The sequence below is a fragment of the Peromyscus leucopus genome, chromosome 5 (assembly GCF_004664715.2).
Source record: "Peromyscus leucopus breed LL Stock chromosome 5, UCI_PerLeu_2.1, whole genome shotgun sequence".
Classification (NCBI taxonomy): domain Eukaryota; kingdom Metazoa; phylum Chordata; class Mammalia; order Rodentia; family Cricetidae; genus Peromyscus; species Peromyscus leucopus.
In genome coordinates, this window is record NC_051067.1 from 86848046 (window position 1) to 86919298 (window position 71253).

At 46.7% G+C, this 71253-nt stretch overlaps 2 protein-coding genes and 1 long non-coding RNA gene across 7 annotated transcripts; 2 read left to right on the top strand and 1 right to left on the bottom strand.

The window, feature by feature from the left end:
- Positions 1 to 4580: 4580 nt before the first annotated feature.
- On the top strand, positions 4581 to 33434 carry Ccdc113 (coiled-coil domain containing 113). Of its 5 annotated transcripts, none has more exons than XM_028871413.2 (9): positions 4610 to 4782; positions 6916 to 7042; positions 8642 to 8797; positions 11776 to 11931; positions 13755 to 13835; positions 16392 to 16547; positions 21568 to 21675; positions 31863 to 32018; positions 33282 to 33434. In XM_028871413.2, exons 1-9 carry the CDS (start codon positions 4682 to 4684, stop codon positions 33366 to 33368), a joined length of 1128 nt encoding a protein of 375 aa, XP_028727246.1. In that variant the 5' UTR covers positions 4610 to 4681; the 3' UTR covers positions 33369 to 33434. The 5 variants fall into 5 exon arrangements, with proteins under 5 accessions (XP_028727250.1, XP_028727249.1, XP_028727246.1 ...); XM_028871415.1 differs by having other exon boundaries at positions 4690 to 4963; positions 33282 to 33424; XM_028871417.2 differs by lacking the exon at positions 31863 to 32018 and having other exon boundaries at positions 4581 to 4782.
- A 164-nt stretch (positions 33435 to 33598) lies between these two features.
- Prss54 (serine protease 54) lies at positions 33599 to 48334 on the bottom strand. The gene is given in 6 exon segments (XM_028871419.2): positions 33599 to 34354; positions 36976 to 37107; positions 37660 to 37918; positions 44027 to 44198; positions 48246 to 48297; positions 48299 to 48334. Coding segments are annotated over 6 exon segments (1182 nt in total). The 3' UTR covers positions 33599 to 33823.
- A 455-nt stretch (positions 48335 to 48789) lies between these two features.
- Positions 48790 to 50524, top strand: LOC119088065. The gene is made up of 2 exons (XR_005091646.1): positions 48790 to 49678; positions 50219 to 50524. It is a non-coding gene; the product is annotated as an uncharacterized LOC119088065 (long non-coding RNA).
- Positions 50525 to 71253: the final 20729 nt, after the last annotated feature.

Below are 71253 nucleotides of genomic sequence, written 5' to 3' on the forward strand. Positions count from 1 at the left end.
TCCCTCCCCCCACCCCCCCACCCCCCACCCCCGCTTACAGTTTTATTGGCACATTACAAAGTGCACAGTGGGATGGTAAATGCAGTCATTTGGGTAAAAGATAATGGTGGTTTAGACTGTGGTGGCTGCAGCGAGGAGTTACATTCTGGATTTGTCTTGAAGGAAGAGTCAGCAGAACCTGGTGAGAGATCAGATGTGGAGCTGAGGCAGGGGCATTCAAGGGCTGCTCTGGGATGACTCTCAGGTTTGCTGAACTGAGAGCATGGAAGAATGAAGCCATCATCTGCTAAGATGAGGAAGAATGTGCAAAGAGTAGGTTTGGAGGGAGAGGGAAAAAAAAAGATCGTGCTTTAGTGGGAACTTGTGAAGTTCGACATACCTGCCTGTCACACAGCCAGGAGCAGATGTTAACCAGAGGTTGAGTGTGCAAGGCTGGAGCAGAGAAGAGAGCATGCTTACCTTATAGTTACCTTATTGATTTATAATTGATACACAGCAAACTTACATACTAAAAAGTATATGGCATTTGTATTAGGGTTTCTATTGCTGTGAAGAGACACCATGACCACAGCAACTTTTATAAAGGAAAACATTTAACTGGGGTGGTAGCTGACAGTTTCAAAGGTTCAGTCCATTATCATCATGGCAGGGAACATGGCAGCGTGCAGGCAGACATGGTGCTGGAGAAGTAGCTGAGAGTCCTACTCCTTGCAGGCAACAAGAAATAGCCTCAAGGGGGCTGGAGAGATGGCTCAGAGGTTAAGAGCACTGGCTGTTCTTTCAGAGGTCATGAGTTCAAGAGTTCAATTCCTAGCAACCACATGGTGGCTCACAACCATCTGTAGTGAGATCTGGTGTCCTCTTCTGACCTGCAGGTGTACATGCAGACAGAATACTGTATACATAATAAATAAATAAATCTTTTTTTTTTTTTAAAAGAAATAGCCTCAGATACTTGGTAGTATCTTGAGCATAGACAACCTCAAAGTCCACCCCCTCAGTGACACACTTCCCCCAACAAGGCCATACCTATTCCAACAAAGCCACACCTCCTAACAGTGCCACTCTCTATGAGCTTATGGGGGCCAATTACATTCAAACTACCACAATGTCCAACTTGGTGAGTTTTAGTCTATTTATATCCCAGGTGTATGTTCCTGTTCCTTGTGTGGTCCTCTCCATAGTCCTGTTTCACGGTATGCTCATGTCCCAGGCAGCCTCTGATCTGTTTCTGTCATTACAGACAGTGTGCATTTTCTAGATGGCACACACAGGCATCTGCACAGCCTGACTTTTGCTGTCTGACTTCTCTCACGCACATTCTTATTTTGAGGTTTATGCATGTCATTACCTGAATTAGCAGTGTCCTTCCCTATTTTACTGATGGGCAGTAACTCGTGCATAGCAATGTCTTTAGTCTTCCATCTGTGGGTGGACATTTGCGTTGCTTCCAATTTGAGACTATTAAAATTAGAGTTGCCTGGGGCTGGAGAGATGGTTCAGCAGTTAAGAGTGCAACCTGTTCCTTCTGAGGACCTCAGTTTGGTTCCTAACTCCCATGCCAAGTGTCTCACAACTACGTATAACTCCAGCTCCAAAGGGATCTGATGTCTCTAGCCTCTGCATAAACATGAAAACACACACAAATAAATAAATGAATTTAATAAATAATAAATTAAAATTCATTAAATTTTTTTGTTTGTTTTTTGAGACAGAGTTTTTCTGTATAGCCCTGGCTGTCCTGGAACTCACTTTGTAGACCAGGCTGGCCTCGAACTCACAGAGATCTATCTGCCTCTGCCTCCCAAGTGCTGGGATTAAAGGCACGCACCACCACTGCCTGGCTTAAAATAAAACAATTTTAGAGCTGTGTGAACATTCCTGTCTTTGGACTTGATGTCTTTAGGTGGACCTAGGTTCCCTGTCATGGGTGAGCATCTCAGGGTAGCATGTCCAAGGGGTTGTATCATTCTTCATTTGGACCAGTAGTGACAGTCTTCATCTATTGCTTGATCTGGTCAGGCTTTTGAAGTTCTGTGCACTCTAGTAGTTAATTGGTAAGTTATAGCTTCCATGATCATTTCCATAAAGAGGGAAGTGTTGAGCATCTGCTTCTTTGTGGTCCATACACAGCTATGTGCTGTGTGTGGCAGTTTGGCCAAACACAGACTAAATCTATGATGAGGTCCCACAGGTAGTCATGAGCTGACCTACATTGTTGCAGCCATCCCAACATCATAGTGCAATGCATTATTGACATGTTTGTGATGCTGTTGGTGTAGCCAACCCAGTATGCTTTCAGTGGCATAACAATTGAGGACTATACATACTTAATAATGAGAGTAACTATTATGTTGGTTAAGCAAAAAGTGGACTTTCCCCCATTGTTGTAGAGTATAGTCTTTCTGCTTACACAAAAACTTCACTGTAAAGCAGTATGCTGTGTTATGCCGGCAGCAGCTTCGTGGGCTTTGTGTGCACCACACCACTGGGCTGCATTATTCTCTCTGGTGTTTGATTTAATCTTGGGATGTTTTGTTCATCAAGGCCATGGCTGAGGTAGGCTGAACTATGAATATTTGTTTTAGTTTTAGCTCAGGAGTGCAGTAGGCTGCCTAAACGTGTGTACATACACTCTACCGTGTTTGCCCAATGATGCAATAGTCTAACGACCCATTTTCCAGTGTTTCTTTATTGTTAAAAACCAAAAGACAATGTTCATTTATCTACCTATCTATCTATCTATCTATCTATCTATCTATCTATCTATCTATCTATCATTTTTGAGACAGGTCTCAGGTAGCTTAGGCTAACCAATAACTTACTATGTGCCTGAGGATGACCTTGAACTCCTGATCCTCCTGTCTTCTTTACCAAGGCTGGGATTACATATGTGTACCACCACACTCAGCTTGATTGTGTGCATGTGTTTGCATATTCTTTAAGCAGCATTAGAAGTTGATGATGATCACAAATACAATCTAGGTGTGAATAAATAAACACAGTATCTTTCCTCTCCCCGTTCCCATGACCCCTTAAACAGAAAAAAAAATTGAAATGTCTCTTCATGGCCCTTTTGGCCACAGTTGACCCTCTTATTTTAAACAGACTGCAGCTTAGTCTTCTGAACCCTTTGAACTTTAGCGCATCCACTAAAGAATTTCAGGAAAGAAATCCTACTGGTATTTCTGGAAGTCTCCAGGTAGTGAGTAACTGTCGTGTGAATGGACTGCACCCGGCTTGAAGATGACTGGGAAGGGACTTCAGCAAACTGAAGGCCACTGGGGAACTAACTATGCATAAACAAACCCTGTCAACAAGTTCCTGGTTCCTTCATTAAAGCTTCCAGAGAAGGCCACACGTCACAGCTGATCCACTTGTGGCTACAGGTCCATTTCTTACTTCCAGGAGCAAAGTACCAGTGGCAGAGTACCAGAGACCTTCCTGCCTCTGACTTGAACCGCACTACAGTCAGTCATGGAAAAAAAGACCTCCCCAAACTTCAACGCCACCGTCCAACTGCGGAGTTCTGGTTTTGACAGCTGTCAAATTTGCTCTAGGTTTACTCCAGCTGGAGAGTTTTGAAAACTTTTGATGGTTTAAAAGAGAACCTACCTATGGAGCCCTTGGTAAAAACCCGACCACTGTCGCATCCATAATTCGCCAGGGATAAGCCTTTCTCTGGAACTTTTCCTTCTTGACTCTAGCTGCCCCATTTTCTAGTTCCTTACGGTAGAAGGTTTTTTCCTCCCCCGCCCCTTCCTTCTTCCTTTTATAGGGGCATCTTAGCGACAGCAGCCTCACTCCTAAGCCAACACAAAGAATGAATTTCAGTATTAATTGTATTGTGCCAATTAATGTAGTGACATATTAACTGTGTGAATTACGGTTTCTGTTTTCCAAACTTACCACACCTTGAAACTCACACTGCTTTACATGTACTTAAACAATTTTTTAAAAAATGGTTTTCAACGACGAATCATAAAACTTACCACCTTAACCACCTCTAAGTGTATCAGAGAATATGCTGCTGCTGTCGTCACCCCAGGCTGCAACTTGTCGGGGCTCCGTTATCTCCCTAACTACAAACCATTAAAATACCCAAAAGGTCTTCGCCACACATTATCCCAGGATACTAAAGACGCACTTGGCTTGAACTCATAATTATTTTAAAATCAGACACAGTTTCTCTTTCTCTTTCTCTTCCAGTCAACGAGAGACATTGCAAATGTTACAAAAACTGCAGCTCGCATGTGTGACGCTGCAGACAGTGAACACAGACTAGGATCCTCACCATGCCATGGGGCAGAGACTTCTAGGAGTCTTGCCAGCTTTCTGGACCTGGAGTTTCTGGCTGGAAGGATGAACAGAATTATTACAAGGTCTTTGCAAGGATTTGCATGAAATAGGCTTAACATGGCGCCAAAGACAGAGAAGGTGCTGAGCAAACCCGAGCCGTTGTTGTGACTACCAATTTAAGAACGGCTCAGCGATCAGGCATCGGGATAGTCAAGCGGCATTGCTCCACCTTCCTCGCGGGAGGCGCAAGGAAGGGGCAGGACCACCCGAAGCCCCGCCCCTATAAGCGGCGTTCAGTTGTCCGGGCAACGCGCCGCAGGGTCGCAGCTGGAGTGACGCGGGGCGTCTTACTGAAGGCTCACTGAGCACGCTAGGTTGAGAGATGGCTGAGGAGGAATCGGAGAGCACGGCCACAGACTCCCAGACGGAGGAGAGTGGCGAGCTTCCTGTCATCCAACTGTGCGGGCTGGTGGAGGAGCTCAGGTACTGGCGCCGTGGGCCTCTTCGGCCTCAGCTGCAGCCTGCAGACCACCCAGGCCTACGCCGCCGAGCCCCGCGGGGACACAGCCCACTACGGTGGAGAAGGAGCTTCTTTGCCTGGTTACACTTGCTTCTTGCCTGCTCCTGAGCTGACAAGCCACTGATGGAGCCAGGACAGGACAAGGTAGAGCGACAAGGGAGTCAGGTGGCTTGCAAAGACCGGAGAGGATTTGGGGAAGCTAGAGCTTGGTGTCTTCCCTGGTGTCGGGCAGCCACTCTCCCGAGCCACTCTCCATGGGGGCCTTCTAAGCCCCTTTCCAAAGTTAGTATGATACAATGAAGATGGCAGCTGGGTGGAAACGAAGCTGTTGAAATGATCTAGTTGAGGCTTCATGGGGCCGAGTGAGGGTTTAAGCACGGAGACGGTGAGGAAGGATTGGCCCGGTGAGGAAGGATTGGCCCAGTGCTCTGTATTTCCCACAGCCTGTTTTCTACCTACCACAGCAAGTTAACTGGATGCAAAGATTCCATGATGTGGTTGAGGTTCCGTGTACGATGTGTTGATATTAGACAGGATCCTGTTTCTGGCAGCCCGAATAGGTGTTGCTCCTATCCATCTATAAATAGTTTACACCAGAATTGAGAGATTATTACTAATAGCTGCCATTTTGAGTGTCTGTCCTATGCCACAGCCTTATATATGATACAGCCATCCTAGGAGGTACACACTTTCTGAAGTTTCCTTCCCTAAGGTCTTGAAGCAGAGATTCAGACTCAGGAACCCGTGGAAGGCTCCGCTGAGACTATGAGAGGTGCTGAAGAGGCAGGATGTCTTGATTTTCCTCTCTTTTCCGTTAGCCTTCTGTACTGATCTCAAATTCAGGAGTTAGTTTAACAGTACACCTAGGCCTCAAGGCCACGGTCTCTTCTGCATGTGTATTTGTGTGTGTACATACAGATAGAATAGGAAGGTTTTAGGACTGGGGATGTCGCTCAGTGGGGGAGCCCTGTTGGTTCAATCCCAGTATTACCCACACACACAGCTTAAAGTTGGGCATAGTGGCTCACACCTTTAGTCCCAGTACCAGTGAGGCAGGTGGATTTCTGTGAATTCAAGGTCAGGCTGGTCTACATTGCACAAGTTCCAGGCTAGCCAGGGCTACACTGTGATGCCTTGTATCTTAGCTTCTTTTCTGTTGCTGTGACCAAACACTATGACCAAGGCAACTAATATAAGAAAGCATTTAATTTAGGGACTCATGGCTCCAGGGGAGGCTAGAGTTCATGATCATCATAGTAGGGGGCGTGGAAGCAGGCGGCAGGCATGGTGCTGGAGCAGGAGCTGAGAGCTTCCGTTTGATCTACAAACTCAGGGTAGAGGGAATGCAGTCATTGGGAATGGCATGGACTTTGGAAACATCAAAGCTCACCTCAAATGACACACCTCCTCCTACAGGGCCACACTTCCCAATCCTTCCCAAACAGTTCCACCAGCTGGAGACCAGTCATTCAAATACCCAAGCCCAAGGGGGCCATTCTCATTCAAACTACTATACCCTGTCTCCAAACAAACACAAAAGGCACGATGTATATATGAGAAGTAGTTGTAAAAACCATAACCTTGGCATATACAAGATAAGCTAGATATGTTTAAAAACCACATTTCAAAGACCGCTTCCGTTTATGATAAATGTCTAATGGGGTTTCTAGTCTGTTGGGTGCTGCCAGTAAAAGAGCAGAGAAGCAGAAACCGCCATCTGAAGATGCTGGTGGATATAGATAGCTTCAAGAAAGCAGTCATCACTTTTACACCTGAGTTAGATGCTATCTGAAGATGGGACCAGCAACAACAGCCATCAATAGGACACCAGCACTCTGAATTTTGGGGCTTGTTAGGCACAATAACCAAGAGATCCAATACTCTAGTAGTACTCCACGGCCAGAAGCTGACCTCATGTCATGGCACTGCTTGACACTGCCCTTAAAGGAAGTCATTATACCCATTATAGGTGAAGAAAGGAAGGTACCAAGAAGCTGCATGTCTCACAGAAGGCCATGTGTGGCCGATAATGGCCTAATTACTGATTAGCTGGGGTGCTATTCATAGAATTCACTTAGGTACTCTGTATCTTGCAGCTATGGAAACTCCGCTCTCAGAACAGAAACAGAGATGTTTGAGAAATATTACTTTAGACTGGAACCTAGGGATTACCGAACGCCACGGTTATCAGAATTGAAAATATCATCAGCAGAATTCTCACAGGTACATAATGAGAGGTGGAAATTATTTCATCCTGTTCGCCTCCATAAATGCAGATCGTCTTGATGTGTCGGCCTTCGGTGTGCCTTCTCGGGCCGAGTGCCCACAGGGCTTTCTCCCTGTTCTGCTTTCTCATTGTTCCTTCCCTTCTAGTTCCTTTCAAGTGAGGGAGTCTCATTCACCTTGTAGTTGATTCTTCCAGAATACCTTAGTTTATGCGCAAGAATTCCTTGAAGGCTGGTATGGAAGCGCAAACCTCTAATCCCAGCGCTTGAGAGGCCGAGGAAGGAAAGCCACAGAGTTTTAGGTCAGCCTAGGCTACACAGTAAGACCACGTCTCAAAACAAACAAGACCCAAGGCTGGGAACCTAGCTCAGGGGTAGGGTGCTTGCCTAATAGACACAGGGCCCTGAGTTCAAACCCTTTCACTGAAACAAGAAGTTTCCTTGAATGGGTTACTCAGTTTACAAAGTCTATCCAAACCAGGCATGGTTGCACATGCCTTTAATCCTGGAACCCAGGAAATAGACACAAGCAAAGCTCCGTGAGTTTTATGTAGCCAGCCTGGTCTACATAGTGAGTTCCAGATGAGCCAGGGATACACAGAGAGACTCTGTCTCAGAATAGTCACAAACAAGGTCTGTCCAGCCACATCAATGAGTGAAGTGCCCGCCTGCTGGATTTATCTCGAAGGGTCAGTCGATGTACGTTTATTCTTTGAGGATGAAACAAACTTTCTTTGAAATTCACACCTTACCTAATCCACCTTCTATGATCGTTGCCTTTGAGGGCCCAGAAAATGCATGATTTTTGTCTGTTTTGCTAAACCCAGTGCTCCAGATACATTGCTCCTCTGTGTTGGTGTAGAAGCACTGAGCTCTAGGTCTTCCCTGGCCGATAGCTGGAGTGTTTCTAAAATGCCCTCCCTGGGGAGATGTGAGTGATAACCATCCCTTCCTCCTAAGGTCCCAACACAAACCAAAGAACAAATCCACCACAGTTCATCCTGGGGACCCCAAAGCAGCCGCACTGCCAAGTCTTCACCCAGTATGCGTGATGGCTCCCTGTAGCTTCACAGGGAAGCTCCTCCTGTGTCCTTCTCCCCCAGTCCTCCACAGTCTGCACACTCTTGCCCCTTCTAGAGACCTCATGTAATCAAGGCAGAGTTGCCTGGGGGGAGTGGCCAGAAACTCGGATGAGGGTCCAGTGACCCTCCCTGTTCCTTCTATGAGGGAATGTCAACAGTCCGCAGGCATGATTGTGATGGACTCTCCAAAATACATGCAGCTGTTCTTTTGGAGACAGCAGCAGTGTGGCTCAGAGGATAGTGAGTTGCAATACTGGCCCACACATTTCTACCCTCGGGATACTCTGATATATTTCAACTCATTGTCAAACATAAGCCTTGCGATATTTAGTACAAGGCCTTAGGATGCCTTGGGAAATGTCATTTTAGCCCTAATGTCCAACATCCTTTTACCATGTCTCTGGCTCTATCCAGGGCACCTTCTTGTAGGTCCCAGAGCTCATTTTGGTAACTACCTAGGGCTGCTTTATCGTCAGTTTCTCTCTGACCCTGACTTGGTTTTGCTTGGGTTACAGTTTCGAAGTAGGCGTAAATCCAAGGCTCGCTTAGGTGACCGTGCAGGCCTCACTGTAGACCAGAAGCTTGAGCTTGTACAAAAGGAGCTGGAAGACACGAGAGAGGAAATTCGGCACATGCGGGCTAATGCAGAACGGGACCTGCAGTACCATGAGGTACCCCTTCTCCCTGGGCCGCACCTCTCCACCTGTGGGGTGTCCACATCTTGCTGATCCTTGAGAAGAAACCCAAGGAGAATGAGACAAATGAAGGACTTACCTCTCCAGAACTTACCAGTAGCTCTCTCTCTGTCTCTCTCTGTCTCTCTGTCTCTCTGTCTCTGTCTCTCTCTGTCTCTGTGTGTGTGTGTGTGTGTGTGTGTGTGTAACAATTTTTAAACTTGTTTCAATGTAAAGTATCAAAAGTACTCCAGCATAGAGAACTATCATCACCAACAACACCAAGCTATGACACCCATTGGCATAAAACCACTCTCGTTCCCCGTTCCTCACTGGGATGCCAGGAAGTGAACTCTAGGCATATTGTCTACTGCAAATATTTTGTCATCTGTCTCTAAAATGTGGTTTTGTTTTTTTTTTAAAGCATAACCATGGGCTAGAGAGATGGCTCAGCGGTTAAGAACACTTGTTTCTTTTGCAGAGGACCAGGATTCAATTCCCAGCACCACATGGTAGCTCCTAACTGTCTATAACTCCAGCCCCTAGAGATCTGATGCCCTCTTCTGACCTTTGAAGGTACCAGGTACATGTGTGGTCTACATACATACATTCAGGCAAAGCACTCATATACATGAAAGCAATAAAATAAATAAATCTTCAAAAAAATCCATAACCACAGTGACTAGGCAGGCCCTCAAATTTTTGCAATAAATCTTTAATAACACAAGGAGTTTAAGGTTTAAGTGAGTGAATTAGGTGCAAATGCCCACATCAGCCTTCATATACCACATACATAGTCATGGACATGATTTCTGAACTCCAACACAGCCTCTCCCATTGAGTCCGATAAAATCAGCTCCCCCCCCCTGTGAAGAAATAATCCTATTAATTTGGTTTCCCATGGGATAAAATTATTAGATTGCCTCTGACAGCCAAGCAGATCAAAATAAATACTCCTTAGCACAGGACATGGTATGTCCTTGAAGAAGGATGTCCTTTGTCTCAGGAAATGGCCAAGGAGGAGCCCCACAGGTGAGGTGAAAGTCACAAGGAGGTGATGTAGGTACGAGCTTGGCGAACTCATATTAAGGAGTCCGGTTTGGGAATCAGGTCGAGTAGGGTAATGAGGCCTGAGCACTAGGCAGAGGGTTTATCCAACCTTCCATGTCTTAGAAAGCTGGATCCCACTGAAGAAAGTGAGCAGGAAAAGAACGTGGTAAAAGTAGCGTGTACTTTTACCTGGTACTCCCACATGGGAAGACTAGGATCTGGGGAGACCCACTGAAGATGCTAGTTCCTGTTAGCAAACCAGGAAAGGCTCGACTAGAATGACTTACTGTGTAGCCAGATGTCTTCTCATGCTGTCCTCTAAAGGTAGGTGTGTGTGTGTGTGTGTGTGTGTGTGTGTGTGTGTGTGTGTGCGCGTTTCAATGTTCAATGCAGCCCATATTTGTTAGGGAATATTTTATTTATTTTTTAAGTATTTATTTATTCTTATTTTGTAGGTGTGAATGTTTGCCTGTGTGTATGTCTGTGCCTTCCATGCATGTCTGGTGCCCACAGAGGCCGGAAGAGGGTGTCAGGACTCCCGGAGCTGGGGTTACAGCGAGTTGTAAGCCGACCTGTGGGTGCTGGGGACATGACAAGGGTTCCCTGCAGGAGCAGCCAGCTCCTGACTACTCTACCATCTCTCCAGCCCTTTATAGAACATTTTAAAGATACAGGGAAGCTAAAGGAACATTTGAAAACATGGTGCTGCCATCTCAGCAGAAGTAATTACTACTCACACTTGGATTAGCCTCCTAGAGTTCAGATAAATTTCTCTATACATATGAATTTCCTTTTAAGAGGTATCAAATTCTCTCATGAAGTATACCTTTTGCTTAACACTGTCTTTCTATGTCGTTATACAGCTCTTCCTTATCTGTAGAGGACATGCTCAAGTTGTCCTGGGGATTTCCAAAACCTTGGATAATGACAAACCCTATACTCTATTTTCCTCTACATACATGTAAAAAAGTTTAACTTATACATTGGACATAGCACAAGATTAACAATAACTAATATAGAATAGAACAATTTTAACAATAAACCTTAATAAATTGCCAGCATCATTTATTTTGCATTTTGGGGCCTTTATTAGGTAAAACAAGGGTTACTTGAACCCAAACACTGCAATCTGCCAGCTGCCTACAGTCAATGGATAAACCAAGTGACTACTAATTGACTAACGGGAGGGTAGCATATATAACAGGATACACTGGATAAAAGATGACTTTGTGTCCCAGGTGAGACAGAATGGAAATTTTATCATGCTATTTAGGATGATGCATAAATTAGAATCTGAATTGGTTATTTCTTGCATTTTCTGTTTAATACTTCAAATAGCTATTCTGCAGACACTGAAAATGCAGATAAAGAAGGACTTCTGTGCATATATATTCAATTGTAGTATCTTTTCTTCAAGTTACACACACATATAAGAATACTTTATTACCTCACTGACTAATTTATCATCTCTCTAGATTTAACTGTGACTCATGCTTTGTGTTGGATTAGCTGGAGTCTTGGTGGTACTGTGTTATTTTGAGACAGGGACTCACTTTGTAGCTCAGGCTAGCCTCAAACTCTTGACAGCCCTCTTGCTTCTTCCCTTCAAGTGCTTGGATCACAGATCTTCCATATCTTTTGTGTGGCTTGACCTTTAATGGATAACTAATACTGCCAATATGGGAATAGCGACAGAGACCATTGGTCTTGTTTTTTGTTGGCTTGCCAGATTCTGTGGATGCTTTAACTCCCAAGGCATGTTATAAAATAGTAGTTGCCATATAATGGGCTTTGTACTTCAAGATATCTTTCTAAGCCCCAGAAGAAGCACCTGCACTGAGACAGAGGCAGTGGAGACTTAGGTATCCTTGGGGTGTGCTCTTGGGATTTTTTGGAAACCCTTCTCTCTTGGCCGACCCTCCCAGGCTATCATTGAGGAAGTTGATATTCGATGGGCTGAAGTTCAGAGAGCAGTGCACGACTTTGAAAAAGATATTATGAAAACCATATCCAAGAAGAAAGGGAGCATTCTGGCCACTCAGAAAGTGATGAAGTACATCGAGGATATGAACCGCCGGAGGGTGAGTTGGAATTACAGAATCGATTCTTTGTTTGTTTGGTTTGGTTTTTCGAGAGAAGGTTTCTCTGTGTACCAGTCCTGGCTGTCTTGGAACTCACTTGGTAGACCAGGCTGGACCTTGAACTCATTCACAGAGATCTGCCTGCCTCTGCCTCCCAAGTGCTAGGATTAAAGATTGTGCATGCTTTTAATCCCAGTACTCAGGATCTACATAGCGAGTTCCAAGACAACCAGGGCTGTGTGGAGAGACCCTACCTAAATAAATAAATAAATAAATAAATAAATAAATAAATAAATAAATAAATAAATAAATAAAGAAATAAAAGATTCAGTTCTTAGGGCAATGACACAGAAATGACCCACGTGCTGCAGCCTCTGCTATGGTGACCACTGCTGTTGTTACCGGGCTTCCCTGACAAGACAGCAATGTCCTGGGATGAATACACCACTCTAGAGATGGTTTCAGGGAACAGCATCTGCTTAATCCCACGTGGGCAGCCACATATAGTGGAAGCCTATTGACTGTGGTTGGTTAGCACATCACCTCGGCTTGGACAGCGAGCGCTCTAACCACCCGGGTTTCTATGCCAACTAAGACTCATCTACAGGCCAGCTACTGGCTACTTCAGAATTCAGTGTTCTGACTTCAGGAGCATAGCGTGCCATGCTTCTTGTTTAGAAGAGCAGTGTGCCAGGTAGGCTGGCCGGCAGTTCTGCCTGCATTTTCTCCTGCGCTCCACCATAATACTTCCCACACATACATAAAACATGTTTTCAATCTCCAAGTGTGTGTGTATATCTACATTTTAAAAAATCATATGTATGGGTTTTCTTTTTTGCTTGTTGTTTGTTTTGCCTAGGTATATTTATGTGTACCATGTGCATGGCCTGGTGCTTGTATAAGCAAAAAGAGGGCATCAGAGCTCCTGAAACTAGAATTATGAATGGTTGTGAGTCTCCATATGGGTGCTGGGACTCAAACCAGGCCCTCTAGAGGAGCTGCCGGTACTCTTAATGCGGAGCCATCACTCCAGCTCCTAACCCCAAAGCATGCATTTTCCATATATCCCTCCCCCCCCCCGGAGCTGAGGACCAAACTCAGGGCCTTGTGCTTGCTAGGCAAGCACTCCACCACTGGGCTAAATCCCCAACCCCTACATATGTGTTTATTAAAGCAAAAGAAAAAAGGAAACACCAGCCAAGCAGGCAGGATGAGGGTCTGTAGTCTGTCATAGTGTTTCCTCTGGTTGGTCATGTTTCCAGATGTGTGTGTTTCCTTGAGAAAGGTGTGAACTAGCCGGTTACTGCATAGGCTGAGACAGGTTGCTCATAGGTGCTTTTCATCTCCTTCCTATAAGGAGATGGACTCAGACTGACAGGAGAAAGGAAGGGGAATTGGGTGGGGAGAGTATGCTTTCAATTGCAGAGATTTTGTAGCACGTTCAACTTTGGACCCTGGGGTCAGTTGAGCAGGGTCCTTATCCTAACACGCTATGAATGGTAAACATTTGCAGCCTACCGTATGAACAAAAGACCAAAGAGTCCCAAGAGTGTATTATCAGTAAAGTCCGCTGCAGTAGCACCACACCCAAATAATACCAAAAATGCAGAAGCACCGGAACCCTGGCACGGAGCCAATCCAGTTTCCTCTGCCTCTTGGCTTCTGGTCAAAGGGCCTCTCAACACCTGTTTGGGCAGAGTTAAGAGGGCTGAAAAGAAGTGACTGAATGCTAGAGCTCAAGGTCTGGTTTGTAGGCCCAGATTAATTATTCAGAGCAACAGGGGTAAAGATAAGTAATTGATTAAAATATGCTTTTTTTTAAGGATAATATGAAGGATAAATTATGTTTGAAAAATGTTTCTCTCAAAGTTCAGAAGAAAAAGATGCTTTTACAATTGAGACAGGTAGGTGAGTTTTTTTTTCTTTCTTTTTTAAAAGGTAGCCCGAGTGCTATCCCCACACATCAGCCCACCCACCCCTGAGAAATACTCCTGTCCTAGTCACTGGGGTCTTTGAACAAGTTGTCTTACACAGTAGAAGAACTTTGTAGTTGTTAGTGATGTAGAGGTCTTAAGAAGGGGAGATGTTCTAGCTTCATTTCTGCTGCTATGATAAAATATTCTGAGAAAAAGAAACTTAGGGTAGAAAGGGTATTTTTCAGCTTGTAGTTCCAGGTTATGGTCCATCACTGTGGAGAAGTGGCAGGGACATCCAGCAGCTCGTCACATCACATCCACAGCCAAGAGCAGAGAACGATGAATACACACATGCTTGTTTGCTTGTTTCTTTATGCTCAGCTAGATTGCTGCACTCTAAATACAGTTCAGGACCCCCTGCCTAGGGGATGATACTACCCACAGTGGGCTGAACCTTCCCACATCAATTAATCTAGTTAAGACTTCTCCACAGGCCAGCCCAAGGTAGACACACCCTGTTGAGACAGTCTTCCCAAAGTGATTCTAGGGTGTGTCAATTGGACAATTAAAGCTAACCCACACAGTAGATGATCTTGGGTTACCTGGCTGTACCCAACACCACTTTCCTCCTTATGAGAGAAAGGAAAGAGGGTGAGAGAAAAAATATAAAAAGCAGGGGTCATGAGCCAAGGGATATAGGCAACTTCCCGAAGCTGGAAAGAACAAGGAAGTGTTCTTACCAAGAGCCTCCAGAAGGAATGCAGCACTAATAACATTGTGATTTTAGCCCCCAACCTACTCAGCCCCAGAATGGGAGGTAATACATCTACCTGCATGGGTTAAGACACTAGGTTTGTAGCGCTTGGCAGCAACCAAAAGAAACCAGCGTAGCTACTGGGCAGGCAAATTTGAGGCTTTCGGTAGACAGAATTGGCCTAAATTTGAGTCTTAGGACACACATGTGGCTTTTTGAGGGATGTGGCTGAGTGGTATCATTTCACTGTGCAGTGGTAAGTGTTTCAATAGATGACTTCAAGGGCTCCCAGTTAAAGGCAGGAGGGCTGCTGGGGCCCAAGGAATCTAGAACACGGCCTGTGGCTTCATCATTTCCCTTCCCAGTGTTTTCATCGTTATACCAAAAATAATGATATTTGCTGAAGACATGTGCATCAGAGGTAGCCGTGGACAGTGATGTGGGACTGGACGGGGCAACTATTGCTGGGTTGACTTAGGATCCAGAAAGACCTTGGCAGGCTGGAGCAGCCCTTATGTGACTGAGGAGAACCGCGAGACTCCCAGAATATCTGCACAGGCACAGGCTGAGATGCAGAGTCTGTGGCCATTAGCAGGGGCCCCGGGCTGTCCTAGAAACATGAACCAGACCAGGGGGGACTCTCTGCTCTGCGCCTCCCGGTGCAGCCCTACCAGTGGGAACTCCACACTGGAAAGAAGCACAGTGTGGCGGTGGTGTGGCGATGGCAAGATGGAGGGTGGCTATCTGTGCTTAGGGCTGCCGTGGGAAGGCGGAGCCAGTGAGGCCTAGAAGAAGGAACACTGCCCAGGGAGGGGCTGCCTGCAGATGGTGAGCTCCCTGGTCTCCAGGGCTTCCTTGCAGGTTCAGGCACCATGACAAGGGACTTGAAGTATGTGGGTGACCTTTAACCTATATGCCATTGCTGCACAGAGATGACAGCGTGTGAGCCCTATCCCTAAGCACACAGGCTAACGGAGCGTAGTGTCCTGAGAGGAGGGTAAACACAGCTCTGTTTAAAGGGTTGTCCTGGGTGCAGAAAACAGGCTATGCGGCGTTGCTGGGTGAGTGGTATCTGGATTTAAGGAAATTGTGGCACTTGGGAGGGAGCAGCAACCCGGCTTAGTACAGCTCAGGGGACAGTAGAGGTGGGAACTATAACAACCCCCACACAAGAGGGCACGGGCCTGGACAGGAAGTGGGGGCACAGTGTGGAGAGGGACCCCATATACACGCCTACAAAAATGTTGACTCAAACAAGGGGAAGTTATGGGCAGCCTTTTGTGGGTTTCCAGGTTTAAAAGTTGAATTTATTTATTTGCTTTTGAGACAAAGCCTTGCCACATAGCCTACTATGATTGCTTCCGTCTTCAAGTCCTCCCGCCTCAGCCTCCCAAATGCTGGGGTTACAGGGCTATGCTTCCAAGGCCAGATTAAAAATGACTTTGAAATGGCCTGCTTTTCAGGCTGCCTTCATAGCTGTGTTCAAGGACCATTTCCCTGAGTGCAGTCTCCCCAGCCCGGCCCTAGAGCTTTGGTCTGCTGCGGCGTCCTGCCCTCTCACACTGCACTGCTGGGTCGCCATCTTTGGCTTCTCTGTGATGTGTAGGTTCCTTGAGTCTGGAGGCATTGTGTTAACTTCCATAGCCAGCCCCAGTGCCGACCGCCCTGCTAATGCCAGGAGGTTTTTAGTGAACGGTGGCAGACCTCCGAAATCTCGCCAGATTGTGGGACGGGAGCTTAAGCTAACGGTCACACCTGACCTTTCGTCTCTTCTTCTTTGTGAATCACAGAAGGAGGAGGTGGGCGAGGCCCTGCACGATGTGGACTTTCAGCAGTTGAAAATCGAGAACGCTCAGTTTTTAGAGACGATTGAAGCAAGGAATCAAGAACTGATCCAGCTGAAGCTGGCCTCTGGGGACACCCTGCAGGTCCTCAACACCTACAAAGTAAGGCCCACCCCAGGGCCAGGCGCCCTGCCCGCCTTCCTACATCCACCTGCCCCACCTCAGGGAGGGCCCCGTGTGCGTAAGCGGGTCACCCAGGTTGTAGGTGTGTCCTGTTGTCCCGGACTTCTCTCGGCTTGGCGAAGCCTGGTCTCCTAAAATCCCCAGAGTGCTCTCACAGTCCTGGCTGTCCACGAGGCCCACCTGGGGGCCTTTTCCTTTGGGAAACATGACTGTGCTCCAGTCCCACCATGCCTGGTTGAATTAGGAGGTGGGGGCCATGGGTCTGGCTTTGTTTTGAATTCCCTGGGCGATTTTTATGTACAGTGTTTGAAAGTGAACCACATTAGGGCCCCGTTTAATTGAGGGATGCATTCAGCGCTCCACTTAAAACAGTCTCAGCCATAAATCAGAAAACTACTAAATGATTTATCATCTGAATGCAACACTTTGGGGAGAGAGAAGAGGCACTATTAATAATTAAGCAGGGACTATGGGTATGAATAGGGCCTATCCCCAGCAGACCAAGCCATCTGGTCACCCTGTGAGTGATAAAGTATCATAGTGGCCAGCGATATGAGTGAGTATATCTCATCCCCCATCCTGCGAGCTAAGAATGGCTTTCACATGTAATTGAATGATGGAGAACATTGTCAAACCATCTCAGAAAAACTGAATTGTGTTCTATAAAGTATATATATATATATATATATACATATATATATACATATATATACATATACATATACACACACATATATATTTATATATATAAAATGATGTGATAGATACCATATATTTATATAAATAATACACACACACACACACACACACACACACACATATCATCCTATTATTTTCTGTGTGCATGTGTGTGCTTGTGGGCAAGTATGCCATGGCATACATGTGGAGATCAGAGGACAGCTTATAGGAGCCAGCTCTCGCCCACCGTGTGGGTTACAGGGATCAAACCCAGGTTGTCAGGCATGGTGGCCAACAGGTCTGCCTGCAGCCCCACCTCCCCAGGCCTCTCCTAAGGTGTCACATCAGTTACTATGCTTTTACTTTCACTTGTAGGACTCTGGAACCTTTCTCTTGTTAGCAGAAGTAACTTGATAGTGTGTAAAATTTTGCCTCTGGTCCTTTAAAGATGAAAATATTTACTATTTGGTCCTTCACAGAATGAGTTTGCTGGCTTTTGGCCTTGTTCCTAGGACAATGGTGGCTGTAGTGTAGGTGGCTTACACGTGAGCTTCATTTGGCCCACTAAAATGTGATTAACAATGTGAATTTATAGCCAGGCGTGGCACCATGTGTCCATAATTCCTCCACTTGGGAATGGGGTGGAAAGGGCAGTTTGGGCAACATTGAGAGACCTTGCCTGCAAACAAACAAAACCTCCCAAAAATCCTCCACAAAAAAGCAAAGCAAAGTGAATTTGAATGTGTTAGATCAGACTTATGTTTGCTCAACATTTTTATTTTATCTTATTTTATTATTTTTTTTTTTTGGTTTTCTGAGACAGGGTTTCTCTGTGTAGTTTTGGTTCCCGTCCTGGATCTTGCTCTGTAGCCCAGGCTGGCCTCGAACTCAGAGAGATCCGCCTGCCTCTGCCTCCCAAGTGCTGGGATTAAAGGCGTGCGCCACCACCGCCCAGCTTCAACATTTTTCTTTACAAAGCAAAAAACAAGCAAAGAACAAACAAAACCCAAACAAACAAACAAACAAAACTAAAGCAAAGATGCTGAGGTTTTGTTAAGAGTCAAGTCATATAACTAAGAGCCAGCGGGAGCTGCTAGCCCAGTGTGCGTCCCTCTCAACCTCCTTCACCGCGCACAGAGTGTGACGAGCTGCGGAGCCAGCATTCTGAAGCTCATGTGTGACTGTCCACATTTGGCTTATGCCATCTGAACAGTTACTTCAAGATGAGACCAGTCAGGTGACTTCCGGTCCTCGATGCCTGGCTAGCTGCTCCCACTGGGCCTTGACCTTATCGTATGGAGGCAGCTCGGTGGCCCGGGGCCTGCCTCGACTTGCGGGATTTGGGCAATGGAGCTGTGGTTTCAACTGGTGAAGCTGCTGAGTTGCAGAACCTGGGCTCCATGGGCTGGGTCTGAAGTCACAGTATAGACCACTGGCAAATGGGAGCCGCGGCTCGGTGGGCCAGTCGGAATACTGCCTGTTAACCTGTTGCATGAGAAGGTGAGCAAAGGTGGAGCTGAAAAGATGCTCCATGGGAGCCTGAGGGTGGGCCCAAGTCAGGAACTGAGGGGGAAGCTATCTTGCTGCCTTCTCCCAGGTCCCAGTTTCTCAGCTCTTGTAGGGGACATGGAGGCAGAACAGTAGTGGCTCAGGGAGTCTGACGCCACTGGGATTGGATGGGGACTCTGCTAGGGGAGTGGCGATGTTTCCTCTGGTATAGGTGCTTCAGCTGCCAGAGGCAAGGTCCACGTCTCTGGATGGAGTTTTGCATGAGACCGTGCAGTGAGCCTGGCAGCAGAAAACAAGGCTTGCCCAGAGCGGGTGCTCAGCAAATCGCAGCTAACTGGCGCAGTTTGGCTGTGCTTTTGGTGGTCATGGGCAGGTGAAAGGAGGAGCCGTTTGGCACACATACCAAACAACCAAGTATGAGACCTTGTTGAAAACATTCAGATTAACTCCCCTCTGTTGGCAAAAGTAACAATGCCCGTGCATGCCAGGTACAGGGCCAAATGCTCAGGGCACAGCTCTGAGGCCATACAGGCAGACACACTGTCCTCTCTCCTGTGACTTTCCGAAGAGAGCCTGAGTGTGAATGGTGCTGGTGTTTTCTCTGACTCCACGCCCTCAGGCCTGCCTGGTGGGTCCAGCAGGGAGGGCATAAGCTCATGACGACAGCTGCCATGAACCACCCTTGACCGACTTAAGTGACTTGGTGCCCTGAGGAGGATAGAATTCTAACAAGTCCCCAGCCCCACTCACAGGAGCACACCCCATGTAATAATGCAAATCCAGACTGGGAATGCGATGGCTCGGGGCATGGAGTCATTTCTGTGATGCAACTATGTGGCCAGCAGGGAGGAGGTGTCCAAGAGGCCCGATTCATCTCATGAGCCCATCGAAAGCAGATTTTCTTTGCAAAAAGAAGTCATAGATAGGAAGCATAAGTGAAATTTTGGGGCCAAAAGTCCATTACTGCTTTGAAGATAGAGGAGGCTTCATGGAAGGAATCCTAGGTGGGCCTCTAGGAATTGAATGAACTGCTGACAGCCAGGAAGAAAACCCTTCAGTGCTATGCCTTCAAGGAAATAACCAGCAACCACTGGGCTTAAGAGAGGTCCTTGAGGGCTGGAGAGATGGCTCAGTGGTTAAGAGCACCGACTGTTCTCCCAGAGGTCCTGAGTTCAATTCCCAGCACCCACATGGTGGCTCACAGCCATCTATAATGAGATCTGGCACCCTCTTCTGTGTACATAATAAATGAATGAATGAATGAATGAAAAAAAGAGATGTCCTTGAGACCCAGACAAGCCATGGGCCTGGCCAGCTCCTCGATTTCAGCCTGGTGGGCCCATGGGCAGAGAAGGCGGCTGCATTGTGCCCAGACCACTGTGGGTAAGCAGACGAGGAGTGTCTGTCGCTTTAAGCACAGAGTCTGAAGTGCTTTGCTAACCTGGAAAGCTGGGTCTGTCTTTTCTGAAGTGACCTCAAGTGGCTGACATTGCCCCTGGGTGTCACTCGTGTGGTTTGCATCCCTTTACCCAGCAGAGCACAGTCCATCTGTCCCCCGCGGCCTCTCAAAGTTGAGGAAATGTCTGCCCTGCTCTTCTTCACCCCCACCTGAATGGCTGGCTTGTGGTAAAGCCCTGGCCAAACGCTGACCCCCATCTCTGCACCTCATAGCTGACCCTCTTTGTCTGGTTTCTCACCCTCACACAGGGCAGGGAATAGGAAGTGAGCAAGGCCTGGAAGAGCCAGGAGTGAATGGTTCCTGGGTGCCTAAGGTCCGCCAGGCAGGTGGCTCCAGGCTGCTCTGCTTTATCTAAGTTTTGATATTCTGGGGCAATGTCCCTGCATCCTCCCCCTTCTGCTCCGTGATCTCCTCTTCCGGCACCTTTGGGACAGCCTTCCCCTGACACTTTCCTTGGCCTCCCTTCCTTCTTCACAGAGCCAAGTGTGATTTCATCTTTCTCTGTCCTCAGTCCTGTTGCAGGACACCCCACCCCGGCACACCTACTGGGTGCCCATTGGTACAGGTGCAGTCTCGGAATTCTTTCTGCCATGGTTTTCCGGCTCCTGACCTCCCTTGTCATTGGTTGTGAGGGAGCTTCCGGGAGGCCAGGCCGAGAATGTTTCACTAACCAGTGCCTGGGGTGGGGTGGGTCAGCTCTCCGGGTGTGCATACTCCTCAGCCAGGCAGAGAACATCCCAGCATTTTTGGAGACTTCCTGGCAGAATAGGGTTCAGGGAGAAGGTTCCAGAGATGAATCTCAGCATCAGGGGCCTGACACCAGCAGGCCCAGCTCCTTTAGACAGGGGTGCATAGCGGAGCTCAGAAGCTGAGGAATCACGCTGCCTCCGTTCAAATCCTGGCTCCTTTACTTTTAAGTGGGGAGAGGGTTCGGACCTGCCTCCTGTGGGGGTTCCTCTCTCCGCACCCTCATGAGGTAGTCATGGCAGCTGTTAAGTGACTTGTACCTGTCAGACATGATGCTCTGCTGTCTACCAGGATATCCCCTCACAACCTAGCACGGTGACCATATCAGTGTAAGAGAAGTTTGGCTGCATAAAGTTTCTCCTAGGAACAAGTGGGGCAAGAGTTGAGTCCTCTTGTCGGACTTTCTGCATCTCCAGCAGACGCCAAGATCCCAAGGCCGCTCCTTTCTCCCCAGGCAGTTCTGAGACACCAGATCTGGACCCTTTGGGAAGGGCAGTCCCCAGTTGATAGGAATCTGTGTAGATGGAATGGATGGCCTCACCTTGGTCTCCCCTCCTCACAGTTCTGAGAGCTCCTCTTAGCATGTACCATTCTGATGTGTTTCAGAACAAGCTTCATCGGGCAATGGATATATACAACAATCTGGACAAGGAGATCTTGCAGAGAAATGAGCTACTTGGGAAAATTGAAAAAGAAACCATACAAGCAGAGGAGGTAGGGGGCACAGTGTGCCATTTCTGAAGTTTGCCTCCTTTTGTCCGCTAGGGTTACTGTCCCCCAAGACCTGTCCCCATCCTTGGTTGTTAATCTAGAGAAGAAGCCCAGACCACAAAAATCCAAACAGCTCTGAGTCATGAAAGCAGACACTGGATTTAGAGCTCAGTAATGTTACATTTACCTCTGGGTGAGGTTCTAGGATCTGCGCACAAAGAAAACAGTCCACAGCACATGCCGGAATACAACCTCCAGAGTTCTAAAGGTCTGTGTCTATGACCTTTTCAAAATACATAAGGTGTGCTGGTGTAACTGAGACAAAACGCACAGTGTTTTATATAAAGGATAAAGATGAAGCATAGCAGTCCTGGGATGCTCAGCATGAGCAGACTGTAGCAGAGATTGAAGGACTGTGACTTCTGGCCAGTCAGAGCTCACTCCAAGGCCAACAGTCAGTGTGTGGAAGGGTGGGTGGAGTCAGGAGAGCTGCCTGCACATCACCTTTGCATGCTCTGAGAACATGTAGCTGAATGTCTGTAACTGTATACACTAGGGTGTGTAGCTAGAGTTTTCCTGCCTGGCCCACAGTCAGGACAAATCTCTCTCGCCCGCCAGTCCCACAGCTGCTCAGACCCAACCAAGTAAACACAGAGACTTATATTGCTTACAAACTGTATGGCCGTGGCAGGCTTCTTGCTAACTGTTCTTATAGCTTAAATTAATCCATTTCCATATATCTATACCTTGCCACGTGGCTTGTGGCTTACTGGTGTCTTCACATGCGGCTTGTCATGGTGGCGGCTGGCAGTTTCTCTGACTCAGCCTTCCACTTCCCAGAATTCTTCTCCTCCTTGTCCCGCCTATACTTCCTCCTGCCTGGCCACTAGCCAATCAGTGTTTTATTTATTGACCAATCAGAACAACAGATTTGACATACAGACCATCCCACAGCAAGGGTGTTATCTAAAGAAGAGCCTTCAAGCAGGGTAGAGGAGTTCCTCCAATGGCCTCCTGGGCAGAAGGACTGGCCTCAGCTCATGTCTGCTGGCTTCTAGTCTCAATGCAGTTTAGTGAGACAGGACTGTTTCCACACATGTCAAATAAGGCCAGGCCCTTATGATGGTGACTAGATAGGCCTACCTATAACAATGCTTTGTCAGCTTCTAAGCCATGAGTGTTATTAGCGTTGTGGTTTTGAGTGGATCTGAAGTGTCTCCGGGAGTATATGTGATCCAAAGCTGATCACAGTAGCCAGAACACCACAGGGTCACCACGTCAGACTATGCTGTCATCCACTTCGTGTGCTTGGAGGAGAATGTCCTCCTGCAGAAAGCCCGGCCTCAGGACAGAGTGACAGGGGGCAAAGCTGAAGTTCCCAGCGAGGCATTGTGTTTTCTCTTGGATTAGATCACCATGAAAACTTGAAGTCCTGGCAGTCTTGCTTAGTACATTTTAGTTTTCCCATTAACTTCTGTTTTTCAGTGCTGGGGATTGAACCCAGGGCTTTACATGTGTTATACAACGGTTACCCTCCTAGCCTGTCTGAGCTTTTCTGTTGCTGTGATAAAACACCATGACCAAGGCAACTTATAAAAGAAAACATTGAATTTCGGACTTATGATTTAGAGGATGAGAGTCCATGATGGTGGAGCAAAGGCCCAGTGGCAGGGAGTTTACATCTTGATCTGAAAATTGGAGAGAGAGAGAGAGAGAGAGAGAGAGAGAGAGAGAGACACAGACAGACAGACAGACAGACAGACAGACAGACAGACAGACCCTGGGAATGGTGTGAGTCTTTTGAAACCTCAAAGCCTGCCCCCGTGACACACCTCCTCCAATAAGACCATACCTCCTAGTCCTTCCCAAACAGTTTCACCAACTGGAGGTCAGGTAGTCTAATACATGCGCCTGCAGGGCCATTCTCATTCAAACTATCACATGGCCCTTTGTTAACTTTTTTTTCTTTTGTTTTGAAACAGGGTCTCACTGTGTAGCCCTGGTTGGCCTGGAATTCCTTGTGTAGACCAGCTGGCCTCAAACTCACAGAGATGTGCCTGCCTCTGTGTCCTGAGCTCTAGGATTAAAGGTGTGTTACTATCATGCCTGGCCCCCTTGTTAATTGTTTTTGTTTTTATTTTTTGAGATAAGGTTTTTACATGTGGTCCTGTCTGTCCTGGAATTCACTCTGTAGATCAGGCTAGACTCAAAGGTGTAGCTAGAGTTTTCCTGCCTTGCCCACAGTCAGGACAAATCTTTGTCACCTGCCAGTCCCACTGCTGCTCAGACCCAACCAAGTAAACACAGAGACTTACATTGCTTACAAACTGTATGGCCATGGCAGGCTTCTTGCTAACTGTTCTTATATCTTAAATTAATCCATTTCTATAAATCTATACCTTGCCACGTGGCTGGTGGCTTACCAGCATCTTCACATGCTGCTTGTCCTCGCGGTGGCTGCAGTGTCTCTCCTCCTTCTTCCTGTTTCCCCAATTCTCCTCTCTCCTTATCCCACCTATACTTCCTGCCTGGTCACTGGCCATCAGTGTTTTATTTATGTAGAGTGATATCCACAGCACAAAGGCATGTGCCATCACCTCCCAGCCTCTCCCTTTGTTTTTAATACCACAATGAGTCCATTGACCAATACCCTCCCAGGTGTGGGGTCGTCCACTGGAGTGTGGTGAACCTACCAGGAGCTTCACTAGTTCTCACGACCTAGACGCCATCAGCTCTTACAGCTCCTCAGTTAGAGCTGAAGGCTCGTGAGCCCCTGCCTCCAGGCTAGAACAATGACTGGCTTGATGTCCTGCAGGTCTTGTGCAGGCAACCACAGGTCCTGTGAGTTGATGGATGCAGTACCCCGATCATGTCCAGCAGTCATTGTTTGGCCCCGGCCTTCCTGACGTCCGGCTCTTACAGTCTTTCTGTCCCTCTTCCATCATGGTCCCTGAGCCTTGGGTATGGAGGGGATGTAGACATTCCCTCTGTGGTCCAGCACGCCACCAACACCTATTTTCTGTACTTTACATTCTGTGCTTTCCTAAGTGGTTCCGAGGACTGAACTCAAGTCGTCGTATTTGCCTGGAAAACACTTTTGCCCACTGGGCCACCATACTGGCCCCTTCTGTATGTTCTCATCAACACATCACTATCTTTTTAATGGCCATCCAAGTTGGTGTGAAGTCGTGTGTCTTATTACGGTTTTTATTTGAAATTCCCTGGTGACTAATGACACAGAGCCCCTTTTCCTGCTTGTGGCCACTTGCCTGTTATTTTGGAGAAATGTCCTGTCATGTCCTTTGCTTCATTTTTAATTGAGTTTTCTTTAATAATTGAGTTGTAAGAGTTGCATATCCTAGACAGTCTCTTATCACGTGTTGTTCTGTGGTATTTCTTTCATTTTCATTGTTTTTATTTTATGTACATGAGTGTTTTGTCTGCATGTATGTCTGTGTGCTATGTACCTGCCTGGTGCCCAGAGAAGCTAGAAGAGGGAGTGGATCCTGGAAGTAGAGTTACAGATGGTTGTGAGCCGCCATGTTGGTGCTGGGAGCCTAGGACCTCGGAAGAGCAGCCAGTGCTCTTGACCACTGAGCTCTCTCTCCAGCCTGCTTTCAACTCCTCTCTCTCTCTCTCTCTCTCTCTCTCTCTCTCTCTCTCTCTCTCTCTCTCTCTCTCTTTCTAACTTTTATGGATTCTTTGTGGATTTCACATCATGCATCAGATCCCACTTATCTTTCATTCCCTCATATCTGCCCTCTGCCCTTGCAACCTCCCTTCAAACAAAACCAAAAAATTTTTTTAAAAGAAAAAGCAAAAACCAAGCAAAACAAAGAACCAAAACCAAAATAAAAATAACAAAAGCAAAAAGACGAATCTCGTCATGGAAGCTGTAATGTTGCTCTGTGAGTCACAGTTTCCCCTTTTGTCCATTCATCTTTATTTGTAAGTGTTCATTGCTATGAGTCATTGGTCTCATCCGAGGCCTCTGATTTCTGCTACACTATCAATGCTGGGTTCTCTCTGTTCTTTCAACTTCTTAATGGTATTGTTTACAGCACAGGACTTCAAATTTTAGGTGAAGTTCAATTCGTGTTTCTTTCATACTGTGTTGTGGGGCTGAAGGTGCTAAGAAGCCCTGCCTAGCCAGGCACGGTGAAGATCTGCCCTGCTCTTCTCAGGTTTTAGAGCCTGATTTTTTTATTTTTATTTTTTATTTTTGATGTTTTCGAGACATGGTTTCTCTGTCCTGGATCTTGCTCTGTAGACCAGGCTGGCCTCGAACTCACAGAGATCCACCTGCCTCTGCCTCCTGAGTACTGGGATTAAAGGCGTGCGCTGCCACCACCGCCGCTGCTGCCGCCGCCGCTGCTGCCGCCACCACCACCACCAGGCTAGAGCCTGATTCTTGCGTCTGAGTTTTGAGATAATTTTTTAAATGGTATGAGGAGAAGAGTCAAGAGCTGATGGAAAAGAGATAAGGTTTGATTGTAAAACTTATGCTATTAATGTGCTCGATCTTTTGTGATATCCTTGTTACTTTCCATGGATTTGAGTTGCCATCTGAAATTACTTCTCTCTCAAGTTGGCTCTCTTTCCACCTTTGTGCTTTGTACTGTCACTGTTCAAATACATTACATTTTCCTTTTATGGGGCAAACACTATTTTATGTGTGTTTCCTATGTGCTGCGTTAGTCAGTTAGGAGATCTGTGACTAGGATTGATAATGACCCACATATTATCTGTTTTAATGAGGACTTCTGGTCCCTCTGCTGTCATTGTTTTGCCTGAGCAATTTCCTTTAGTATTTATTGTAAGGCAGGCATGCTAGATCTCTCTGGGTTTTCCTTAATGTGGGAATCTTTTTATTACACCTTCATTTAAAAAATAGCCCCAGCCGGGCGGTGGTGGCGCACGCCTTTAATCCCAGAATTTGGGAGGCAGAGACAGGAGGATCTCTGTGAGTTTGAGGCCAGCCTGGTCTACAAAGCAAGATCCAGGACAGGCACCAAAACTACACAAAGAAACCCTGTCTCGGGGAAAAAAAAATATCCCCAATGCTAGGCGTAGTAGCGCACTCAGGAGGCAGAGACAGGCAGATCTTATGAGTCAGAGGCCAGCCTGGTCTACATAGACAGTTCCAGAACAGCTAGGGCTACATACAGAGACCCTGTCTCAAAACAAAAAAAACAACAAAAAAGAAATAGTCCTTTATTTTATAAATTTTATATTTATGGGAAAATCAAGATATTATCCTTTATATTCCATATTTGCTTTCTCCTATTTTAACATTAGTATCCATGTTTGTTACACTTACCGAACAATATTGGTTCATTATTGTTGACTAAAGCCCGTGTTTTTATATATACTTCCTTTGTTTTTGCCTGATGCTCCCTGACTAGGATCCCATCTAGGACATCCTTATACTCAACATCATATCACTCCAGACTTCTCTTGGCCGTTCCTAGTACTAGAAGATGCTGTGTACTCATCTGGATAAGGATCAGACATTTTTTCAAGGAGTCCTGATCTCTTTAATTGACAATGGCTTAGAAACCAAGCTCCCGGGGCTGGGATGAAGGTTCAGGCTGTAAAGCACCTACTGAGCAAACCCGAGGACTTGCGTTTGGATCCCTAGCACCCTCACGTGCACAGTGGTGCACATCTGTAACCTCAGTGCTGGTGGATGACGGGTGGAGACAAGAAGAGTCCTGGACACCCTGAGCTGGCCCACTCACCCCAAAGAGTGAAGCTCCAGGTTCAGTGAGAGAACCTGTTTCGGAAAATGATGGGATGTAATCAAGAAAGACACCCAGTATTGATCTCTGCCTCCATATGCACCTGCCTGAAAATGTGGACACACACACACACACACACACACACACACACACACACACACACACACGCCTCAGTGTCTTGGTGACAGTTTTTTGTCCCCACACTTAGCATATGTTGTATCCCATTGTCTTGTGGCCTCTGTTGTTTCTGATGGGCAATCAGCTGCTGATCTCACCAAGCTTGTGTACAGGATCGACTGGGTTTTTTTTCTTCTTGTCATCGCAAGCTCTTCCCTTTGCCTATCGTTCAGTGTTATGAGAGTGCTGTATTTGGGTTGGGTTTCTCTGCGTTTATCCTCATTGGAGCTTGTTAAATTATCTGGATGTTCAGTGTTTTTAAAACAAAACATTGGGAGATTCTTATCCATGGAAGCTTTGAGTAGCTTTTCTGTTCCTCTCTCCTTTTTCCCTTCTGTATTATCACTACATAGAACACGCTCAGTGCTGTCCACATCCCTCTGAAACTGTTGGTTTTTCTGTGTTCACTTCCTTCCTTCATACTGCACGATCTTTACCAATCCATCTTCAAGTTCGGTGCTTGGTTCTTCTAATAGCTTGTCTGCTATTGCTTCCCCCAAATAATGATTCCATTGTTGTATTGCAAAGGACTCCAGGTGCCCCACTTCCTGAGGATTTAGTTTTTTATTATGCGTATGTGTGCATGTCTGCCTGTGCCCACGTGCAGTGAGTGCACGCGCCCACGGAGGCTGGAGTCGGCAGACCGCCTTGGAGCTGGAGCTGCAGGTGGTTGTGAGCTGCCTGACGGAGATGCTGGGAGCCGTTAGGTCCTCAATGTGGCAGGTATAGTGCTCCTAACCACCAAGCCGTCGTCTAGCTCCAGACTCCCCGTTCAAAAACTAATGATGTGCCAGGCATGGTGACTCATGCCTTCAATCCCAGCACTCCGGGGACAGAGGTCAGTGGATCTCAACTCAGGTTGAGGCCAGCCTGATCAACATAGTGAGTTCCAGGACAGTGAGAGCTACACAGTGAGACCCTACCTCAAAAAAAAAAACAAAAAAAAAAAAAACAAAAAAAACAAAAAAAACAAAAAAAAAAAAAAAACAATGATGATAATGATGTCATCTTTTTATTAATATTCTCTATTTAATGAAATACTCTCATCTATTACTGATTTAAATCTTTTTTTAAGGACTGGTGAGATGGCTTCATGGTTTAGGTCAGTGGCTGCTCTTCCAGAGGTCCTGAGTTCAATTCCCAGCACCCACAAGGGGCTCACAACTGTCTATGCTGGGATCAGATGTCCTCTTCTGGTGTACATGCAGACAAAGCACCCATATACGTAAAATACATAAATCAATCGTTTTTTTTAAAAAAGACTTTTTTAAGACAGACTCTTGCTATGTAGCCCAGGGTGGTTTCATACTCCATCCGCCAGCGTTAGCATTTGAGGGCTGGGACTAGAAGGGCTGCATCACCACACGCAGCTCTCCATGAAGCCTTTCAATGATTTACTCTGGATCATAGCTGCTTTGCCACTGTGCACTTACCCCACCATCTGGACCCCTCCAGAGACCGTTCATGTTGCCTGGTTCTCTTTTTTTCCTTCTGTGTGGGTCCAAGTTTCCTGTTCCTTTGCCCCTCTCACACTTCTCGGAAAGCTGTGTATTCCAGGTAACATAGCAACTCCTGCCATGGTGCTGGCATTGTTTCGTGATTTGGCTGGACCAGGTCGGTAGACCTGCTTCCCCTGTTGCTGTGGTGTTAGTGGGCACAGCCTTGTCGAGGCCAGTCTGACAAGCAGGCCTGGCTCTGTTTTAGCTCGGTCCTCCACTTTTCCTCGTTCTGCTAGACTTCCTTTGCAGGTCTCCCACTCAGCTATCAGCCCATGTTAGTTACTCCCCGCCTTCTCTGTTCCTTTCAGGAGTACTGTGAGGTACTGCCTTACATTCTGATTCAATTCCATGCCAGGCCTCTTTCCAGCAAGGTATTGTCAATCTCTGAGGCTTGCTCTAGACACAAAGAGGCTCTTCTTGGTCTGTTGGTCCAGTTTTGTTAGACACCTGGCTGGTCAGCTGTCTTGTTGCCACTTGTATTATTGAGCCTGGCTAGTTTTATATCAACTTGATACAAAGCTGGAGTCATTTTGGAAGAGGAGACCTCATTTGAGAAAATGTCCCCACCATATTGACCTGTGGGTGCCAATAGGCAGTGGTGCATTTTCTTTATGTATTATTGATGCCGAAGGGCCCAACTCACTGTGGGCAGTGCCACCCCTGGGCTGGTGGTCCTGGGTACTATAAGAAAGCAGGCCGGGGAGCTGGAAAGATGGCTCAGTGGTTAAGAGAAAGCACTGCTCTTCTAGGAGACCCAAGTTTGGTTCCCAGTATCCACATCTAGCTGCTCACAACTGTCTGTAACTTCAGCTGCAAGAGAGGCAATGCCTCTGAGGGTACTGTACTCATATGCACAAACCCACACCCATGTACATATAAAAATAAGATCGAAAACAAAGACAAAGGAAGAAAGAAAGAAAGCAAGGAAGAAGCAGGGAAGGAAGGAGGGAGGGAGGGAGGGAGGAAGGAGGGAGGGAGGAAGGAAGGAAAAAGGAAGAAAACAAGCAAGCCATTAGAAACAACCCAGTAAGCTGTTTCCGCTTAAGTTCCTGTCTTGAGCTCCTGCCCTGGCTTTCCCGGATGACAGATTGAAAGCTGTAAGATGAAATAAGCCCTTTCTCCTCCTCGTTGATTTTGGTCATGGTGTTTATCACAGCAGTAGAGACTGAACAGTTCCTCTAAGTGGCTACCTAGAGATCTCCATTGTTTCCTACAAAGTCCTTTGGCATGGGCTTTTCATACTCCCTCCCAAATAAAGCCAGTCCCTTAGGCAGATGACCAGAGCTCTCAGCAGCTCTATCTGTAGGCAGAACTCCTGCCGTGGACATAGAGATGAGAGCAGCGGACCGCCTTTCGTGTGGTGACGTCCCTGATGTACAGGTGGAATGTTCTGTTGTTACTGGAGTCCTTGATCTTCAAAGCATGACCCTTACAGCTGTAATACATTTTCTTGCTTTATAATCCTCCTCTTCCTCCTCCTCCTCTTCCTCCTCCTCCTCCTCTTTCTACTCAGGGTCTCACTATGTAGCCTAAGCTATTCTTAAATGCTCAATCCTTCTGCCTCAGTCTACTGAGTTTTGGGGCTACAGGTGTAATGTCAGATGCCATGAAAAAATACCCAGTATTCTCTTATCATTATCCTGATGAGAACGGAAGCTCACCTGGTTCTGAGCACATCCTTAGGCCTAACCACAGCTGCCTGTCTGTGATAATCAGGGTGAATTACCAACTTCTTTTTTGTTTTTCTTTGTTGTTGTTTTTGATTTTTTGTTTTGTTTTGTTTTGTTTTTCAAGACAGGGTTTATCTGTGTTAATGGCCCTGGCTGCCCTGGAACTCACTTTGTAGACCAGGCTGGCTTCAAAGTCACTGAGTCCACCTGCCTCTGCCTCCCAAATGCTGGAATTAAAGGATTGTGCCACCACTGACTGGCTTGGATCACCACCTTCTTAAAACATGTGAATAGTAATTTTTTTTTATTAGTTTGTATCACAGTGAATCAAAACAGTGCTTCTCAGATTGGATACTGGAAACCAATCACTTGGAGAGCTTGTTAGGGTTCAGACTGACAAGAGGGGTCTGAGGTTGCCCAGGTCTGCATTTCTAACCAGCTCCCAGTGCCAGACACACGAGGAGTCCAGAGGTGATCCTCAGCGAGGAGGTTATCTATGGCACGATAGCTTTTCAGTTGGAAGTACCCAGGGGTAGCTTGCCTCCCCCATTGTGAGGGGTATTTTGTACTTCATACAGGCCTCAAACATGTACGTACCCATGGATGAATTCAAATTCCAAATCCTCCTGTGTTCTCCTCCCAAGTGCTAGGGTTATATATGTACTTAATGCCACTGAACTATGTTCTTGACATGTTTAAAATGAAAACTTTTGTTATGTGTATTTTACGATACAGGAAGACAGGAAAGTGAATTGAGACTGATAAAATTGAAATACACACACACACACACACACACACACACACACACACACACACACACATCTCCTCACACACAAAAACACCTTAAGAAATCTGAACAAGAGAAAGCATAGTCCTTAGTAAAGGGGAGAAAGAGGACAGAGAGGAAAAGAAGGAGAGGGAAAGTTGAGTCTCTCCAGTGTTTCTGAACTAGATGAAAACATCACGATCTGCTAGAAAAACCCAGAATCTTGGGAGGGCCCCACCCTTTGAGACTGTCACTCTCGATTTTGGAACTGTATTGAAATGTGGGGATGGAGCAGGAGCTCCCAGAATTTCATGGGCTAATGGGTCCTTCCCAACAGGACAGGGCCAAAGCCCATGCCTTGAACAATAAGTTACGGAAGCAGCTGGCCGAATTCCGGGCTCCCCAGGTGATGATGTACGTCAAGGAGAAAATCTTGAATGGGGAGCTGGAGAAGACCATCAAGATGTGGGAGAGGAAGGTGGAGATCGCAGAGGTGAGCCTGTTGCCCCCAGCAGGACTGAGCCTCTGACTTAGCCTGGACAACATGGGATCGCCAAGTATCTCAAGCCATCAACAGTTTTCTTCAGGATTTCGTTTATCAGGATGAGACTATAGGGATGTTGGACATGTTGTGTCTGTGAGAAATCTCTGCAGTTGTTTCAACTGTTCAGCCAAAATGAGCGGTGGATTTTTTCCTCCCTAAGCTCCCATTTTTAAGGTTAAGGACATGTTTGGGAGAGAGCCTTGTTACACAAGTGTGTTCAGTTGCTTGTTTGCATGGTGAATTCTAGAATCTTGTGAATCCCTCCATACCGTGGGTATTTAGCAACTGCTGCTTCTTACATGGAGAAAACAGTTTTCAAGGAAATTAGAAGCCACACATATGGTGACATACACCTTTAGTACCAGCACTTGGAGGCAGAGGCAGGCAGATCTGTGTTTGAGGCCAGGTCTCTATAGTGAGTTCCAGGCTACTCAAAACCACATAGTGAGGCCCTGTGGGGGCGGGGGGATGGTTTAAAGGCTCTCAGAACCCACGTCCATGCGTTTACGCAGTCTGCGGGCCTCTGTGTTTGTCTCTAAGCCCGTAGCCTTGAAACGGTGGTGTGCACCTAGCCCGTGGAGATGGCCTGCACACTTCGGGTGTCATTTCTGTAATTTAAAACCACACGAGCTGCTAGGGAACCTGGGGTCTTTCTACATCTAGACCCTGGTTCCATTCCCTCCTGTGGTCACTTGGTGACAAGCAGGCCATGGGGCCCTAACTTGGCATTCATCATCCCTGGAACTGAGCAGACTCCACTAAGGGCACGCACAGTCTCACTTTTTTGGACAAAAGCACACTCTTTAAAACGATCTTTTGGGATTTTGTTGTTGCTGCTGTGGCCTTTTTCCCCTTTCTTTTTTTTTTTTTAATTTTTTTTTTTTTTGAGACAGTGTCCCACGGATCCCAGTCTATTCTTCAACTTATTGTGTGGCTGAGGATAACCTTGAACTTCTGACCCCTCCCCCACCCCCTAACTTGACCACTGCTCCAGTGTGTACAGGGTGCTGTGGCTCAGACGCAGGGTTTCCAGCATGCTAGGCATGCACTCTAACAGCTGAGCTACATTCCCAGCCCTAGAAAAGTCTTCTGGGTGCACCACAGGACCCTGGCCCCTCACAGGGTCATCTGCATAGATGGCAGTGGCCTTCAGCACAGGCACACACTGATTTTCCCAAGTAACCCTCTCCCTTCCCCCCTTTTGTTTTGTAGATGTCTTTAAAGGGATACCGAAAAGCCTGGAATAAAATGAAAACGTCAGATGAGCAGCTACAGACGGTCGGGTCCCTGGGGAAATAGCCAGGAGCAGCCCATATCTTGCAGACCAAGAAGTGACCCATTAAAGTACTCTAGTGTTTTCCAGCAGTGGGGTTCTTTCACTGTTTGCTGTGCCCAGCTAGTATAACGCCTCGCCCCCACCCCCAGGCCACATCTACCAGGTCACCAGCAGGGCCACATCTGCCCCTGGGGGTACCGCCCCAGCCTGGCCCCTGGGACCATCGCCCGGAAAGAACCACAGGGCACTCCAATGGCTTGACACTTGTTAGCCCACATTTATCACAAGCATAAATGAAGTGACCTGCCCACACATGGGAGTGGGACAGAGGAGGGAGAGCCAGCCCAGCGCTGCTGTGGGCCTGCCCGCGGCCGCCCAGGTGGCACCTCTCAAAACAGAACAGACACCGGAACAGTACGGCAGATGCCTAGCACCTTGCGCTCTGAGCTTCTTGTCTGTGGGGTAGGTTAGCTGCCAGCTAGACACCGCTGCCCAAGAACACAAGCACGAGGGACATCAAGATCCTTCCCTGGGGCCAGCGCAGCCTGTTCTGGCCGGCCATGGCCCCGCCTTCCCCCACCTCCCCACCATAGTAGTCGTAGTACATGGGTTGAACAGCCACCTTCGAAGGCCAGCTTGATTCCTGAAGACCGTTTACCCTGAAGTTCTGCCTGCCGTCTGTGGGCTGGTCGAACAGCGTGGACATTCTTTGTCCCTGGGAGTAGGATCGGGGCCGCTCAGCATGGCCTTGCACAGAACTCGAATTCTTTGTCAGGGCAGTATTTGATTCTTGAAAGGGGGCCTCGGGGATCAGCTTCTCCCAGGGGTTCAGCACAGACAGGGAAGGGCCAGCCTTATTCGCCTTGGCTATGATCCAGTCACTGTAGTCTCCCACACTGGCATACAGAAACAGGCCAGGGCACAAGTCGCCTCCACGGGTCACGATTCCTCTGAGGACCCAGAGATCCGACTTCTTCACTTGGCACATCATCGGACTTCCTGGTTCCCCCTGCAGTAAAGGACAGAGGGTCTTAGGTTTGAGAAAACCTTTTTCAGTAGATCCTTGTGCCTGTGTCTGTTTTAGAAGGGTTAGCTTTGATTCTCTCTGGAAATGAGCAAATCATAGGCTACCATTTCAAATCTAGACAGCCACCATCAACTACAGTATGACGACATCACTCTCTCCTCTCTCTCTCCCTTGTTCTTGCTTGTTTGAGACTGGATCTCACGTAACCTCCTCACTACGTAGCTACAGATGACCTTGAACTCTGATCCCCATGACTCCATCTCCTCACTCTGGCATACAGGGCATGCTACCACAACTGGTTTTTAATGCAGGGCTGGCGATCAAATCCCTGAAGCCAAGGTTTTATTCAAGGCAAGCACCCACCAGCTCAGCTACTTCCCCAGCCCAATTTTTCTTCATATTATGCAAATGATTTGTGGCCTTGGCACCCAGATTGCCTGTAGCTTCTTGGCTCATTTTTCACTGTCTTGGCTTTTGCTAATACGCCACATCTTTCCCTCAGTATTTTGGGCTCAGAATGATCACACCTCTGAAATCTTTTCTTTTCCTTCCCAAGGAAGAGCTGAGTGGAGGGGAAGGAAGGCCAGAGTTCCCCCAGGAACTGGGGCTGTCCTGGGTCTACAGCTTCCTAACCCACCCCCCAGCTGCTAGTTACTCCTTCTTGCTCAGCAGCCCTGCCACACTGTAGCTTTTCCCCTTTCCTGAAAGGGTAGTCCTCTGCGGCTCAGGTGGTCTGCCGCACTCACCTTCTCATTCGAGGCAAGAAGGCAGAGGCTTGGCACACTGAGCTGGATTTGTGACCAAGGCAGGTGGCCTGGTTCTAATCCAGTGTGGAGATTCACTAGTGCCTCTGACACACGTAGCACTGAAGCTGGGCATGCGCCATGCACTCAGTCAAGTGTTTGCTATGACTGTCGTGGGGGCTTATAAAGGCTGTAATTTTTCTGTAGGAAGTCGTGGGAATGGGCAAAGTCCCAAGAAAACTACTAGGTTTCATTTATCCCACCCCAGGCTCCCTCCTCGGCAAGTGCCAAACCTCTACTCGCCCTTCGTGGTCCATCTGAGTCTGAGCTAGGGGAAGAACTATTATTCACCCTCCTTGCTTGTAGGCCCCCTCGGCTGGAAGAGCCGGGCAAGCTGGCCAATGATATGTTGCCCTTGCTGTTTGGACGGAGTGAGCAGTGAGCAGGGTGGCAACTGATAACAGCCAACAGTTTGAACAAACTCAAGGATGAGAAGCAGAGAGGCAAAGGTAGACCTTATCAGCTCCTGCTCATCTGCAGCCTGGGTAATGGCCTGCCCGGGGTGTCCCCCCCCCCCATACTTCCCCTTGCTTAGGAAGTGTGGGCGGAGCAGAGGGGAGGGTGGCCGGTAGAAGAAGGGATGATTGAAAGCAGGGCAGAGCTGAGGCGCATATGTTCTGCAGACACTGCCACGCCTGGGCAGCCTTGGGGAAGGCCAACGCCGGTTCAAGGGCACCACATTCTGCACATTGCTCTGTGTTGCTCACTCCAGGGAAGGGCAGCATAGCATCCTTGTATTTCCTCTTTCTCCTACTCTGCTCTGTCACCTCACTCTGCCCGTCGGCAGAGGCTTGAAATGGTATTTCAGAGTTGTGGCTAGTCACTTGGGATTGCTGAATGACCATTGTCCATAATACACTCAGGCTGCGTGGGCATGGAGCTCCCTGCTGAAGAACGGGGTGGTCTCCCCGCTTTCACTGGTCCCACCCCCGAGTTAATCGTAATTGCGCACGAGGGAGAAAATGGATGAGATGTAGGACACACAGTTTGATGACTCGGACACAGCAGTGGGTGCGGATGACCCTGGCTATCGCATGCTTTTGCTGCTAACCCCAGGCACAAAATGAGCTCAGTTTTTTTATTTTGTCCCCCCCCCCCCCACCTAGTGGAGCCATGGTTTCTGGTCTCTGATGTTAAGCAGCAGAGGCCACCGGCCCAGGGCCCTTGAGGCACCTCTGTCTTACCTCCTGGGCTCAGGGGCAGCTACCACACAGAGGGCCCCCTTTCACTGAGCGGTCCTCTCCTGACACTCCACAAAAGCTCTAAGGGTTGTACAAACTAACGTAAAGGGGAAAGGGGAAGATCAGCTCTGCAGCCTCCGTGGGGACCCATCAGTCAAACTCTGAAGCTGGAAGTTTCTCCTACACCTGAGAAGTGTGGTGTTCAGGATCCAGACGCCAGAACCCACTTCCAAGAGAGGAAAGCATTCCAAACACCGAAGTCACCAAGAGATGTTTCATGAGCAGAATTCAGTTCGAAAGTGAAGGGCTAGTGGATCGGGGTGGCTCAGTGGATAAAGTACACACTGAATGAGAGTGAGGAAGAGAGGTTGGGTGCTGAGATTCCCTGTGGGCTCAGGAGGCTGGGGGGGCACATGGGGGGGGCTAGCCAGACTAGCTGTATCTAATGATCACACTGTAGGTTTTTTGAGAACTTTCTGCCAAGTGTTATTCCTACCAGAGATGGGAATCCCAAGGCACTGGCCCCCTTCTTTCCCCGTTCAGAAAGAAGGAACCCCCAGGACTCCTCGGTGCAGCCAATGACTACTTTGATTTGGCTTCTACTGTATCAAGTTCTTACCAGGCAAACATTGGTGGATTCCTTATTTGTGTGACTGGCACATTCTGTTTTCCGGTCTCTAGGTAAAGGACACAGGTCAATGTCTTTCACGTAGATTCTCCTCAGGATACTCATTGTCATGTGATTTCCTGTCTGGACCATGCAACAGAGAGCCCAAGAATTACTAGCAAGAAGGCACACCTGAGTCAGCCCAACAGCAACTCACCTATCCCAACAGGAATAAACAGAAAATGTTCCTCTACATCCCCTTTACCCATAGAAATCAGAACTTGCGTCTGAGTTTTTACTGAAAACTACCTTTGCTTTGAATTTAAATCTGTAAACAGGCAGAGAGAACAAGCCACCCTCTCTTCACACTTGAAGAATGTGTATTCTCTTGTTCCATTCTTACCCAAGAATGACGGAAAATGGGTGGCTTGGGTAAGCGTACACAGCCCTGGTCCCCCTACTCCTCCCAGAACCTGGCGAGACAGGATGCTGCCTGTATACTCCTTGGGTATAGAGCTAAGAAAAAAAGGACCCGTGGAATATAGTACAAGAAAAGCCCCCAGAAAGGCAAACACTAGGAATCAGCTCTAAACCTCAGGCATCCTGAATGAATAAAACAGGCCCTAGAGAAGTTCATCTGAGTCACCCCCATTGCCAGCACACACACAGCCTCCTCTAGGGGAGGAGTGTATTAACTGCAGCCGTGGGATTCCATCCTGCCACCCAGCAGTTCTTCAAGGTTGGTGCTTTATCTTGCTTTTTGTCCAGGAAGCAGATGGCCTGGACCATGTCGTCGAAATGTATGGCAGATTCTGTCCTCAGGAGGGCTATGTTATTGCTCATGGATCTGTTATTAAAGTTCTCATGGAGGATGATCATATTGACTGGGTACTCTGTGTGATCCACCTTTCTGGGGTCCATGTTAGCTATACCGACAACAGCAATGATCTTCTTCCTAGAGGAGACAACAGAGGACTTTTGAGAAGGCAAGGCGGCTAGGAAGCTTCACGCTTCCCTCATTTCTCATTTTTCATGTTTTCTTATTTTCAACCTGGCATGCCCATCCAACTCAGTCCCTAGGTATTTTGTCTTAGTTTTTAATGTGTGTGTGTGTGTGTGTGTGTGTGTGTGTGTGTGTGTGTGTGTGTGTGTGTGTACCAGAACATACTGGAGTCCTTGGGGTTGGAGTTACTAATGGTTGTGAGCTACTTGATGTGGGTTCTGGGAACTAAACTTGGGCTCTCTAGAAGAGCAAGAAGAGCTCTAACTGCTGAGCCATCTCTCTGCCCCCTGGGTTAGTTTTTACTTTGAACTCAGTCTCCAGGGAATCTCTCCTGAATTTCTAGGTTTGTGTTCTCCCTTGTGAGCTCAAGGCCTCTTGGGGATTCTTCTGTGCTGATACCATTTATCTTACCATGCAAAGAAAATCTGTTCACATGTTATTGGGTAATTTTTCCATAGGAATAGTTTTTTTTTTTAAAAAAAATATAGTAGTAATACAAGATATGTAATCATGACACTCACTGTCTCAGCACTTAACATCTTTTTGTTTTGTTTTGTTTTTGTTTTTTGAGACAGGGTTTCTCTGTGTAACAGGCCTGGCTGTCCTGGAACTCGCTTTGTAGACTCCGCTGGTGTCGAATTCACCTCACATTCACAAAGACCTGCCTGCCTCTGCCTCCGGAGTGCTGAGATTAAAGGTGGGCGCCACCACCTCCCAGTCACTTAATGCAGATCTCGCCTCACATACTCCGTGACTGCATTTAGGGAGGGTGTGGCTTACCAGTGGTGGGGTTAAGCTGGGTATTCTCTACTTCTCCCCTGGGACTCACCAAGAAACTGTAAGAATGTAAAGCAGCCGGGCAGTGATGACTCATGCCTTTAATCCCAGCCCTAAGGAGGCAGAGCAGGCAGATCTCTGTGAGTTCGAGGCCAGCCTGGTCTACAGAGTGAGATCCAGGACAGGCACCAAAACTACACAGAGAAACCCTGTCTCGGAAAACAAACAAACAAACTAACAAACCACAAAGAGGACTCAGCTTCTGAGCAAGGGCTGGCAAAACTAGCAAAAGCCAGCTGGGAGTGGCAGGTGACACCGGCTGCCACTGAGCTCAGCAGCAGCTGGGTGAGAAGGTTCTCAGCAAAAAGGTAGAAGAGAAAGAAAGCCATCCTGCAGCACTGAGGTGAAGGTCAAGTTAGAAAAGGCATGAGGAGAATGGAAGACAACAAAGGACTTAGAGAGTCACTGAGAACAGTGAGCAACGAGACGGAAGTCGGCCACTTTGTCCTGGGCGTCGTCTGTTCTCATTTTCTTTTGTGTGTGTGTGTGGGGGTATGCGTGAGGTTGATGTGTGTAGGGGTGTGCATGTGTGTAGGGGTGTGCATGAGGTTGATGCATGTGTGTAGGGGTGTGCATGTGTGTAGGGGTGTGCATGTGTGTGCATGAGGTTGATGCATGTGTGTAGGGGTGTGCATGTGTGTGCATGAGGTTGATGCATGTGTGTAGGGGTGTGCATGTGTGTGCATGAGGTTGATGCATGTGTGTAGGGGTGTGCATGTGTGTGCATGAGGTTGATGCTGGGACTCATCCTCAACTGCTCCTTCACTTTATTCATCAAGGCGTGGTGCCTCTCTCTCTCTCTCTCTCTCTCTCTCTCTCTCTCTCTCTCTCTCTCTCTCTCACTCTCTCTCTCTTTTCTTTTGGTTTTTTGAGACAGGGTTTCTCTGTGTAGCTTTGGAGCCTGTCCTGGATCTCGCTCTGTAGACCAGGCTGGCTTTGAACTCACAGAGATCTGCCTGGCTGTGCCTCCTGAGTGCTGGGATTAAAGGTGTGTGCCACTGCCATCCAGGTCATTTTCTTCTTTTCATGTGTATATGTGGTGTGTGTGTGTATGTAGTGTGTGTGTGTGTGTGTGTGTGGTGTGTGTGTGTGTGTGTATGTTTGGTGTATGTGTGTATGTGGTGTGTGTGGTATGTGTGTGTATGTGGTATGTGTGGTGTGTGTGTGTATGTAGTGTGTGTGTGTGTGTGTGTGTGGTGTATGTGTGTATGTGGTGTGTATGGTGTGTGTGTGTATGTGGTATGTGTTTATATGGTGTGTGTGTGTATATGGTATGTGTGGTGTGTGTGTGTGGTGTGTATGTGGTGTATTTGTGTGTGTGGTGTATATATGTGTGTGATATGTGTGTAGTGTATGTGTATGTGTGTGTGTAGTGTGTGTGTATGTGTGTGGTGTGTGTATGTGATCTGTGTGTGTATGTATGTATGTGGGGGGGGGTCTGTGTGTGTGTGCCTGGGGTTGTTGATGTCAGGAAACTCCCACAGTCTGTCTTCTGTCTTACTCTGACACAGAGGAAAATAACCATGTGAAGACACACCTAGAAGGCCTGTAAGTCCAGAAGGAAGCAAGCCTCTGACACTCTAGCCTGGACTTTCTGGGCTAAACCACCCAGTTTATGATATTTTGTTATGGAAACCAAAGCTGTCTGGGGGCGGGGAGAACTCTGTGTTAATAGACAGAAGAATCGATATAGGAAGATCTATAGATATCCATGAACACATTAGATATTTAAGAAAAACATCCAAGAAAGTGATGACAGAAGATGGTACCAGGGAGAGAAACTAGTGGCTGAGGAATGATCCCACTGCAAATCTCCGCTTCTTTGTGGATATTCACTGTCTGCATGGATTTCCACCTACAGACATAAACTCTGGCTCCTCTGGAGACACACTCAGAATGGTCCGTGTCTGACACACCACTGTAGGTTTTCCTGCAGTACAGTCTCTCACAAGGCTGTCTGGAACCCTTGGCCATAGGACTGTTTACTTTTAGACCAAGAAGGTTGGGAAAGCACCAGAATCTCAGTCAGACTTTGGGGTGGAGGGTTGTGCTGTAAGACCTGAAGTCCCTGTGAGGTGGTCTGAAGCAAATACGCACGTCAGCAGGGCCGATGGTGGCTCCGTGTATGCTGAGTATGTCCATGGAAGGTCGGGCATGCTCCCTTGTTGAGGAGCAGAAAGTTGTGAAAGTGTTGAAGGGACAGGCAGAGTCAGAAAGTGAAATAAGTATGGGCCTTTTTAAATAATAAAAGCCAAGAACACACACACACACACACACACACACACACACACACACACACCACATTCTGACCAGTGTGAGGGTCAAGGGTGAACCATGAACAACAGAAGGTAATGACAGCGGACCGAGCACAATACAATGATACACATGCTTGAAAACACCATCATGAAGTAGACATCTATGGTACCAAGTAAACCTCCAGTATCAGGAATGGGTCACATCTTATTGAGTCACTGGCCAAAGCGGTCCCATGGAATCCCCCAGACATCACAGACTAGTTGCCAAGGCCGTTGGTTACTCTCCACAACTTGATGGTAAGGCCCTGTTGCTGAAGACATCACTTATGACATTGAACACAGGGAAGTCGAGCTGGTGTCTAACTGGAAGCTTCACTCCTTCTGACTAGTGTTCATGGTCCTGGAAGGTACTCTGCACACTACCGGAGGAGAAAGGTGCTCATCAATATCCTCCAGCTATAAACCCTGACCTACAACAGTGACCTGCCTGCAAAATACACTGGTGTAATAATGGCACAAACATTATGCGAGTAACCAACCACATGGTGGGGGGGGGCTGGATTTAAGGCCCACTCCATGAGCTAGAACCCATACCTGATACAGAGTGGCCAAGAACCGGAGACTAGACAGGTCATGGGCCAGGGGGAAACCTAAAGGAACACAGCAGTAAAATGGCTCCTGATGACGTACTCATAGATCAGTGCCTTGGTCAACACACATCAGAGAAGCTTGTTCTTGAGGTAAGTAGGAATTAAGACAGACCTACAACTGGACAATGTGCAGAGTGAGAGACTTAGGAACACTCAGTCCTAAATGGGATGTGTTCATTAAACTCCTCTCAAGGCTCAGGGATCTACGAGGAAGAGGCGGCAGAAAGATTATAAGAGCCAGAGGTAATGGATGGCTCCAAGGAACCAATGTCTTCCAGATATGAAGTCACAGAGATGTGTCAGCACACACACAACTTCCACAGGTTCCAGCCAGATGGGATCCCAGCACTGACAGGGGAGTGGACACAGAAAACCCAAGGTTAGAGTATCAGCAGGCTTCTTCCTTCTGGACTTAGAGGCAGCAGCCCTAACCCAGAGGCTGTTTACAATTGATACCTGCTGCCAAAGGAAAACCAGGACTTCAGCCACACTCCAGGGAAGGCCCCATGCCCAGGAGTAGTTGGCCAACACAAAACCAACTCAGTGACATTTTTGTGAACTTTTAGTTTTATTTTGTTTTGTTTGGCATCTTTTTATCTTATGGCTCTTTTGCTTGTTTTGATTTCTGCTTTCGAAAGAAAGAACAAAGTTGAAAAGGTAGAGAGGAGTTGAGGAAGGGGAAAACATGATTAAAATATATTTTATGAAAAATATTTAATTTAAAAAATAAACAAAAATGAAAATGCCATATGAAGCCTATTATTTTATATGCACACTAAAAGAATAATAAATTTAAAAATACCTCAAGTATTGTGTGGTGGTGATGCACACCTTTAATCCCAGCACTCAGGAGGCAGAGGCAGGCAGATCTCTGTGAGTTCGAGGCCAGCCTGGTCTACAGAGTAAGTTCCAGGACAGGCTCAAAAGCTACAGAGAAACCCTGTCTCAGGGAAAAACAAAAACAGCAAGAAGAAACCATAAAGTATTAAAACTTCAGCAGCTACAGAACATTCTATCGTGTGTTTACAATTTCTTTACTTAATTAAACTGATTGTTCTCTCAGGCTGGGGAGATGGCTCTCTGCAAGCATGAGGACCAGAGAGTTTGGATTCCTAGCATCCACATAAAGGTAAGTGGCCTGCCTGCAATTCTAGCACTCAGGAGGTGGAGATAAGGAACTCTGGGCAAAACCAGCCACATTAGTGAGCTTCAGGTTCTGTGAGAGACCCTGCTTCAGTAAAATGGAGAGCAGTGGAGGAAGATACCCCCCCCCCCACACACACACACACGCGTGCGCAAACACATCACACACAATGCACATTACACATGCACACGCAAAACCATCACAGGCTTAATCTTTCACATCTCCCATAGTAAAACTAGAAAAGGTTAAAGCACAACATACAAATTCGTGCGTAGGTTGGCCGCCAGAGTGATGACGTCACCAAGCTAGACTTTCTCCCTCCGTCTATGTAATGCACACTATACTCTCACACACAGCGTGTGCAAGAAATTATATTAATCTGCTTATCTGCGATAAATGGATGTTCGCTTTCATTTGGTTGTTTTTTGTTTTGTGTGTGTTCGTTTTTGAGGCGGAGTCTCAGGTAGCCCAGGCTGGCTTCATACTCAACATTACAGCTAAGGATGAAGAACTTGAACTCTTGGTGCTCCAGCCTCCACCCTCCAAGTGCGGGGATCACAGGCCTGTGCCACAGTCCCCTTGGATGTTGACATTCTTTCTGGCATTTTCTGTGTAATTAGCCACCCAGTGAACAACTTTCTGCAGGACATATTTCTTTCCCAGAGGTTAAAATGATCTCTTTACTGCCAATTCTGAAAAGTTACGGTCATTGGACTAAAAGTGAAGTATTCTACAATTTGCCAAATATTTCCTTTAATCATATTTATGATTTTTTATCTGTAAGAATTTGAGCTTATGGCATATAATTTGGGGAACACAAACAAGCGCAATGAGAAAAGCATTTTGAGAGCAGCTCCGATTTCCTCCGGCTTTTCTCTGTGCCCTTCTGGCTGTGGCAGACATTTGTGAGGCCCAAGGTGTCCTGCTGATTTCCTTAACTTATGCCGGAAGGACACCTGGTGGATAGAATTAAAGAACCCACATCTCTGTGGTTGCGGCAAAAACACAAGTGGCCTTCCTAGACACAACCAATGGCATCTCGCTTCACTGCGGCCACCCCCGAGGCACTGGTGACCCCAGGACTTTGGTTCAGGCGACTACACCCGAGTCTACCCTGCAGGCCCCGCCAGTCCCCAGGGCACCCCGCCCAGCCCTCCCCCTAGGGAGCACTAGCCTGTGTTGGAGAGCCGAGGCGGTGCTGAGGATCCAGAACTTGCTGAGAATGCAGCCGAATGCCAGGTGGGTGTACTGTGGGTCCTGTAAGGACACCACCCAGGGGAACTCGTTGCTGCCCACGAGGTTCTCCTTGGGCTCGTCCACGATGTTGGCTTTCTGGGTGCCGCAAACTGCAGAGGGAGCGTAGGCCTCACTATATGGCCAGGAGCTGGCCCCAGGTGGGCACCGCCTTTGCCCAGCCCTCGGGACTCCTGGTCTGCGGACTCTGTTTTGCTCGGGGCTGACTCTACCACCCTGGTGCTCTGTTCATCCCAGGAGAACGTCTTCCAGGTAAAAGACGTTTGCCAGCATCTCTGAACCCTTTAAAAGTCTCCTAGACCTGCTACTGGTACTCTATCTGCCGAGTGCCGCACCACTTGCTAGGCAGGCCTTGTCTGGCATTTTTGCCGGACAGAAGCGGGTGGAGCGGGTGGAAACGGACCTGTAGGCATCCTTGTCTAGGCTCTTTCTTCAGGGAAAAACTGTTGCTTGCTTTCCCAACTCTCCCCTCACAAGTGTGTGGTGCAGTTTTCCAGCCAAATGTATGCATGAAATTGTGTATTCTTGTGCTTTAACCTTTTCTAGTTTAATTTCTACCATGGTAGATCTGAAAGATAAAGCCTGTGATGGCTGGCTTTAGTTATCAACTTGATGCAACCTAAAAATCACTTGGGAAGAGTGGTTGTTTGTTTTTTAATGATTTATTTGTTTTTACTTTATGTGCAGTGGGTTTTGCTCGCATGCATGTCTGTGTGAGGGTGTCAGATCCCCTGGAACTGAAGATACAGACAATTGTGAGCTGCCATGTGGGTGCTGGGAATTGAACCCAGGTTCTTTGGAAGAACAGCCAGTATTCTTAACCACTGAGCCATCTCTCCAGTCCAGGGGAAGAGAGAGTCTTAATGAAGACTTACCTAGATAAGGTTGGATTGAGAGCATGTCTGTTGAGGACTGTCTTAATTGCTAATTGATGTGAGAAGAACCAGCCTGCTTTGGATAGCACCTACAGGGATCCTTAACTGTGTAAGAGTGAAGGAGCCCAGGGGTGGTGGCATATGACTTTAATTCTAGCACTCAGGAGGCAGAGGTAGGGAGATCTCTGTGAGTTCGAGGCCAGCCTGGTCTACATAGAGTTCTGGCCAGTCAGTGCCACATAATGAGACCCTGTCCAAAACAACAACAACAACAACCAGAAGCCAAGAAAGCTAGCTGAGCGGACAAGCAGGCCTCGTGTGTGCGTTCATTTCTCCCCGCTCTTGACTGTGGGTGTGACGTGACTAGCTGCTTGATCTCCTCAGGTGGGGGTGCTTTGTTTAGCCACAGCAGCAGAATTTAAACTAGAACAATGCCCCCCGAAGCAAAAATGGTTTAGGGGGTCTCAAGAACTCAAGAATGTGAAAGGGTCTTGAGCATGGCCAGCATTCACTGCTTGAGACAAGTCTTCCTTAACCCTGGAGCTGGACCGGCTCAAGTGGATAGGAACTCCAGCTGTAGGGAGCACCCGTCTCCATCCACAGGTGGAAGCATATGGAGCCAATGCTGAGGAGTCTAAACTCCGTCACCCAGCTTGTCATCCATCATCTGTGTTCCAGACACATCCTGAGCCTCGGATTCATGGTTGCCTTTCCCTGCATCCCCTGCAAGCTGCTGGCAGGCATGGCTCCTCCCACTGGGTCTGTGCTGCTTGTCAGTGTATTCCTAGGAGCTAGCATGATGCCTGCTATCTAGTTGGTGCTTAATAAGTTGTCTGGTATGAGTAAAAGGACTCTGTCTGTGATCTAGTCCCTGACCTCCTGTCACGAAGGAGATAAAAGTCCTGGCATGTGGAGGTTGTCTCAGTTCCCCTTCCCAGTCCTGCTCATCCTCTGCCTTCCAGACTGGGAAAGCTGGATTTTGTTTCCAGGGAGAGTACAATGTTGTTTAAATGATGTGCCTCTTCTGCCAACCTGAGATGGGATGGACCTGTATTGTTCTTAAAGTTCTATGTTCATTCAAGCATAGAGAATACTAGAACAGGAAAGATCATGGAAGTTGGAGAAGGGAGGACAAGGCAGGGCCAGGAACTGACTTCCTTACAGTGCTGGGACCGGTGAGCTGAGCCCCAACTTTCCTGGCATCATTCATAAGAAGTTGGCAACTCTATGAAGGATGTTGCTCTTCCAAACTGCTGACTCCCTCCATTGCCCTGGGTCCTTCCTCAGGGGTTGATATACCTGGTTCTGTTGAACTCAAGTACCCACAGGACTCCTTCTCAGCTCCTGGTGGAGCCAGGGTAGAGAGATTCTCCACCTGGCATCTACCAGACTCTCTGGACACTACATTTGCTAAAAAGTTCCCCAGGATAGACCTCGATATGTATTTGGGAAGAGCCTGGAAGCAGACTTCCAAGTCAAGTTAGTGTCAGTATGCTGTGAGATCTCGGGCAAGCCGCTGCTCTGTCTGGTGCTGTTTCCTCTTCTGAAGGGTGCTGTCATGGGCCTGGACACCACTCGGGTTTGTTGCAAGACCACAACGGGAGATTATGGGAAAATGCAAACGCTATTTCTGTAAATGATAGTGCTGAGCCTTGGAGCAAAACCGGCAATACTCTTTCCAAAAATTCAAACAATCTACCTGCTTGCTCTCAAATCCCAAACTGCAAATGCTCAACTCTTACTTCCGTGTTGGTGGCCTTGGGCTCTGTGCCATGTAACAGGCACTTGTAGCAGATCCTGTGCTTTGGACTCCCAGCGAATGCCTTTTCAGCCATTCAGCCACCTGCAGAGAACCCTGCCAGGCACTGGGTTGGGAACTAAGCTTTCAGGGAAGGACTTTGGGAGTCTGTGACAGTGACACTCGACGGACTGATAGCTATACGGGGAGATGTGACCCTAAGGCTGTGCCGAATATTCGGAAAACAGAGTGGAAGGGCTTCTTCTGGTAGTGACCTAGGATGTTGGCAGCAAAGACATTTCCGAAACATTGTCATCCACAGTACTGTCAAGAACTCAGAGAGGGCTGGGTATGGAAGCATATGACTTTAATCCCAGCACCCAGGAGGCAGAGACAGGTGGATCAAAGCCAGCCTGGTCTACCTACTGAGCACCAGGCTGGCCAATGCTACAAAGTAAGACTCTGTCTCAGCAACAAAACAAATAACAAAAAAGAATTCAGAGGACCTCTTCATTATGGGGTATCCTGGGATCAATTTCCATCCATTGACCCTTAAACAGACTCTGCTGGGACCACACTAGGGCTGCTTCAGAAATTCCAACAATGACATCCCTTGTCTATGCTCTGATTTTTCTCTGGAGACACAGACGATCTGTAATTCAGGGATTAGCCAATCCTTCCCCAGCCAAGAACCTCCATGTATGTGGCGACATTCCTTTTTCCAAATGCTATTTGAGTGCTGGGGAGAAGCTCAGTAGTAGAGTACTTGTGCAGAGTCCCTGCCTTGTGCCTGATTCCATCTCTAGTGCCATGATGAGAAAAGTTGGTCCAGACCAAATGTCTGTTCTGGGTCTCAGCTATGACTTAGTGGGGGAAATGCCATGTCTCTGTTTCTGACCGTCTCTTGGTCTCCTTGGCAGGGAAAAGGAGGAGGCTGAGGAAGGCGTGGGGCCTATGCATAGTGTGTGTGTGTGTGTGTGTGTGTGTGTGTGTGTGTGTGTGCTCACCTAACTAGCCAATGGCAGCAAAGGTGGACAGAGCCTGTCTGAGTCATCTGTCCCCTCTTCACCTGCCTTTTCCTAAGCTGGACTTGGTAGTCCTGAGCAGCCTCAGGTCAGGGAGGAGGGGACCATAGTGGCCAGTTCTGCTACCCGAGAGACCCTCGCTGTGGTGGGCCCAGCTAGTCCTGATCAGGATCACAGTTTGCAAAGCTCAACGTACTCCAGGTGGGCAGGGTTGAGCTGAGTGTGAGAGGAAGTTCTCATACTGACCCCTCTGCCCCATGTGCCATTCTGTGCCCTACAGCTGACTTTCCTAACTGTCCCCCACCCTTAGAATTCGCCCCACACCCATGCCCTGGCACTCTGTGTTACCTGGTCCTTGCCACTCACACATGCCACCCAGGACAGAGTTCTGGGGATCGGCTTCCTTGCCGAGTGAGTCCCTCCCTGGGCATTAAGGGCCACTGCGTTTTCCTGGATGGCCCGCCACCCCATCCCACCCCAGGCTCCGGCTGTCACACTCACTGGCAGATGACGAGTGGGCCATGTACAGCAGGACCAGCAGCACCTCTCTCAACTCTGCCATCCCCAGAGAGAAACGCAGCGAGCACCATGGGCAGCTGGGAAGACAGAAGACCGTACGTAACTCCATCACCTTCCCACGCCCAAACGGGGTGACGCCCACTGTGGAAGCCCTGTTCCTTTTTACCACCCAAGGCCCCCGGGTGGGGTCAACTGACCTGTCACATCCCCAGCTCTGGGTTCTGTGCAGACATAGGCGGGAAGCGGCTGCCTGGCTCCAATGCTTGGCTAGCAGTTTGTGAGCTGGCCCAAGGAGAGAGGGTCGTCTGCTTTCTCCAGTTTTCTTCTCGGAGCAGCCTGGGGCTCTGGGTGTGCTAGAGAGTTGGTTCTCTAAAAAGGGTTGGTTTTTGATTTGTGGTATTCAACCCTTGCTTTAACTGTATAGCCATAAAACACTGCTGGGGGAAAAAGAAAGACAGGGTGTCGGTGGGAGCTTCCCCGGGGATCAGTGTCTTACTGTGATGTCACCCTCCTATTAAAACTCACATCAAGTCTTGCTGGGATGTCTTCACTAGCCAACAGTCTCAGCATTTAGCTCGGTCCATTCATATAGCCACCCTAGACACAGGAGCTCTCGTAATCCCCATGTTACAGACTCAGAAAACGGACACTCAGAGACACCGAGACACAGGCTCAAGGTCACACAACTAAGCGGTGAACCTGGAAGGTGAGCTCAAGACTATCTGAACCCCTAAGCCCGTGGGGGCTTCGCCTCACATCCTGGCCTCAGACTGTGTTCCGTGACCCAGGGAAACTGCGCCCCGTTCTAAGTCACCATGTTCCCCTCATGACATGGGATGTTTCTTTTGTCCTCAGGATGGTGCTGCGAGTTCTTCCGTGAACTGTGCCCACTAAAGGAGAAATGAACTCACTGTGGCCTTATGCAGCAGAGCTCTACGGCGGAGTTTCTTCTACGCCTTGGGAAGAATGTTCCATTATGGCGTCACGGTTACCACGGCATCTCTCAGCAAACATTTAGACTTAAGAGAAACAGCATGAAATGTGTGTTCTTCCCCGGCCTTGACGAGGTTACTCTGGGAGATGCCTTCTGGGTATCGCTAAGAAGACTCTCCCTTTGCCAGATGACAAGGTCCTTGGTTGTAGCCACAGGCTACCTCCTGCTCAGCTCCTGCCTCCACTGATACAAGCTGCCTGACAGAGTGAGGTGTCTCCAGTCCCTCATACTGCCAGGATGGTTTCCTGGAGACTGAGCCCAGTTTTCTTCACCCATGCTCTCAGTCAGCTTGTGGGTCCAAGCTAAACTACCGAACAGGTTCTAGGAAACCATGTGGCCAGGCGGGATCTCCTCTCCATTTGCTGAGAGCAGCCTTGGTTTCATAAAACTTCTAGACTTGATGAGCGTTGGCAACGTCATGGTAAGATATAACTCCATAGAAATCCAGAGGGCTCGTGGGCTGCTGGCATGGGCTCTCAGAAGAGATTCACTTGGTAGATGATGGTGACCAAAGAGAGGAGGTTTGGGGAAACGGAATGTGGATCCTAAGAAAGTGGTGGCCCCTGATGTCCCCTAAGGGAGTAGGTTTGGGCAGTGAGAACCAATCTGTCCATTGTTTGATGTGGAAAGTCCCTACGATCTTTCCTGCACATTTGCTTATTCTCAACCTATAGCCTCCCTGGAAGAACAAAGGAAATGTTTCCCAGATAAGGACACAATGGCCCAGATTGGTCACTTCCCTAGAGTCACCCACCTAGGGATTGGCAGGGGAAGGGAGAACCCAGATGCTTCCAGCCCGGAGGTGGTGAGCCATCTCCATGAGTTTCCCTGCCAGGCCATGACTGGTTTTTATCAGGGGCAGGAGCAGAGCTAGGAATTGGGACAAAGCTATGGCTGCTCTCGACGGGGAGGGGACTGTTAAGTGACCTTTTCTTGAGGAGTCTGTTTCTATTCACCCCAGATAGAGAACACAGCAGCAGACAGAAGGAATGATTTCATCCAAGTCTAGCCTGGTGAACCAGTGATTTATTGGAGGTCACTTACAGGAGTATAATTGAGGGGCTACTTGTAAAACCATGAACTTTTAACAAAAATGGTAGTTTTCTTTTTGAAAAGTCCAATACTTTTGAAGGAAATCTCATTGATTCCTCTTTGATTATGTTTATGAAGCCAAGAGACTGCTTACCACCCCCAAAGATGAAGTGTTTGGGAAATCTGTTATTTCCTTCACTCTCCAGGATATCCAATAAAAGAAAATGTTAATTGACTGACCTTGCAAATAATCAGCTCTTCAGTGCCATGCTCAAAGCAGACATCACTAATCTAACCCTGCACCCTTCCCCTGAGCCTGAACTCCCTCCTTAGAATACTTCTCAGAATAGGCAGTCGTTACCAACCAATCAGTCATTTCACAAGAAAAATCCCATTTGTCATCTTAGGTCACAGAATAAAATCAAAGACTCACTTTCTCCTTCAAAGAAAAGACAGATTTATTCAGCAGCTTCCAGCACTTAAAGTGAGAATATACAGCATACTAGTTCAACTAACTCAAACTATCAATTTCCAAACTAAACATTGTAAATTATTTGCAAAGAAAAAAAAAGAAAAAATTATGGTTATGATTTATGGCTTAGTTAAAGTAGATATCATACTGATACTTGAACAAATATCAAGTTTGTTGGTTTGACTTTGGAATTAGACAGCTTGGAATTTTTTGCTGAAATATTTCAAGATTTGTCAGGCTGTTTACAATCCCATTGCCCTTGTTTCTCTGGCCTGGCAACCTCCGGTCTGCCTTGCATCCCCATGCATTTCCTTACGTTGAACGTTCATCTTCGCTAGATCATGTGCTTCTGTGTCTGATCTCTTTTATGTGGCATGATGATTTCAAGGCTATCTGTATTCCTGTGTGTGTCAGTGCTTCGTTCCTTTATAAGGCTGGCTAATATTATATGTATGGACATGCATGTATAAACAGAGATATATGGACACACATGTACTATTACCCACATTCATTCTCCTCTTATGAGAGGGCAGTTTCTACCTTGGGGCTATTGTGAATAATGAGACTATTCATGTTTATCTGACTTGTTTGTTGGGCCTCTTGTCTCTATGGAGTCACGTTTTCATCATATATGAGCTTTTCTGGCCGTTGTTACCATGGCTATCTCTACACCTTTATCTCTCTCTTTGCAGTACACATATGCTGATGTGCTTTGGTATCCCAGTTCATGTATCTTTGTTTCTCAGCCCTGACGATCGTGATTGATGTAAGTTAGCCAGTCTTTTCGATATTCTGATCTGCTACCGAAATGCTCTATGGAATTTCTTGGGTGGTGATTATGATTTTCTGCTCCAAATTCTTATGTGGGCCTTTTTTATGTTCTGGCTATTTATTAATAACATCTATCTGTTCATTCACTGTTCCCATAATCTCCTTTTCTATATTTAGTTCTTTGACTATTCTGAAAACAGCTAGTTGGTCTGGGGACTGTGGCTCAGTGGTTGGGGCTGGGTTCGTCCCTAGCACCGTGTGCAGCACCCACCCCCCACCCCCCACCCCTGCAGACCGTCCTTTCTTGGCTCTTTGTATGCCCCATAATTCTTTGAAGCAGGGGCGGACTCAAATCAACTAAGACACCACAAAGCTGACCTTCCTGTGGGCTGGCTGGTTTTCTTTCTAGGCATTCTTCTGGTTCCTTTAAGACCCTGGTTTCCAGAGTTCTGAAAAACTTGATCCTAATGATTTTTACTATATTTTTCCACTGGTTTTTATCTAAGGACAGACTTTAAAATTTTTTTTAAAAAAAAATTTATTCTATGTGATCTTTAAAAATTTTTTTTCTAATTTATTCTATGTGTGGATAGACTTTTAAAGTTCCTTTTACTGCATTTTTACTAGTTTGCCTTATTCACTGACTTATTTATATTGTGATAAATATACACAGAACTCCCTAAACCTTTTAAGTGGCGGCAATTCAGCAGTGTTAACGTATTAGTGTTGGGCAACCACTGTTTTAAAGATTTATTTGCGTTGATGTTTTGCCTGCATGTATGTCTGTGTGAGGATGTCAATTACCCTAGAACTGGAGTTACAGACAGTTGTGAGCTGCCATGTAGGTGCTGGGAATTGAACCTGGGTCCTCTAGCAGAGAAGCCAGTGCTCTTTACTGCTGAGCCATCTGTCCAGCCCCAGAATTTCATTCTTTATGTGTGTGGGGCGGGGGATGGTTGAGGCTGACATCTGGGGTCTTCCTCAATCATTCTCCACAGTGTTCATGAGGCAGAGTCTCTCACTCAAACCCAGAGACTACCCATGAAGCTAGTGCCCACAGTCGGCTTGCTCCAGTGATTGCCTTTCTCTGCCTTCTGAGCCTTGGAATCAAATGTGGATCGCCACAGCCACCAGGCATTATGTGGGGTTTGGACCTCAAGTTTGCACTTTATCCCCTGAGGCATTAACCTAGGTGCCTCGTTCCTTTCTAAACACCACATTTTATCCATTCATCACTGGGTGCATTATGGGATGTTTCCAGCCTTTGCCTATTGTGAATAATGCCGCTAAAACTTTGGTGTATTGCTTTCTCTCCAAATTCTGGATTCTAATTTTGCTAGACATGTACCCAGTTACAGTTTATTTGCCAACTTGCTTTGGAGGGAGAGTCTCATAATTCCAGGATGACCTTAAGCTTGCTATGTAGCAGCAGATGGCCTTGAACTCCTGATTCTATTGCTTCCTGACCCTTGCCACATTTATGCAGTGCTGGGGATTGAACCCAGGACTTTGTGTTCACTAGGCAGGAACCCTACCAACAGGGTTATATCCCCAGCCCTCTGGCACATTCACAGACATGTACACTGATATACACAGACATATATACATAAAGAAATAATAAAATAAATATTTTTAAAAAACTATTCAAAAGCTGATAAGCCAATTCAGTAAAGTTGCAAGACCATAAATCCAACATAAAGATGTATGGCTGCAGATATGGCTCAGTAGCTAAAGTGTTTCCTATGCGAGTGTGGGTGCCTGAGTGTGGATCCCTGATGCCCTCATAGGACGTGGGCATGCTGGTGCAGGCCTGCCGTTCCAGCACTGGGGAGACAGAGACAAGAAGATCCCAGGGCTTGCTCGGCCACTCTAGCCAAATCAGTAAGCTCTAGGTTCAATGGGGGACCCTGTCCCCAAAATTAATGTGGGGATCATTTGAGGAATGCACCTGACACCAACCTCTGGCATCCACGTGCACTCATAGACATGTGTGCATGTGTCTATACACATATTTTGACACACATGAATACACACACAAAGAGAAAACCAGCAGCATTTCTGTACAGTAACAGCAAATAACTGAACAAGGGAATCAAGGACGCAATCCCCTCACGGTAGCACAGAGATACTCAGGGATACGCTTAATCAAGAAGGTAAACATCTGTCAACTAAAAGCCATTAAACACTGATGAAAGAAGACACAAATAACTGAAGAAATAGTCTCTGTTTGGGGGTTAAAAGAAGTAATGTCACTAAAATGTCTGTGAGTCTCAATCTATAGATTGCAACTCTTATAAAAAAAATTTAATGGCAGCAGGTACGGCAACACACACCTTTAATCCCAACACTTGTGAGGCAGAGGCAGGTGGACCTCTGTGTTTGAGACTGGCCTTGTCTTTAGAGTGAGACCCTATCTCAGAAAAAAAAATCAGTGCCATTTCTCACAGAAATAGAAAAAATCCTAATATTCAAATAGAACCACAGAAAATCCTACATAAAGCATTTTTTTTTTGCCCCAAAATAACAAAGCTAGAGGCCTTTCACTATTTGATTTCAAAGTATGCCACAAAGCTATAGTAATCAAAACAGGGTGGTGCTGGTGTAAGAGCAAGTATTTAGGCCAGTAGAATTGAATAGAATCCACATGCATTTGTGGACAGTTGATCTCCAACAAAGCTGCCGAGGGAACACAGTGAGGAAACGATCCCCTCAATACACAGTGTGGGGGAAAACTGGATATCCACATGCAGAAGAATCAAATCAGATCTTTTTCTCCCACTGTATTAAAAGGAAACTCAAAATAGATTAAAGCTTCAACATAAGACCTGAAACCATAGACCATAGTTTATAGAGAAAAACATAAGGGACAGCTCTCATTTTAGGACTTTTATGACACAGCTCCAAAGCATAACAACAAAAGCAAACCTAGATCGATGGGCTGTGAGTTTTGTACAGTGCCAGCCTATGGAGAAAGCAAGCGAGCTAAAGAACATGTGTAAGGAAAAAAATGAATGCCCCCCCCAGCCCCTGGGCGTGGGAGCGTGTGTTTGCAGGTGTGCATCTGGCAAGGAGCTAACATCCAGGACACCTAAGGAAGTCAACTCAATAGCCAGAAAAAAATCATATTTTTCAAAACAAAACAAATGGACTAAGAGCTGGGGTCATGGTGCATACCCGTAATCCCACCAAGCACGCAGGAGGCTGACTGCAAGCTTGACCTCAGCCTGGACTACATTGAAAGACCCTGTCTTTTTTTTTTTTTTTTTTTTTTGGTTTTTTGAGACAAGGTTTCCCGTGCAGTTTTGGTGCCTGTCCTGGATCTTGCTCTGTAGACCAGGCTGGCCTCGAACCCCCAGAGATCTGGCTGACTCTGCCTCCCGAGTGCTGTGATTAAAGGCGTGTACCACCACCGCCCAGCAAAAGACCCTGTCTTAAAAAGGGATAATGCAATCTTAACATTTTTGAAATGGTCAAAGGAACTGGGTAGATATTTCTCAAAAGAAGGCACCCAAGTGGCTGGCAAGTATACAGAAACCACACCCAGCATCGACCATCTGTTAGGACAGCTGATTAAAAAAAAAAAAAAAAACAGAAGACTAGCATTGGTGAGATGAAGAGACAGACACCCATGGCAGAGATGGAAGGGTTTAAAATGATGTTGCTATTTTGGAGAACAGTATGTAGGTCCCTCAAGAAAGACTTAAAAATAGAACTGTGCCAAAAAGGATGAAATCTGAATATCAAAGAGGTAAGTGCATTCCCCTCTTCTTGCAGTGTTGTCCTGAATAGTTGCATTACGGAATCAGCCTGTACCCATTTACAGATAAGTGGGCAATGGAAACATGGTATTAACCCGTCCTGGAATATTACTCAGCCTTAAAGAAGGAAATCCTGCCATTTGTGACTGTGGGTGAATCTGTAGGCCATTCTCTCAGAGAAATAAACCAGGCACAGTCCTAACATTTATGTATGGGATTGGAAAAACCCACAGAAGCAAGGAACCAAATGGTGGATGCCAGGGGCTGGGGAGAAAGAATAGGGAAATGTGGCACATGGGGATCAAAGCTTCAGCTGGGCAGGATGAGTGAATTCTGAGATCCAGAACGTGATGGCTGTCATGAGCAGCAGTGAGTCCTGCACTTGAAAGTTGCTACGAGAACAGATTGTCAGCGCTTTAGCAAGTGAAATAAAGGATAACGATGCAGAATTAGGGACATGGTAACTAGCTTGTGACAATCCTTTTATAGCAGATATGTATAATAAAATATCATGGTGAGCTGGCTCAGTGGGGAAGTGCTTGCCAGGCAAGCATGAGGCCCTAAGTCAGATTGCAGTACCCATGTAACAGGTGGGCACAGCAGTGTGTGTCTGTAAACCCAATACCGAAGGAGAGAAATGGGGAACCCAGGGGCTCACTGGCCGGCCAGCCTAGGCTAAGCAGTGATCTTCAAGTTCCATGACAGATGCTGTCTCAAAAAATAAGTTTGAGAGCAATAGCAGAAGACACCCAGTGTGGAGCTCTGGCCTCCACAGATGCACGCGCAGGTGAGCACACCTGCACACATGCATACACAATACACACACACCACACACACTGCGGTGGTTTGAATGAGAACGGCCCCCATAAGCTCATCTGTTTCAATGCTTGGCCCCCAGTTAGTGGAACTGTTTGGGAAGGATTAGGAGGTGTGGCCTTGTTGGAGGAAGGTGTGTCACTGCAGGTGAGCTTTGAGGTTTCAAAAGTCCCCACACCCCCTCACTCTCTCCCTGCAACTTGTGGATCAGGTACCAGGTGTGAGCTCTCAGCTACTGCTCCAGCACAGTGCCTGCCTGCCTATGGCCACACTTCCTGCCATAACAATAATGGACTAACCCTCTGAAGCTGTAAGCAAGCCCCCAATTAAATGCTGTATTTTATAAGTTTCATTGGTCATAGTGACTCTTCACAGAAATAGAAGAGTAACTAAGACACAGACTAAAAAAGAAACAACTTGTGTACCATATATACACCCAGTGTGTGTGTGTGTGTGTGTGTGTGTAGATACATACATCTCCAATTTTGTCACCTTCAAGCTGAGTGAAAAACAAAAGAGGAAAAAGGGATGGCTCTAAGTTAAAGAAAGGAAGTAAAGAAGAAAGAAAAAAGAAAGTTCACATGAAGGTGACGTTCCCAATATGGCCCCATGAGGAAGTCCTTCCTCTTCTTATTGCTCTGAAGTCATCAGTAATAGAATTCTGGCGATTTTGCTACCAGTTCTGTGGATCTAACACTTTGTAGGTCCTTACGTGGTCTCACACCACACATATCAATCTGTTCTGTCAATCGTGGTTTAAGATCCACCTGCTCCTTTCCAGTGCTACCATGTGGCCCACCCTGTAAGAGAGCCTCTGTTCATCCTCTTGCCATGTTGGTTACTTCTCGTCGCTGTGATAAAGGACCTGAAAAAACGCTTCTTTGAGGGAGGAAGGATTCTGGCTTGTGGGTCAAGAGGGTAGAGTACATCACGCTGTGAGGTAGGAATGGCTCACGGATGGGCAGCGGGAGCGCGTGACACTGGTCCTGTCACACGGGCAGTGAGGAAGCAGGGCTTCGGATGGAAGCAGGCCCAGGTTATACCCCATAACCTCCTTCCCCATCCATCCACTTCCTCCAGAGAGGCTCAGCCTGCTAAAGGGGCCACAACCTTCCCTAACAGCACCAACAACAGAGATCTAAGGGTTCAAACGCATGAGCTTCTGCAGAGCATTTCACACTCAAGCAAAAACACTTGTCCATGGACATCTGAATGGTTGCCAATCCAAAAAAAAAAAAAAATACTAACAAATAATCCTGCAGCACATATGATCCCACAGGTCTTGGTGGGACCTCCAGTGTTCCATGTGATGGCATTGTCTCACTGGAGAGACACGATCACTGGTCCGTACTGGAAGTCTGTCTTCCTAGGTGGAGCTCTTCTCAGATACACACCAGCTTGTGTTCTGTTTCTCAGTGTTAACAACCCAAGGCCTGAAGGACATGGGGAGCATGCCTCACATGCTCTGCTGGGGCTGTGGGCTGCCCTACAGCAAGACTCCGACCTAGCCGCACCTCTGCTGCTCCGGGTCTCTGGGACTGACCATCGTCCAGTTCCACGTAGGACCTCATTGTTCCCAGAGGAGGTTTAGAGTTCCCTTAGGGGAGAGGCACATGGCACCTGGCCACCAGCCGGTGCTTTACAAAGGACACAAACTGCTACCCGCCCTCCCCCCCTCCCCCCCCCCCCCCCCCCCGCCCCGCGAGGATCCCTTTGCAAATTAAGTTGATGGCTTTGTGGCTAAGTTTTTCATGTTAAGGGCCAAAGACCATCGTCCCTGGAGAAGATTTACACAGTGCTGCATGGGGAGGGAAGCTGCAGCCATAGAACAGGGTGAGGTTCAACACCTGGGCCTCCAAAAGGCCATCCGCTGTGGAGACAAGCTAAGGACAGGAAGTAGAGCTGACTTTTTTTTTTTTCTAAACACATTATGAAAAGATCACTTTAGAAAATGTCTGACAGGCTATACATAGCCGTACCTCACATGGCAGCGAGTTAAGGATGTGGGGGTGGTGGGAAGGAGAAAGGGCTCTTTTATTTTGGGCTTTATTCAATTTTGTACTTTTCCTTTAATAAGCTTGTGTTGCTTTTTTTATAGCAAGGGACATTTACAGGACACAAGCTGTCATCCTGCCAGCCTCTCTGTAGTGTCCAAAGCAGCCTAGATAATTTTAAAAACATTCTAGTATAATTAATTAGTAACAAAGATTAGTTCATGATTCAGAAAATCCATGCTGTCTTTAGCGTTGATCAGTCAATAAACATTTCTGAATAAAGGAGTCGGGGCCGGAGAGATGGCTCAGCAGTTAAGAGTGCATACTGATCTTGCAGAGGACCTGGGTTCGGTTCCCAGCACCCCCACATCAGGCAGCTCCCAACCCTGAGAACTCCAGCTCCAGGGGGAATCTGACCCTTCAGGCTTCCACGGGCACCTGTGGACGTGCACACGCCCACACACAGACACACACCTACATACAATCGAAAATAAAAATAGTCCAAGAAAAGAGAGAGAAGATACTTTAGGGAAGGCAAGAGTGATGTCAGGATGCCACAGGTCCCTCCATGGGTCGCTTGTAGAATAAAGCCATGCAGGAAACATGCGGAGCTGCTGTGGGTCTAGCTTTTGAGACGCTGTGCCTTGCTCAAGGCAGCCATCTTGGACCGCCTACCTCACCCTACTGAGCCCACCAGAGAAGACAGAAAATCAGGGAAGCCTATACCTCACCCAACAGTCGCAAGAAATGAGGAAGGGCGAGTGGAGCGTTAGAATTCAGCTGCTCTCAGGCACCGAAGGCCCCTTCCTCCGCCTCCTTGCCTGCCACCCCCGCCTCTGCCCCCAGGACACCCCAAGACTTTCTGCAGGTCCTACCTGCTCACTGTGCTCTGCCTCTGCAGTGTTCTGTCTCCAGCCACCTTCCTCCCTGCTGCCAGGCACCTGCCATGGGCATCATGGTCTAGGACTTCCCTCCCCACCCACAGGCAAGAAGCAACTCAGAAGAGTCACCAAGTCCCTGCCGTCAGCAACTGCTAGCCTGCCCAGTATCACCCTGATCGCTCCCCTCCTCAGCCACCCATCTTGCCACACATCACACATCACCGAGTCAGAAGTGCCCGACGTGGCCTCACATTCCTTCCCTTCTGGATGGTTCCCTACCTCTGTCCCCAACTCTCCAGTAATTCTGTATATTAAAGTCAAGTCTTGAAGAATCAAATTCCATCACCACCATCTAAAAATAGCTGCCCCTGTTAATCAATATGCAAAAATGTCTTTTTCATTCAATTTTCACAGCAAACCCGAGAGCCATAGATACTATTATTACTGCCATTTTATTAATGAGGAAACTGAGGCACAGGAAGGTTGAGATAGCGGGATTGGGATCCAGGTCTCCTCACTTGAGTCTGGGTGCAGACAGTGAAGAGCGTCCGAACTGTGCACGTGTCTCTCGTGTTGAAATAGGACAGTCCTGAAGAAAGGGCTGTGCATGTAGCCAAGAGCACAGGAAAGGACAGAAAAGGAGCTGGAGAGGGACAGCAATGGGAAGTCTCCTGGGGATCATTTCAGGGGGTGGGTTGGGCACTGACCCCCAAGCACCCACATTTTCTTTCCTCCAACACACGTTAATTGAGGGCTGCTACATGTTGACCTAGCTCCAGATGAAGGAATCAACTAGTTTCCACCTGGGAACTTCTAATAGTCAAGACAAATTTAAAATGTGCATGCTGTGCCTGGGGACATGCTGTAATTCCAGCCACTCTGGAAGCTGGGGCTGGACCCCTGGCTCAGTGGTTAAGAGCATCTGTTGCTTTTGCAGAGGACTGGGGTTTGGTTCCCACCACCTACATGGTGGCTCACAGCTGCCTGTAGGTCCAACCCCAGGGGATTGGAGAGCCTCTTCTGAGGGCTCTGGACACATATGGTGCATGCAAACCCAAGCAGACACATGAACACACATAAAAAACATTTGAGGTTTGGAGAGAAGGCTCAGTGATTAAGAACACTTGTTGCTCTTGCAGAGGACCTGGGTTTGGTTTCCAGTATTCATATCAGGCAACTAACAACGGTCTGCAATTCCAACTCCAGAGGATCCAATACTCTCTCCTGGCATCTGTGGGAACTGCATGTACGTGGTACATAGACATGTAGCCCAAACACCCATATACATAACAAACCCTTGAAAAAATAATGAAAACTGTTTTTAAAAATTAAAAGAGGGGTACTGGAGAGAAGGCACCATGGTTAAGAGTGCTTGCTGCTTTTCTAGAGAACCCGTTTGGTTCCATACATTTGTATAAATAAAAAGCAAATAGGAGGTTGCTGACACAGCTCAGTGACAGAGCACCTACCTGGTAAGTACAGGCCCTAGGTTCAATCCTCAGTGCGGCAAAAACAAGACCCCACACGCATACAGGTCCACTCCGATGTCCATGATAAGTGCTAGGAAGAAAAACAAAGCCCAACCAAGGATGGGCTACCTACAAGTTATTGTAGATTGCGGTGGGCAGGGGGGAGAGGCTGTGTGAACAGTCCCAAATGGATGACTTAACCTCTGGAGTAATCTAGGTGATGGCAGTGGCTCCGACTTCAGAGGTCAGAGTGGGGTTTATTGAGATGTGAAATATATTGAAAAGAAAAGCAGAAGAGAAGGGACCCAAGGGTTCCAAAGACAGAGCTGTCCTGATTCTGTTTTCTTTTGTCTCGCCTTGTGACACCAAACCTGGCCTCCCGGTGAGTACACGAGGCTGACCTTGGACTATGTCCTGCCTCTGCTTCCCAAGTGCTGAGATTACAGGTGTGTGCCACCATGCCTGGGTCGTGAAGTGCTGGGGACAAACCCAGGGCTTCGGACACTGGGTAATGAACGGCTCTAACTACATCCTAGGTAGTAACTGGTTGATGACTCTAGCTACATCCTGGCTCCTGGCCTGGTTCTTCACCACAGCACACTCATGGTGTGTGTGTGTGTGTGTGTGTGTGTGTGTGTGTGTGTGTGTGTGTGTGTGTGTGTGTGTGTGTGTTTCACTTAATAAGGTCCTGGATGATACCATTGAAATTATATTTATTTTTTTTAGGTTAGCATACAAAGTTCCAGCATGGCTTGTTCATATGTATCATACTTTGTTCTCATTCATTCTGCTCCTCTTTCACCCCCTACCCCCACCTCCATCCATTTCTCAGTTAGTCCCTGTTTCTGCTCTCCTTCTGCATATTGTCCATTACCCTCCTTGTTCCCCACCTTAAGACCTCTTCCTCTCCACTCACGATCTCTTTTCTAGCTTTATAACTGACAAACACACACATATAAACATACACATGAGCCGGGAAACCACATGGTGTCTTTCTGAGTCTGACGTTTTGTTAGAAGATGTCACGCAAGCTTCCAAAGGAAGGGCAACCAGATGTATATCCAGATGTGACGCCTATGAATCATATTAAGAAGCGGCATGGCATGATAGCCCTAAGGCTGCAGCAATGGCACACAGCTTGGCAGTAACCAACAGTTCTCAGGATTTAAGATCTGCTCAACAAGAAGGGAAGCATGCCCTGGAGCTGAAAACCTAGCTAACTAGTCAGTGCTAGTTGAAATGGTTATTGGAAGAGAACCCACAACCATTAGTTTACTAAACCACCACAATCCCTAACAACAACTATAAAAATTTATCCTTGTATCCACAGATACATGTAGTCTTCATGCCCATTGAGGAAATTTCTCTTTGCAACAAAAGGAGACCAGTGCAGAATACCACAACCAATCAGAACACGGAGTTGTGGAGCCCAGTCCCAGTGGACACACATACAAAACACTCCTGCACCCAGGGCTCGGCGAACAGTGTGGAAGAGGGGGCAGAAAGACTGTGAGAGTCTGAGGATGGGAGAGTGTGCTGTGAGATTGTGTCTTCTGGTAACATCAGAAGCTACACCCATAGAGTCTCACCAACGTGACTGCCCAAACATGAGCAGAACAAGGACACCAATGAACATGTTAAACTGGGGGGAACCCCATGAGGCCTCAACTCTACACAAGCTACAGGGAACTGAGAAAAGGTAGGAGCAGGGGATGTGGTCTCCCCCAAGAAGAGCACACCAATTGGTTGTCCAGCACCAAATGGTCAACCCTGAAAACATACATACAAGTAACATTATATAGACTGAACAGATTATATTTAGGAATATGTATATACATGTACAAATACACATGCAATAACAATTAGTGAAAAAATTGGCCATGAATTTGAAGAAGAGTGGGGAGGGGGATAAGGAAGGGTTTGGAGAGAGGAAAGGGAAGAGAGAAAAGTTGTAATTAAATTATCTCAGGGCTGGAGAGATGGCTCAGAGGTTAAGAGCACTGCTTGCTCTTCCAAAGGTCCTGAGTTCAGTTCCCAGGAACCACATGGTGGCTCACAACCATCTGTAATGACATCTGGCACCCTCTTCTGGCATGCAGGGATACATGCAGGCAGAATATTGTATACATAATAAATAAATCTTTAAAAATTATAATCTCAAAAATAAAAATAAAAGCTGTGAAGGAAAAAAAACTCACTTATGAAGGCAAAAACATCAGAATTAACAAATCTCACATCAGAGTTTCCTCAGGCCAAGAAAGCATGGGATGGTATTTTTTCAATCATTGAAAACAAATAACAGCCAAGATTGCTATATCCCGAAAAGCAATTGGAAGTCAGGACATTTTGAGACAAGCACTGTTGGAAGTCACCGTAGTCACCTCACCAGAACTGCAGAAGACTCAATGTCACTGCAGTAAGGGGACGACATGACCAGACGATGTGACTTACAGGGGTGCTTGCATTTTATTTTTATTTTTCAAGATTTATTAGGTATACAGTGCTCTGCCTGCACCGCAGAGCAGAAGAGGGCGGCAGATCTCATTACAAATGGTTGTGAGCCACCACGTGGGTGCTGGGAATTGAACTCAGAGCCTTTGGAAGTACAGCCAGTGCTCTTAACCACTGAGCCATCTCTCCAGTCCCGGTGCTTGCATTTTAAATCCAACAGGTTTCATTACAGAGTCCATTTTTCAGCTGAGTACGGTGTCTGTAATCCCAGAACTTGGAAAGCTGAGGCAGGAGGATCAAGGTCAGTCTGTGCTATGCTGTGAGACCCTGTCTCAAAAACAAAACTAGAAACCACTCTGCAGAGGACAAGTGAACTGAGACCCTGCTAGGTGAAGGAGGTGAAGGGGTGTAGTCACTGCTGTGGTGAGGGAGGTGACGGTGTAGCGTGCCCACGATCACAATCACGATCACGATCAGTCTTCACCCTTCCCGCCTTTTGTCTCTGTTGGGCTCTCCACTGAGAGAGAGGCACTGGGGGAGGGGATCACAGAGAAGGCCCTGGGTCACTTTCTTCCTGGGACCCCCTTTTGAGGAGGCCAGTGAAGGAGGGGTACTGAGAAGATATCTCCCTCCTTCCTGAGGTGAAGGCGGGGTGCAAAGAAGTTTTTGTTTGTTTGTTTGTTTGTTGTTTGTTTAACCTTGTATGGTTTTGGAAACTACAATTTGGAGAGGCCCAGTACACATCCCAGGGCAGTTCCAGAAAATAAGTTTTAAAGATGATTGTCAAAACATGAGTTCATTCGGCATGATCCCTGGGGCCCCCTGTTTTGGCAGGAAAGATAATTCAGCCTCTGTTTTAAAAGGTCACTTTTAGCAGGATCTGGTGGTGCACGCCTTTAATCCCAGTACTCAGGAGGCAGACAGGCGGATCCCTGAGTTCAAGCCCATCCTGGGCTACAGAGAGTTCTGGGACAGCCAGGGCTACACAGAGAAACCCTGTCTGGAAATAAACAAAACAACAAAAGGTCACTTGTAACCAGCCCATGAAGCGAATGGCAACAGTCACACCAGCCTCATCCCGTGTCTATGGCAACAGACATCCTGAGCCGTGATTAAACATGAGTCAGGAACCACTGCTCTGGTCCCAGCAACAGCTACAAGTGCACTGAGAACCAAGCAGCAAACCACACGTCCTATCGGGACTCCTGACCCTCTACAGGGAACACAACCCAGTCAAAGCTGCTGTCAATCAAACCTGTCTGCTAAGGGAGTGGTCCCCAGAGGAGGTCGGCTCTCCACCCAGACTGCTTTCCGTTCATGTGCTGCTTGTAAACTACAGCAAAGACATGAAAGGAAATGATGGAATTGGCTTTGGGATCCTGTTTTTAATTCATTGCTTCACTTTTGGGCATCTGTGTGTGTGTGTGTGTGTGTGTGTGTGTGTGCGCGCGTGTGTGCGCGCGCGCGCTCAGGTGTTACATGCATGAGGAAGTCAGAGGTCACCTTGTAATTCTCTTCTACCACGTGGGTCCTCATGGTTGGCAGCAGGTGCCTTTACCAACTAAATCATCTCTCTAGCCCCACATTTGGTATTTTGCTTGGGCTCTGGGGGCCAAATTAAGGGCATTGGACTTGTGCCACACTTTTACCTGCTGAGCCATTTCCTCAGCCCATAATTATATATTTTTATTTTTTTAATGATATATTTTCAAAAGCAATGTTTTTTTTTTTTTCCCCAATTAGAACTTTTCTAAAATTCAGGGCAGGGCAGGGGATGGCTCAGCTGGGGTAAAGAAGTTGCTTTACAAGATGAGGGTTTTATTTGGATCTTCATAACCCAAATGAAAATGCTGGGCATGGTGCCCTGGGCTTATGGGCTAGGGAGATGGAGACAGGAGGATCCCGGAGGCTTGCTGGCCTTTCGGTCTAGCCTAATTGGTGAGCTCCAGCCAATGAGCAACCCTATCTCAGAGAGTGAATTGTGTTCCAGAGGATGATGCCTGAGGCTGTCCTCTGGCCTCCATGTGCACACACACACCTGCATACACACTCACAATACAGGCATGCACCTGCATGAATACACATATGCAAAAAAGAAAATTTCTGAAATTCAGACAAATATCAAGAAGTACCTGAAATCCTAGCTGGGTTCTTTGCTGTTCATATATCCATATTATATAAATAACATTATATATAATAACATATATATATATAACATTCAACTTAAGCATATAGTTTTATATTCTTTCTTAATCATCTGCTCTGAACTTTAGTCCCTGTCATTAATCTTCAAAACTACATTTTTTAACAACGAGAATCCACTGTAAGTTATTTTATACTTTAACTGCATGTAATGCTAACCCAGGTTTTTGTGCCTGCTAAGCACATGCTCAACCTCTGCGCTACATCCCAGCCCCCAGATCAGTCACTGTTTGCTTTCTCTGCTGCATGGCTTCTCCTGCAGAGATGTGAGCAAAATGTCTCTTCACCTCAGATAAGGCCCCCAAAACAGACCAAAGAGAGGATGTCACAGAAGTCTAGTTCGATGAGCCACAGAGTTTCCTGAGGCTGCTTCCATCTCCACAGGTGCAGGTTATTTACAGGAGCATGGCTTACAGGATGACTGGGAAGGCCCACCCCAGCATGGGTGATGACCCCCAGGAAACCGCAGATGATTCCCCTGGTCTGTGTAACTGGTACCTCCCAAGTCACATGACAGCTGAGACAGAATTACACACAGCTAGGCAACAGGAATAGGGTGTGGGGAGGGGAACATGGGAGTGGCTGGAATCTCAAAAGTCTAATGACCTTCCTACCACCTCCTATGAGGGTCTATCCATAGGCCCTATCTTGTGAGGGTCATGTCAAGGTCATGTAAGGGTCACTGGCACTCTAAAATTGCAACAGCTGAACTATGCTTGGAAAGCATTTCATGGCAGCCCCTTATCATGTCTCACATAAGAGGCCATTTATTTTTAGCCCCCAACTTTAGGAGGTGGGGCTCTTGGCATTTGCGGTGTTGATCATATCCATTTAGAGCCTCAGCTGAGGCATGAAAGTCAACCTTATCTGGCTGTACGTGTAAAGATATTAATACACTGCAGGGAGTAGCTAAGAGAAGGCCATGGGCATGCAACAGTGGTGGGCAGCTTCCATCCACTTAGTTCAGTCTTTTTTGGACCAGATAGAAAAAAGGAATAAGGCTATTAAAGGTAAGAACAGACCAGGTGTGGTGTGGTGGCACATGACTTTATCCCACACTCAGAAGGCAGTGGCAGGTGGCTCTCTGTGAGTTTGAGGTCAGCCCAGCCTACATGTCCAGTTCCAGGACAGTCAGAGCTGCATAGTGAGACCTTATTTCGAAAACCAAAACAAATAAGGAGAAGGAAAAAAGAAAAAGATAGAGAAAAAGATAGAAAGAAAGGAAGAAAAAAAGAGACAAAGAAAGGGAGAAAAGATGAAGGAAGATAAGAAGGATATAATTACTACATATTCTGTGTCCTGAACTGTCTTCTGGAAAGGATGGGCTTATTTTCAAGTATGAATGGAAAAAGTTCTAAGTGTCCATCAGTGGATCAATGAGTATGCATACAATGAACCCTTATTCAACTTTTTTGAAAGAAAGAAATCTGACCATATGCTACAACATGGACGAATCTGGAAGTCACTCTATAAAACAAGACAATCCTAGCTGGGTATAGTGGTTCACACCTATGTTTGAAGCACTCAGGAGGCAGAGGCAGGATGCGTACCTAAATTCAAGGCCAGCCTGAGCTGAAGAATGAGATCCTGTCTCAAAAACAAAACAACACTAAAAAGATAAATAAACCAAACAAATCATTTAAAATAAGGCAAAAGGGGGTGCTGGGGAGATGGCTCAGTGGTTAAGAGCATAGGCTGTTCTTCCTAAGTACCCAGATTCAATTTCCAGCACCCACATGGCAGCTCATAACCTTCTATAACTCTAGTTCCAGGAATCTGACATCCTCTTCTGGTCTCCAAGGGCATCAAGCATTGTACATGGTGTATAGACATAAATGCCTGAAGCTTTAATTAATCTTATCAATAAAAAATTGGTAGTCAGATATTGGGTAAAAACCTAAAAGATCAGAGAAGAAGGGGAGCAGCTACAGTCGCTTTCTACCTCTACCATTCCTCGTCCAAAAGGGAACGAGATTCTCTTTCAGCCCCGCCTTACCACTTCCTGTCTCCTCTCTCTACAGTCCTCCAGATCCCTATGGTCAGCTAATGGCTAGCTCTGCCCTCTGACTCCATGCAAGCTTTATTTGTCAGAACACAATCAAAATATCAAACAACATTTCCCCCTTTTTGTCTAATAAAAAGTGAAGGTTTTAGCTAACATAGTAAAACTATATACAATAAATACAATAACTATATGCAAATATATATAGGCAATAATGACTTTAACAATGTTTAGTCCATTAGCATTTCACAAATTCTGAGAAAATACTTCATTATCTATCCTATCTTGGTGAGTCCAAAGTTTTGTACCTAATTCACTTTCTATCCTAACTTGTATTACCAACCAAAAACTATCTTTTTATGTCTCTCAACCTTATACATCTTTTGTGAGTTTTCTTTTCTGAATTTGGTAACAAGGAAAACTGTAACTATTTAGTCTTCAACTCCATCAGAGACCCGAGAAGGATACAATATTACCTGATTAAACAGGAAGTGCAGAGCAAACAACTTCCAAAACTAAGAAATGACAGAGACATTTGGCTGCCTGGACAGTCACTCCAAGGTTTCTCTGCAATATTGGGGCATCCATTTTCATCCTACAAACCTAGAATATCTAACAGACTTTTCTGTGAAGCAGGAATTTTAAAGGACTGTCCTACCTTGTCTTAGCAAAGTTCGGATGTCACTTTCTTTTGTGTCCTGCTTATCTAGTTTGGACAGCATACTGTCAGCAATTGAGGCAAGGGCAGTTTCTTTCCTAGTGGCTAACTTTGCCACAATGAAAGCAAATTCGATATGGAGGTTCTTCAATGCTCATCATCCTTTTTGGGGGTAGACTGGTGCTGCCAGGAGCAGACATGACTCACTGTTGTGAAAAGTCTTATGTTATTAAAATATCTTAAATGCCATATTCTGTAGTTCTCTGAAGTGTTTGAAGACCTCCTGTTTATCTAAACTATATCTCTGTTTGACCTTGAAAACATATCTAACATGACTACAAGTTTGATTGTAATAGGTGACTATTAACCTGCATTTCTATATTATCCTAAATAGTTTGTAGTAATAACTTTCAAGGACTAGAAATTTATATTACATTGTTAAATGAGCTGTATAGGCACAATACCTTGAATAAGTGTAGAAACATATATACAGTATGTTCTAACAAAAATAACCTTAAGTTTGTATCAATATACAAAAATATCTTAAACAAGAGTAGAAACATATAATACAGTATAACAAAAATATCCTCAAATTTGTATCAATATACAAAAATCCAAACCAATTGTAAAATATTTAAAACTAGTAGTTGCTTTTTTGGTCTAAAAGTAGATTCGATAATCTACCCTTTCATCCTATCATTTCTATACCCACCCCCACTTTATCTTTTCAGAACAAGATCCCTGAATCTAATCACCTTTGTTCAGCTTTTTTCCTGACCATTACCAATAGCAACTTGTAACCAACCCCCTTAAACAATGACAAATATTCATAACCCTCTGAATGACCAAAACCATCCCACCCCACCTCTTGGGAATGTGGGCACTGTGTTCTTAAAATGACTTCCTGTTGTCTAGAGGCAACGGCATCTTTAGGGGACCCTGAAAAAAATTGGGATAATTGTCAAGTCCTGGGAGAGCCAGCTGTATTATTTGTATTTCCCATTACAGTCTCTGTTTAATGGGAAAATACAGGGTTTATCTCAGGTCCTGGATAGAGTAGTCTGTGAGGCTGAACTATCTCAGCCACCTTGAAATTGTCCTGAGTAGTTTGTAGTTCAAAGCCGATCTTTGGGTGGTGTTTGTCAGCTTAGTGGTGTTACCATAGTCCCAGTGGAATCATCACAGTGGGGCCCTGTTAGGCATGGTCTCTGTTAGGTATGGTCATGGTTCACTGCAGAAAACTTAAATATTTTAAATGCCATTTGCAGCAGATCTCTGTTAGAGTGAGTGGTCACACTGCTAGATGAACTATCGCCTCTTCTAATCAAGAAGTCTCTCTTGTTCGAATCTAATCTTTATCAATTTCAGTGGTATCCATAGCTTTTCTTCTCCTGTACAATGTCATCTATTCCAACTTTTAGTTTTGGTCTTTGATCATTTATAGAAGTTTGCCAAAATATTTGCTTAATGGTTTCTCCCAAAAATTTTGTTTTATCTTCTAAAGCTGTTCTATCATCCAGAGCAGTATGGTTTTTTTTTTAATAATAGTTTAAAATTTTTTACAACAATTTTTACATTACATCCTTTAATTGCTCTGGGGAGGAGTTTCCCCCATGGTGACAGGGAATGATTGAACCAAATCTGACATGGGGTCCTGCAAGAGGTCCCCCAAGGCATTTCCCAATGGCAAAGGGTTACCTTGTCTGTCCCTTGTTGATCTGCATTTGTTGACCCAATGTTGGCCTTTGCCACACTGTCTGCATACTCCAGAAGGCAGAGGCTGTCAGTTTGGATTGTAACTTGGAAAAAAACATTGTTTCTAGGAACGCCCTGCCTATCATCTTTTTGTAGGTGACCTGTTTACCACAATGAAAACATCTGACATTTTGGCTATAAATATGGGTGTCTTTTAGATTTTAACAAACGTATCTGGGTGTCTCGGTGAGACATGGAATGTCAAGTCATGAGGCTAGCTTATCTCCCTCTTTTACTTACTTACAAACTAGGAAAGAAGAGGAATTATTCAGTGTTTCGAAGTCCCTAAAATGCCTCATTTCCGGGGCACTAGGCTACATAGCCTAGAGAAGAATTGCTTCCAGGGCCGTTGAATCTCCTGCCTCTTTCTCCAATGGACAGGTTAGAACACTATCTCCTCCAGGCCTGGCAGAAGCTGTAGACGGTGGCACCCAGGAAATAAAGCAGATTATTGGCTTTATCTGTCATAGTTGTTCTAAACATGGTATTCCCAAGTGAGCAGACGTGGAAAATCAGACTCAAGAATATAGCACGCATCTGAGCACGGTGGCCCAGGCCTTTAATCCCAGCACTGGGGAGTCAGAGACAGGTGTAATTCCGTGAGTTTGAGGCCAGCCTCATCTTTGTAGAGAGTTCCAGGACAGCCATAGCTACATAGCGAAACTCTGACTCCAAACGAACAACAAACAGTAACAACGAACCCAAGACAGAGCCCCGAGCTCAACGGCTGTGCTTTGTGACCCGCACATTAAAGTCATCTGGGGAGTCAATGTTGGGTATGAGGCTGGACCTCTGGCTTCCATGTTCTGCGGGTGTCTCCAGTGTTCGGAGTTCCCAGTGTGAAGCTGGATTAAGAGGCTGGAAACACTGTCCGTCCGCACCGGCAGAGCAGAAAAGATGCTGCAAGCGAAGAGTCCGGCTCACCCCCAAATCCTACTCAGGTTGTTACCAAAGCGCTGGGCAAGCAACGAAAACAGACAGAAGAAACACTGTTGGAGACAGAGGAACTTCCTTCACCTGCTCACCCAGTCGGCTGGCGCTTGCCGCAATGATCATTTTGGACGGTAGGAGGCGATGTTGCCCACAACATTCCATACTCAAGCTTTCTCTAAGGGGCAGCCTGGCTTCTACCTTGATAATCCATAGCAGAGAAGCTATTTGCAGCTAGAGAGAGGGAACGTGCTCAAAAACAAACGTGCACTAGCTCCTGGTCCCCGTTTTTCGGAGGAACCATGAAAAAGAGACGGAAGGGGAGCTTACTGACTTCTCTCTTTTTTTTTCCTCCTCTTCCCTCACGTCAAGCGATTTTTCATTTGCCTCCTCCCCAGTTGACTGACACATGAAGAAAGCCGGTGGCTATGACCATCCCTAGATGGCAGAGCCTAGAACTTGATTTCTCCTGGCCTGGGTGGGGGTAGGACTTCCAGCCACGTGGCTTCCCTCGCTGCCTCTCGTAGACCCGAGTGAGGCGCTGCGTATTGACCAGATCCTATTTCAGTCCCGGTGTCTACTTGTGTATTGGGCTCAAAGGATAAGAGTTCATTTAGTGGGGATTCTCTGCGGGTATATAAACAAACCCTCTAAAAATTAGACACCCCGGTGGCACAGAAAGGCAGCAGAAGATTATGCCATGTCTCTAGAGAAACTAATTAAGTTGGCAAAGAAAACCCTTGGCAGACACGGCATTTAAGTCTGGCTCTGTTCATTTGATTCTCCAAAGTTAATGTTTGTAAGC

Coding starts and splice junctions, on each gene's coding strand:
- Ccdc113 (XM_028871413.2), top strand. CDS start 4,682: ATGGCTGAGGAGGAATCGGAGAGCACGGCCACAGACTCCCAGACGGAG. Junction 4,783..6,915: donor GGGCTGGTGGAGGAGCTCAG/GTACTGGCGCCG, acceptor TGTATCTTGCAG/CTATGGAAACTCCGCTCTCA. Junction 8,798..11,775: donor GGGACCTGCAGTACCATGAG/GTACCCCTTCTC, acceptor CGACCCTCCCAG/GCTATCATTGAGGAAGTTGA.